Below are 72089 nucleotides of genomic sequence, written 5' to 3'. Positions count from 1 at the left end.
GACATGTTGTGGAGAGTGTTTTATGGTATCGATAAAATTTCCTGAGTTTCTGTGTCAGACTGGCCTCTGTTTGCTAGGTTACCCATTTAATCCCCATTGTATTTTATTTCTCAGTCATAGTCGAGATAGTTTATTTGTTCATTCATTCATTCATTCATCCATTCATCAGTAAGTAGCTTTTGGTAGCATATGTGTCCACATTCTGAGGGATATTCAAAGAAGTAAAGCATGTGGTCTCTCAGGGTGATTTCATCAGCGCGGGGGCACATCCTTGCTACTGGCTGACTTTCCTTTCTGAATTAATCTACATTCAATCACTGTATTCAGTGATTTCAACACTGGGGAAATTTAATGTAAAGAATTTTAAAGCTATGATAAGATAGTATGTGTAAAGATGGGAAAAGAACTCTAAAAGGTACCCATGGAATGACAGATGTGGAAGGGGGTGTCCAGTCCTCACTGGAGGAGGTCTGGTTGCAGCACCCTGGACGATGGGAGAGTTTGCTGGGCTATAGGAGCCCTAGTTCATGGTAACTGGGCAAACAGCAACAACCCTATGGGGTGTGGGTGAGCTGAGGCTGGGAGTTCGGAATGCAGAGGGAGTTGGGGAGGTGTCACTGTGGGGTGGCAGCTGGGAGCTTTCAGTGTCTGCAACCAGAGGGCTACAGCAAGGCGGTCTCTGGGCCTTGGTGGGGAAGGCGAGGTCGCTGGGGGACGGCTTACTTTGGGCATGCATCCGGGGCAGAGTGCCGTTGGTTGTCCCACCTTGCACGGCTGACAGAACGTGCAGGTGGAGCTAGGAAAAGCAAAACAGAGCAAGATGAATCAGGAAGTCCCTGCCTCCTGTGATGTCCCGCCAGCGCCCTCTACTGACAAACCTAATATTGTGCTCACCGTGAAGGAGAAATGCTTCTGTTATCACAGGGCAGGTATTGAAGGGTAAATTTGGAGCTGAGAAGCAGTAAATCAATAACTGGCCCACCATCCGGGTTCTGGTTTATCTTGTAAAATCATTGAAAATATTTGACTTTCACAACCATCCCCAAAGAGGCTTCATGGGCTGCGAAGCTGGAAAGTTTAACAAAGGGTTCATTCAAAGCAAATCCTTTAGAGAGAATGACTCCCTTGTCAGCCCTTCCAAGAGGAAGCCCTGGGATGCACGCTTGGGTTGGTAGCAATCGTTTGTACTCAGTCCTTCTCTGCTGAAAGGGAGTTTATATCCATTTGGTTTTCAGACTTGGAATCACGAGGACACGGGCTTGAGCCCCAGCTCTGCCACTCACCAGCTGTATGATTTGGACACTCTGCAATGATGTCCTTGGTAGTTCAGATACCAGTGTGTGCCTAACGGTACCCCAAAGTTACAGCTTTCCCATCATTTCAGAGGCTCAGCCACCATTTCCTAAAGCAGAGGTCAACACATTTTTCCTGGAATGGTCAGGTAGTAAATATTTTAGGCTTTGCTGGTCATGATGTCTCGTTGCAACTATCCAATTTGGTCTTTGTAGAGCAAAAGCATCCACAGACAACAAGCACATGAATGGGCATGGCTCTTTGTGGGGAGGGATGTCCAGGATTGGATCTAACTGTGCTGAGACCAGTGTGTCCCCAGTCACGCTCTGGCTCTTGTGTTACGCTGACCTCTCCCTTCCCAGACAAAATTTTCTCTCAGATCTATTGACTTGCCCTGCTATAGGTCTTGGTTGGAGCCCCTGAACATATCCTAATGAATTGTCCTATCTTTGTATCTGGAGCATCAGGGGTTGGGGTCTTGGTTGCTTCCTACCTAGAATGCCCCAGTCTTATTTAAACTTGGTCTTTAGGATCCAGCTCTGCAAACCCAGTAAGGTGGCAGCTTTTGCTAAGTTACTCAAAAAATAAGATGTTGTTAATCTACAAACAATAAATGCTGGAGAGGATGGGGAGAAAAGGGAACCCTCCTACACTGTTGGTGGGAATGTAAATTGTTATAGACACTATGGAGAACAGTATGGAGGTTCCTTAAAAAACTTAAAATAGAACTACCATATGATCTTGCAATCCCACTCCTGGGCATATATCTGGAGAAAACCATAATCTTAAAGGATACATGCACCCCAATGTTCATTGCAGCACTATTTCCAACAGCAAGGACATGGAAGCAACCTGAATGTCCATCAACAGATGAATGGATAAAGAAGATGTGGTACATATATACAATGGAATATTACTCAGCCATAAAAAAGAATGAAATAATGCCATTTGCAGCTACATGGATGGACCTAGAGATGATCATACTAAGTGAAGTAAGACAGACAAAGACAAATATCATGTGATATCACTCACATGTAGAATCTAAAGATACAAATGAACTTATTTACAAAACAGAAACAGACTCACTTACGGATATCAAAAACAAACTTATGAGGGAAACGTGGTGGGGAGGGATAAATCAGGGGCTTGGGATGAACATATACACGCTACTATGTATAAAATAGATAACCAACAAGGACCTACTGTATAGCACAGGGAACTCTACAGTATTCTGTGATAAACTATATGAGAAAAGAATATAAAAAAGAATGAGTATATGTACATGTATAACGGAATCACGTTGCTGTACATCTGAAACTAACACAACATTGTAAATCAACTATACTCCAATAAAATTAAAATATTAAAAAAAAAGAGAAAAAACCCCACAGAATGTTGTCAGACAGCCCTTTCAGTGATGCACTGTGGAGCAAAGAAGATCCACTTCCCTGTTGAAGGAGCAGCCATAACAGTACAACATACCTGGCTCTGTTGTTTATTGTTGCTATAGCTACTAAATGTAAAAAGTTGTCACTGTAGGCAAAAGATCATCTGTTATTGTCACCTGTGGATTTTCTTGGCCAGAGAAGTTATGGTAAATTTGAATATAACAGGTAATGAATTTTAAGGAAAAGTAGGGGCCAATAGAGTAAAACATTAAAATGATTGCCCTGGTGGTAGGGGGGGTGAATCTCCCCAGACAGACATCTGTCGACATGCCTGTATCCTGGGTTGGTCTTTGAGCCCAGCTGCTGACCCCACCCCACCAGCTCATATGATAAGATAACCACCGCACCCTGGCATTTTCCTTGCCTTTTTTTTTTTTTTTAGCTCTATTTAAATTCTGGGGCAGAAGGGTTGATACTGAGATATTTACGCCCTTTTAATAACTGCTACTTAAGCTGCTTCTTTGACAGACAAATTCTAATTAAACAATATTATAAGTTGCAGAAACACAACGGCTCTCGGTGCTTTTTCTATGGCATGTCACATCTGAAAAAGCCACATCCTGTAACTTGCAGATACATTTTTAGGAACTGAATCCATGAAGTTGCACTGGTTGTTTCTCCAGAGATGTAGGTTAGGCTAACACCCTCTTCTTCTTTTTTTTTTTTTTTTTTTACTTCTTAGAGGAAACTATTTTTAGGTAGTAAATTAATGGTAGGGAAGTTAAGGTCAAAGAGATTTGTATTTCTTTGCAGAAAATTCTGCCCTTGGCTTAGGAATGTTAAAACAGCCCCTTAAGTGACTGAGCTGGGATTTGAACCTGGGTCTTCCTGGCACCATACATTCCGGGAAATAAAAGGAAAATGAAAAACAACAACACAACAACAACAATAACAAAACAAAAACAAAGGTGCTTGATTTTTGGATATATTGATTTGACTTGGATTTGAGGAATGGAGGGTAATTTGAGTAATGATATTCTACTGAACTGGAAGTGTAGACCTGGAACTTGCATGACAAGTGCAGAGTAGAGATTTAATTGTGAGAGTCTTCCTGTTTGCAGCTTCATTTTTTAAATCCAATGCTCTTTGTTTAACCTCATTAACTGGCATTTTTTATTGGTCGCAGTGGAAGAAGCACTAAAAGGGAGTCAAGAAAAGCTTCCTATACTGAGTGCTGCTTTTATTTAAACTTGCTGTGTGCCTTTGGGCAAGTCACTTAACCTCTCTGATTCTGGAAATTGAGTCACCAAATCTGAGTTTGGTGGAAGTGGTAGGCATTCAGGCTAAACTGGGCTCGTTCACATGGCAGGCATAGGGTTCCATGACAGTGAGTGGAAGCAGCCAGGTCTTAATGCCTCTTCTGTCACTTTCCATTGGTGAAAGCAAATCACAAGGCCAGCCCAACGCCAGGAGCTGCGAAATAACATTGTGAAGACATAAGGAAACAGAGAGGAGAATTATCACAAGCAATCTACACTGGGTTAGTTTTCATTCTGGGATCTTTAAGGAAGATAAGTGATTAATAATGTGGTGATTTGGGTGTGATCTGCCTGTGTTATGACTTTAGCCAAGAGGAAAGACAGGTGCAAACAGCAGAGAGAACACTACACAAGGAATCACAACTTGCTCGCTGTGTGACCTTGGATGAAATACTTACCCTGTCAGAACCTCAGTTTTTTATCCCAAGGTTCCCCAGAAACTTTATTAAGTCTGTTCTATTCTGGGTACTGGAGTCACAGATGCAAAAAAACGAGGTGACCCTTGTGAGTTTCTGCAGTTGCGTATATCAGTGATTGGTGAGGGAGGGACCCTAGTACCAGCCACTTCCATCAGTAAAAGTCTTGTCTGGTTTGCTCACGTGCTGTCCAGGGCAGCTTTGAGCCTGGACCCTTGCTTCCCTGAAAGAGCTGAGGACCGGCAGGCAGACAGTGTTCCCTGCACCGAGGCAGGCACTTCCCCGTGGGAAATGTCCCTTTAACTCAGCTTTTGAATTTCTTGACCCCTTTGGGGGCCATGGGTTGGTAAAGGCTTCAAGCGCATCTATATTCTGCTCACTTGTCCTGGTTGATTTTCAACTTTGTTTTCCAACTGTGAAAAACATCTATACGGACGGCAGTAATTGGGAATTTAATAATTTTTTGATGTCTCTTGTGGTGCTTGGGAACCCCTCTGAGAATGACCTATGTATTTTCAGGGTTTCCCCATTCTGTGCTAAAACTCTGTGCTAAAACTATACGTGAATTTTATTCTCTCTTTTTCTTTCTTTCTTTTTTTAAAGCACAAAGCAGGCTAACTTTGAAGTCAAGTTTCCTTTTTAGTCAAGTGTCTGTATCAGGTCCTTATTTTTTCCTTTTGTTTTTATTGCTATAGTGTTCTTTATTACTTTTTCCCAAGTCACTTTAGAAATAAAAAAGATGTGGGAATAAAACCACCGGAGTCAGAGCTTCAGACAATCTGAACGTTGTCTCCCCATGAGAATTACTCTTGTGGCTGGAACAGGATGCTAGTGTTTTTTTTTTTTACTTGATGTTATTTGATTACTGGATCATCAAAACTTTATCAGCTCTATTGCATTGACTCCCAAAAGCTTGAGAGTAACAGAGGAATTGCAAGTAGGGCTCTTATCATATCACAGGACCTCCAACTTCATCGTCAAAGCAAGCAATGCAAAGGAGTGGAACATTTTTTGGAAGGAGCGTGAAAGCATTTGGACGCAAGGCCCAGTTCTACAACTAAGGCGCTGGGTGACCTTGGAAAACCTGCTTCACCTCTCTTGCTCCCTTTACCTTAAAGAGGAAGCTGCTTCCTGAAGTTACCTGTAAAATGTTTCCATTTCAGATCTAAAAAGAATCTCTCACTTCATGGATCTTAGGTTAAGAATTATTAAGGGTTCTGTGGGGTCTTACCATAAATAAATACCATTGATATAGAGATTTTGATAATGTTGAAAGTCATACATGTCTTCTCCACCCCATGAAGCCCACTTCCTCCTTGGATGAACTCTAGGTACTGAGATCCCAGACTGGGAACCGTTGAGGTCTTGCTGGACCCTCACTTATCTAACAAAGGATGAGTCTGATGGGTCTTACAGAACAAGCAGGAGATCCAGGGTGCAGGGGTTGGGGGAGGGGGAGAGAACAAAAGCCAAAGCTTTATGTGGGTCTGAATGTGTTTGTTGGCTATAGTAGTAGATTCATTTTTCTTTTCTTTTTAAAGTAAATTTATTTATTTATTTTATTTTTGGCTGCGTTGGGTATTCGTTGCTGCGCGTGGGCTTTCTCTAGTTGTGGCGAGCAGGGGCTACTCTCCGTTGCGGTACGCGGGCTTCTCATTGTGGTGGCTTCTCTTGTTGCGGAGCATGGGCTCTAGGCACACGGGCTTCAGTAGTTGTGGCACATGGGCTCAGTAATTGTGGCTCGCGGGCTCTAGAGCGCAGGCTCAGTAGTTGTGGTGCACGGGCTTAGTTGCTCCATGGCATGTGGGATCTTCCCGGACCAGTGTTCAAACCCGTGTCCCCTGCATGGGCAGGCGGACTCTTAACCACTGCACCACCAGGGAAGCCCAGATTCATTTTTCTTCGAGTCCAAATTCTCTGATGTGCATATTGATGGCACAAGTAGCATCACCTGTCGTTTAGGGATGCTCCCTGGGCGTTTTGGGGTGAGACCACTCATTTCCACTACTCAGTCTACTTTTTTTGGGCCCCAGTCCAAAACATGAGTGACAAGTGGAATCTATGTGGTATGGAACAGGGGAATCAGGCAATTAATTATAGTTTTTAAAATTTGTCTAGAGAGGGAGGAACACCATTAGCACACTTTCTGGGAGAATTCCAAAAGATGTTTGTGGGCAGGAATGCTCTTTGTGATTGGACCTCACACCCTCCTTACACTGTTGGGATGTCTTGGCCCGTCCATGGGTTACTATCCTGGATGGAGATTAGAACTTGTGCCCCAAAGTCCAGGAAACATAATGTCCCACGCTCTTGCCCTTTCTGCTGATACAACTCTAACCGTGCCTATTACCGTTAACCACCATTTGTTAAGTACTTGCTAGGGGGCAGGCAAGGTACATCTACATTTATCATCTCACTTAATATTGAAAACATCCCTTTACTATAGGTAGCATTATTGTCCTCATTTGGCTAATGTGGCAATTGAGGCACTGGGCTTCTTTTGTCTTCTTTACCCAGCTGGTCAGTAGTAGAGATGTGATTTGAAGTGAATCAGCTAGCCTCGAGAGTCTTCCTCTTAAATGTTGTGTTGTGCTGTGTCCACAAACACGTATGGCCATCTGTGTCTGACCACTAGGATCACAGGGATTAAAAGACTGACCACTGGTCCATATTTCTGCCACTAGTCTAAGCCCCTTTCAGTGGCTTGAGTCAGAGCTGTAGACGTGGTGGGTCACGAATGCTGCAGAAGCTTTGAGAGCAGAATCTTCGGAGGGCCCCTGAGAATATGCTGTTGGAGCAAGTATATTGTAGCAGTTTCTTCCTGTTACTCACGGGACCTCAGAGTCTGCTCCTGTCTGATCTCCACGTTAATTTCTTAACAATCTCCCCTTAGACTTTTAACTTCAGCAATGTCAAAAAATGTGTATTTCCTGAGGTCCCCATGCTCTCCTGCTGCCTGGGATGCTGGCCTCCTTCCCCATCCTTCACCTGGCGATGTTCTCTGCCCCTCCAGACTGACCAGATGCCCTGCCTGGGCATTCTCTTGACATTCTTCTAGGTTTTTCCTGGTTCCCCAGAAGTCCTTACTCTCTGTCGAAAGTGACACCCACGGGGCGTTTACCATGGCAAATCCAAATGATTCGTTTCATGTCTGTTTCCTAAACTTCTCTAGGACTTGGACTGGATACTGTAAATCTAGCATCTCCTGAGTCTGGCTGGAAGAGCTCTGATATACGTTTGGCACATTGCCAGTGCCAGACAAAGCTGGATAATGTGCTCTTTTCCAAGTGAATAGTTAGCTTTCATTGCTTTTTTATTAGATTGAATCATACGAAATTGCTATTTTCATAAGTGAAAATTGCTTGAATACCAGCATTTCAAATGTATATTTTTCTATTCCCGTGAGCATTTTCAATCTGTTCCTCTCCTGGGTTCCTTCCTTTCTGCTTTTACAAACCAAGGGTTTCCCCTACGTATCCTAAACACACCTTTTCCTTTTTCTGACACTGCCTTCCCTTGAGTCCTGAACTTCTGGAAAGAGCTGGCTATATTCACTGTTTCCACGTCCGCAGCACCCACTCGTGCTTCAGTCTTTTGCCATCTGATCCTCCCTCTCTCTACTCTCCTGAAGCTACTTCAGTTGTTTTTAGGCAGCCCTGGAATTGCTCCAGTCTCAGGCTGATCCTGTTCTTCACCTTCTTGGACTTTCTTGCAGCATGAAAACGCTGGGGTGACCCTCCTTTGAAACTCTCACCTTCCGTGACTTTCATGGCGTGAGATTTTTTCTTTTGAATCCTACTGATTTATTCCATATCCACTCCATTTAAAGTTGAACTATAAAATGACAACCCATCTCTCCTTTCAGTTGCATCCAACACAGAAGATATTACAAGAGAGCTCATGACACGTATCCTGGAAAAGTAAATGCAGTCAATCAATTCTATATAATTAATTGATAACTACATGGGTATTATTTTAAAACTAGAGAGAATATATGGAGAGCATTTAGAAATGAGCCCCAAAAGATTTTTTGGAGAATTCAAAGACAAGAATCTTTATAATCTCAGAGAGGGTATATGTAAACTTTACTTACATTTCTGGAACCAAATTAAAGAAGCCATAGAAATAGAGGGTTTTATAGAATCAAGACTTTAAGCAAATAAAACCATGCTATGGCACTTGTACCTCTATCCATCTACCCTCTTCAGGGGTGGGGAACTCTCCTGGCTCCACCTCTCCTGGCCACGTAATTGACTCTTCTTCCCATCCCTGCCTGAGTCCTGCCCATGGGCACCCTCCACCCTCCTCCTCCCCTTGGGAGCCTCGTGCATCTACCATTTGTGAACATCTGCACGTCCAGCTGTAACGTGTACTCCAGGCCGAATTTCGCTCTGGCTTTGGTGTATCAATAGGACTTAAACCAAGATTGTCATCTTTCTCCCCAAATTGCTTTCTCTTCCTGTTATTTCCCCCTTCAATGGTCCTCTTTAATGTTTTTGCCTCTGGGTCCACCCCTAGCACCTCTACCGTTCTTGTCACACTGTCTAAGCCCTCACCCTGGACTGTTTCTTCCAGCATCCTAACTTTTTTCCACCTGTCTGCCAGCTCCACACACTCACATGTTGAAAATAGTCCTTGGGGAGGCTGACTTAATCACATTTGCATTTCCCACAGCAACTAGCACTGTGCTCAGGTTAAATAGGTCTTCGATACATATATGTTGAGTTCAGAGAAATTAATCCTTTAAATCACAGGTACAGTCAGACTGCATTGTTGTAAGTTTTGAAAAATAGAAGAAAGGAAAAAAAAATCACAAATCTACCACCCCAGCACACTGTTCCAGTCACTTTGGTGTATTCTCTCATGAGTTTCCCTGTTCCTATTTTTAGGTGAGGTTTACAAAGTTGTTATTGTTACCCCAGTGGTCCACCCAGAGCACAGGGTTTCTTAGCAAGGGCTGCATCCTAGCAATTAATGTTGCTCACCAAATTTTTCCAGCTCTCTGCCTTCCCAGTGGGATTGTACTTCCCAGCTCCCTGCAGTTAAGTGAGGACGTATGACCAGAACTGGCCGATGATCAATTCATTGCTGACCCCTCAGAGCATTCTCTCCATGGCTCTTCCGTCAACTTTGGTCCTTGAGTGAGATCACAACACAGAGAAGCCCCCAAGTGACCCATGATGGCCATGAAGTGGGAGTGAGAAAAAAAGCTTTATTTTCAGCCCTTAACGTTTTGGGTCTGTTACTGCAGCAAACCTTAGCTCAGTTGGAGATGTAGATTTCTATTTCTGGGAGATTCTCTGATCTAACACCATTGTTTTACAAATAGAGAAACTGAGACTCAGACAAGGGAAATGGCCTAAGTCATACAGAGTCAGTCTTGGCACATGACTGGAGCCCAGGTTCGCTGACTCCTTGGACACTTTCCCCAGCAGCACCCTGGGTCCTGCACGTGGCCAGCCTTGCATGATGCTGCCCTGCTTTTCCTCTCTGTTTTGTGGTAGTATTTCTGCTGCAGAATGTGTGAGACCAGGCTGTCCCTGGAGTATGGGTCGCTGACCTGCTCTAATTTTCTACCTTGACAGGTCATTTGAGAGAGCCCAGGGGTCCACTTTTGGAGCCCTCTGCAAAATGCCGTGATACAGGTGCCCACCTCAGCACTATGGCAGCTAGAAGAATGCTTCCTTTTCCAAATGATCACCTCGAGTTTAGGCAACAGCATCTCTGTGCGAGTGAGAGTTCAACAATTCTACTTTGGAATTATCCGATGGTGACGAAATTCTCAGATTCAAAGGTATGAGGATAATTAGGACTCTCGTTAATCATTCTGTATCCCTTTGCCCACCCCCACCCCCCAGCAATGAGATTCACACATATTAATTACTGTCTGCTATATATAAACGCAGAGAAAAGCAATCTGCCTTGGAGAGGCAGAGGGTAACTGTCATTTAATACATCACAGCTTTCCGCACACCTGTTCTCCCTTTGCTGTTGCCATGGAAACCACACTTTATAAGAGAAGCTGTGCATAATTAGCATGGATAGAGGTCTATATCAATCAGAATAATTTGGAAGAATACTAAAAACCCAAAGGAGCAGCCACAACTACTTGTCTCAGTAGGAAGGAATCAGATCTCCACTGTGTGGTAAGTGAGGAAGCAGTTACAGTAGGAAATCAGCAAGATTAGCAGTTCTGGGTCAGCTGAAAAACAAGGAGCCAGCCTTCCTGCACTGGAGAGCAAGAAAACTTTGACATGAGTTTGACTCTTTCCTTTTAAGTGCTCTTTAGAGACACACAAAGGGGATACAAAGCCAAACAAATGCGTGAATTAACTTGGAGGTGATGGGGCTCAGGTAGCCGGAGCTGTGCTTGAGTCGGGAGGGCTCTGCACATCTGGGGCACCCCTGCTGCAATGGCAGGCAGGGAGGCTGGGAGTCCAAGGCTCCAACTGTGGGAGGAGCAGGTGGCTGAGGGTGGGGGTCCTTCAGGAACAGTGAGCAGCTTCCAAAGAGTGGGATTTTGTGAGTGGTTGGAATCACAAAATTTCCTTCTAGTGGTGCAAAGAATTTCAGAAATAATCGAGTTCAAATGTGCTAGTTTTGGAGGGAGGAACGGGACTCACAGAGAGATGCAACTTGCCTGAGGTTTCAAAGCAGCTGGTGGCCAGGCTCTCTGGTTCTCACTAGTACTCTTTGCCAAGGCCACTGATTGGACCACCACTGGGTTGGTTGTCCTGGTCAGAAACTCTTTGGTCCTTTATTACCGTGGGGATGAAACGGAGCACCTGGCACCAGAAGCCATTTGGGCTTTGGCATTTACAGTCTTTGACAGTTTCCCTTCAGATGTGGACGTGCAGATTCATTCATTCGTTCATTCATTCATGCAATACACATTCATTAAGTAAAACGGGATCATATTAAGTTCTTTTGAGATAACACACACAAAGCTGCCTGCAGACTGTAAATTTCCAGACCTCTTACTGGATCCGTGTTTATATTAATCAATAGTCATTCATTCAGCATTTACATATTGAGTGCCTACTATGAGCCGACTCTATTCTAGGTGCTGGGAAATAGCTATGAAAAAGGCATGAAGATCTCTGCCTTCACAGAGCTTGCATTCTAGTGGGGAAAGACAGACCCTAAGTATGGAAACAAATAAGATAGTTTAATTTTTTTGTAATTAAAAAAAATTTATTGAAGTTTGGTTGATTTACAGTGTTGTGTTAATTTCTGCTATATAGCAAGGTGATTCACTTATACATATATATATTCTTTTCCATTATGGTTTATCACCAGCTATTGAATATAGTTCCCTGTGCTATACCGTAGGACCTTGTTTTTTTTTTTGGTGCGCTATGCGGCTTGAAGGATATTACTCCATTGCCCAACCAGGGATCAAACCCAGGCCTCAGCAGTGAAAGCGCCGAATCCTAACCACTAGAAGGGAATTCCCTAGGACCTTGTTGTTTATTCGTTCTCTATATAATAGTTTGCATCTGCTAATCCCAAACTCCCAATCCATCCCTTCCCCACCCCCCTGCCCCTTGGCAACCACAAGTCTGTCCTCTATGTCTGTGAGTCTGTTTCTGTTTTGTAGATAAGTTCATTTGTGTCATATTTTAGATTCCACATGTAAGTGATATCATATGGTATTTGTCTTTCTCTGTCTGACTTACTTCGCTTAGTATGATCATATCTAGGTCCATCCATGTTGCTGCCAATGGCATTATTTAATTCTTTTTAACGGCTGGACTACTTCACTCTCATCAGGAAAGCGGCAAGAAAGGATCCAAGCAAGTGCCTAGTTCTGGTTAACATAGGTGACTTCAGAGTCTTTCCCCAAACTTCCACTCCTCTGTGGTTTAGTGGACTCTTGATTTGAGGCATGTTGGGCCTTGTTTTGGAGGTCAGCCTGCAAATACTACTGTCCCTTCTATTTCCTCTGGGCTAGAGTTCTTCCCCCTAGAATTCATTCTCCAAATACTTCTTGTGTTCAGAAGCCACTCACTTCTCTAAGCAGACCTCATCCTTTCCAGGTTTAAAATTTATATATTGTCTTTTTCTTTTACAGTTAATAGAGTATCAAAAATGAGGACAGTGGGACCCAGGATGAAGCAGGGTAAAGAATTTTCTCTGGAATGCTTATATGGGCGTTGTGCTGGGCCTGCTAATCTTAGTGTTTAGGCATCGTTTCTTTGGAAAAGTGATTATCCCTTGAAAACTGGAATGGATAATGAAGAAACTCGAAACAGCCTTGAAACTGGAATGAATGTTTTATTATGGATGCCAACTTCAGTGGTATTTGTACAGCAACAAAGCAGATCTTGAAGCCAGGCATTCATTCCTCTTTATTCCAGAATCTTATCAATAGTTATTTGGACCAAAATTTAGCACAAAAGATTGATTTTCTGGGTTTTTAAAAAAAATAAAATTATTTATTTATTTTTGGCTGTGTTGGGTCTTCGTTGCTGTGCACGGGCTTTCTCTAGTTGCGGTGAGCGGGGGCTACTCTTCGTTGCGGTGCACAGGCTTCTCACTATCATGGCTTCTCTTGTTGCGGAACACGGGCTCTAGGCGCGTGGGCTTCAGTAGTTGTGGCTTGCGGGCTCTAGAGCTCAGGCTCAGTAGTTGTGGCACACGGGCTTAGTTGCTCCGCGGCATGTGGGATCTTCCCGGACCAGGGCTTGAAGCTGTGTCCCTTGCATTGTCAGGCAGATTCTTAACCACTGCGCCACCAGGGAAGCCCATGATTTTCTGTTTATTCCTTTGGCCTTTATATTGATTGTATATTTGTATTGTTGTACTGAAAATGGTTACTTATATATATATGTACATGATCAAAATATGTTTAATAAGCATGCATAAAATATATGAACTTGAAAACTGTTCCCTGGTGGAACATTAGTGTCTTGGTTGAAATATCTAAGTGACTTCCAGAAGAAATTGTTAGTTCCACTCCAGTGTACTTTGTTCCTGTATAGGAGTTCACACTCGATACAACGATTCTTAATTTTTTATTGTTGTTGTTTTACAGTCTCCTGAGAATTCTAGGAACTCTTATGTACAGGACAGAACAGATTAAAACAAAAACAAAAACAGTTGTTGGGTTGGTTCCTAGAGGGAGAGACAAGCTTTTTGATTCTATTCCATTATTATGGTGGAGGGCCTTTACAATGAAGAAATACAGTCCTGGGGTAGATTGCAAAAATGCTCTCTATTACCCACCTCTCTGTGTCTATGTCCTTTGTAAAGTGACTTTGCATCTCCTCTCATCAAGAGATGAAGTCCATTTCCCTGACTCTGAATCTGGGCTGGCCTCGTGACTTGCTTTGCCTGTATGATTTGGTAGAAATGACAGTTGCCAGTTTTGAGTGTAGGCCTTGAGAGTTCTTGTGCTCTCTGCTACCTCTCTTGGGATTCCATCTTCCACCCATGTGATCAAGCCCAAATTAGCTTGCTGGAGGCTGAAAGAGAATGTGGACCAGAGCCAAGTCAGTCTGAACATCTCAGACAAGGCCACCAAAGATCAACTAAGCTTTCCTCGGCAGCTGACTACAGATACATGAGTGAGTGTAGCTGAGGTCAGATAAGCCTGGCTCAGATCTGCACAACCACCCATCTAACTGACAGACTTATGAGCAATAGTAAATACTCATTGTTTTAAATGACTAAGTTTGGGATGGTTTGTTATGCAGCGATAGCTAGCTGATACAGATAGAATCACAAGAAAGTGAGCTTCTTGAGTGAAAGATTCATGTCTGCTTCTCTAGTTATTATAAGCTTCTTGAACATAATACGTGTCTATTATTAAATACTTATTAAATTTGTGAGTACAATGTGATTAATTTGGTTTCCAACATTGGAGGTCTTTCTAGTGGCACAGCTAGAAGGATGGTCATTTCCCTCACAAACCGTGTGATTTCTGTAGGAGAGGAATGGATTCTGTAGCAGAGGTGCTAGTTTTTCCACAATATCTGCTCTCACCTTCTTTCTTAGCTCTAAGGCCCTTAGTTTTTATTTTGACATATGGATTCCTGCAATAAAGAATACGTTTTCTGGCCTCTATCACATATATGTATATGACTAAGTTCTGGACAGTGAGATGTAAGTGAAAGGGAAGGGGCATGCTCTTTTTTTCCTTCCCTCATTTTTGCTGGTTGGGATGCAGATGTGCTGGCTGGATATAGTGCAGCTATATTGGAAAATGGGGTAGAAATCATATGCTGAGAGTACAACACAGCAAATTTAAGGATATTGGGTCTGTGATCAGTGTTCTTAATTATTCACTCCCTCTTCCCTATAAGAGAGAGAATCCTTCATTCATTTTATTATTTTTTTAACATCTTTATTGGAGTATAATTTCTTTACAATGGTGTGTTAGCTTTTGCTGTATAACAAAGTGAATCAGCTATACGTATACATATATCCCCATATCCCCTCCCTCTTGTGACTCCCTCGCACCCTCCCTATCCCACCCCTCTAGGTGGTCACAAAGCACTGAGCTCATCTCCCTGTGCTATGTGGCTGCTTCCCATTAGCTATCTATTTTACATTTGGTAGTGTATATAAGTCCATGCCACTCACTCACTTCATCCCAGCTTACCCTTCCCCCTCCCTGTGTCCTCAAGTCCATTCTCTACGTCTGCATCTTTATTCCTGTCCTGCCACTAGGTTCTTCAGAACCTTTTTTTTTTTTTTTTTAGAGCCATATATATCTGTTAACAAATGGTATTTGTTTTTCTTTCTGACTTACTTCACTCTGTAGGACAGACTGTAGATCCATCCACCTCACTACAAAAAACTCAATTTCGTTTCTTTTTATGGCTGAGTAATATTCCATTGTATATATATGCCACATCTTCTTTATCCATTCATCTGTCAGTGAGCACTTGGGTTGCTTCCATGTCCAGGCTATTGTAAATAGTGCTGCAGTGAACATTGTGGTACATGACTCTTTTTGAATTATGGTTTTCTCAGGGTATATGCCCAGTAGTGGGATTGCTGGGTCATATGGTAGTTCTATGTTTAGTTTTTTAAGGAAACTCCATACTGTTCTCCATAGTGGCTGTATCAATTTACTTTCCCACCAACAGTGCAACAGGTTCCCTTTTCTCTACTCTCCAGAATTTATTGTTTGTAGATTTTTTGATGATGGCCATTCTGACCAGTGTGAGGTGATACCTCATTGTAGTTTTGATTTGCATTTCTCTAATGATTAGTGATGTTGAGCATCCTTTCATGTGTTTGTTGGCAATCTGTATATCTTCTTTGGAGAAATGTCTGTTTAGGTCTTCTGACCATTTTTGGATTGAGTTGTTTGTTTTTTTGATGTTGAGCTGTATGAGCTGCTTGTATATTTTGCAGATTAATCCTTTGTCAGTTGCTTCATTTGCAAATATTTTCTCCCATCCTGAGGGTTGTCTTTTCTTCTTGTTTATGGTTTCCTTTGCTGTGCAAAAGCTTTTAAGTTTCATTAGGTCCCATTTGTTTATTTTTGTTTTTACTTCCATTTCTCTAGGAAGTGGGTCAAAAAGGATCTTGCTGTGATGTATGTCATAGAGTGTTCTGCCTGTGTTTTCCTCTAAGAGTTTTATAGTGCCTGGCCTTACCTTTAGGTCTTTAATCCATCCTGAGTTTATTTTTGTGTACGGTGTTAGGGAGTGTTCTGATTTCACTCTTTTACGTGTAGCTGTCCAGTTTTCCCAGCACCACTTATTGAAGAGGCTGTCTTTTCTCCATTGTAAATTCTTGCCTCCTTTATCAACGATAAGGTGACCATATGTGCGTGGGTTTTTCTCTGGGCTTTCTATCCTGTTCCATTGATCTGTATTTCTGTTTGTGTGCCAGTACCATACTGTCTTGATTACTGTAGCTTTGTAGTATAGTCTGAAGTCAGAGAGCCTGATTCCTCCAGCTCCATTTTTCTTTCTCAAGATTCCTTTGGTTATTTTGGGTCGTTTGTGTTTCCATACAAATTGTGAAATTTTTTGTTCTAGTTCTGTGAAAAATGCCATTGGTAGTTTGATAGGGATTGCATTCAATCTGTAGATTGCTTTGGGTAGTATAGTCATTTTCAGTGTTGATTCATCCAATCCAAGAACATAGTATATCTCTCCATCTGTTTGTATCATCTTTAATTTCTTTCATCAGTGTCTTATGGTTTTCTGCATACAGGTCTTTTGTCTCCTTATGTCGGTTTATGCCTAGGTATTTTATTCTTTTTGTTGCAGTGGTAAATGGGAGTGTTTCCTTAATTTCTCTTTCAGATTTTTCATCTTTAGTGTATAGGAATATAAGACATTTCTATGCATTAATTTTGTATCCTGCTACTTTACCAAATTCATTGATTAGTTCTAGTAGTTTTCTGTTAGCATCTTCAGGATTCTCTAAGTATAGTATCATGTCATCTGCAAACAGTGATAGTTTTACTTCTTCTTTTCAATTTGGGTTACATTTATTTCTTTTTCTTCTCTGATTGCTGTGGCTAAAACTTCCAAATCTATGTTCTGTGTTGAATAATAGCGGTGAGAATGGGCATCCTTGTCTTTTTCCTGATCTTAGTGGAAATGGTTTCAGTTTTTCACCATTGAGAATGATGTTGGCTGTGAGTTTGTCATATATGGCCTTTATTATGTTGAGGTAAGTTCCCTCTATGCCTATTTTCTGGAGGATTTTTATCATAAATGGGTGTTAAATTTTGTCAATAGCTTCTTCTGCATCTATTGAGATGATCATATTGTTTTTATTCTTCAACTTGTTAATATGGTGTATCACAGTGATTGATTTGCATATATTGAAGAATCCTTGCATTCCTGGGATAAACCCCACTTGATCATGGTGTATGATCCTTTTAATGTGCTGTTGGATTCTGTTTGCTAATATTTTGTTAAGGATTTTTGCATCTATATTCATCAGTGATATTGGTCTGTAGTTTTCTTTTTTTTGTGACATCTTTGTCTGGTTTTGGTATCTGGGTGATGGTGGCCTCATAGAATGATTTTGGGAGTGTTCCTCCCTCTGCTATATTTTGGAAGAATTTGAGAAGGATAGGCATTAGCTATTCTCTAAATGTTTGATAGAATTCGCCCGTGAAGCCATCTGGCCCCGGGCTTTTGTTTGTTGGAAGATTCTTAATCATAGTTTCAATTTCAGTGCTTGTGATTGGTCTGTTTATATTTTCTTTTTATTCCTGGTTCAGTCTCAGAAGTTTGTGCTTTTCTAAGAATTTGTCCCTTTCTTCCAGGTTGTCCATTTTATTGGCATAGAGTTGCTTGTAGTAATCTCTCTTGATCCTTTGTATTTCTGCAGTATCAATTGTTACTTCTTCTTTTTCATTTCTAATTCTGTTCATTTGAGTCTTCTCCCTTTTTTTCTTGATGAGTCTGGCTAATGGTTTATTAATTTTGTTTATCTTCTCAAAGAAGCAGCTTTTAGTTTATTGATCTTTTGTATTGTTTCTTTCATTTCTTTTTCATTTATTTCTGATCTGATCTTTATGATTTCTTTCCTTCTGCTAACTTTGGGTTTTTTTGTTCTTCTTTCTCAATTGCTTTATGTGTAAGGTTAGGTTGTTTATTTGAGATTTTTCTTGTTTCTTGAGGTAGGACTGTATTGGTATAAACTTCTCTCTGAGAACTACTTTTGTTGCATCCCATAGGTTTTGGGTCGTTGTGTTTTCATTGTCATTTGTTTCTAGGTATTTTTTTAAAAATTTATTTATTTTTGAGTGTGTTGGGCCTTTGTTGCTGTGGGCTGGCTTTTTCTAGTTGCGGTGAGCGGGGGCTACTCTTCGTTGCTTTGTGTGGGCTTCTCATTTCGGTGGCATCTCCTGTTGCAGAGCATGGGCTCTAAGCGCCCAGGCTTCAGGAGTTGTGGCTCGCAGGCTCTGGAGCACAGGCTCAGTAGTTGTGGCACACAGGCTTAGTTGCTCCGTAGCATGTGGGATCCTCCCGGACCAGGGCTCGAACCTGTGTCCCCTGCATTAGCAAGTGGATTCTTAACCACTGCGCCACCAGGGAAGCCCCCTGGGTATTTTTTGATTTACTCTTTAACTTCTTCAGTGATCTTTTGGTTATTTAGTAGCATATTGTTTAACCTCCATGTGGTTGTGTTTTTTAGTTTTTTTCCTGTAATTGATATCCAGTCTCATAGCACTGTGGTTGGAAAAGATACTGATATGATTTCAATTTTCTTAAATTTACCAAGGCTTGTTTTGTCACCCAAGATATGATCTATCCTGGAGAATATTCCATGAGCACTTGAGAAGAAAGTGTATTCTGTTTTTTTGGATGGAATGTCCTATAAATATCAGTTAAGTCCATCTTGTTTAACGTGTCATTTAAAGCTTGTATTTCCTTATTTATTTTCATTTTGGATGATCTGTCCATTGGTGAAAGTGGGGTGTTAAAGTCCCCTACTATGATTGTGTTACTGTTGATTTCCCCTTTTATGGCTGTTAGCATTTGCCTTATGTATTGAGGTGCTCCGATGTTGGGTGCATAAATATATACAATTATTATATCTTCTTCTTGGATTGATCCCTTGATCATTATGTAGTGTCCTTCTTTGTCTCTTGTAATAGTCTTTATTTTAAAGTCTCTTTTGTCTGATATGAGAATTGCTACTCCAGCTTTCTTTTGATTTCCATTTGTATGGAATATCTTTTTTCATCCCCTCACTTTCAGTCTGTATGTGTCCCTAGGTCTGAGGTGGGTCTCTTGTAGACAGCATATATATGGGTCTTGTTTTTGTATCCATCCATTCAGCCAGGTTGTGTCTTTTGGTTGGAGCATTTTATCCTTTTACATTTAAGGTGATCATCGATATGTATGTTTCTATTACCATTTTCTTAATTGTTTTTGGTTTGTTATTGTAGGTCTTTTCCTTGTCTTGTATTTCCTGCCTAGAGAATTTAGCACCTGTTGTAAAGCTGGTTTGGTAGTGCTGAATTCTGCTAGCTTTTGCTTGTCTGTAAAGGTTTTAGTTTCTCCATCGAATCTGAATGAGATCCTTGCTGGTTAGAGTAATATTGGTTGTAGGTTTTTCCCTTTCATCACTTTAAATATGCCCTGCCACTCCCTTCTGGTTTGCAGAGTTTCTGCTGAAAGATCAACTGTTAACCTTATGGGGATTCCCTTGTATGTTATTTGTTGCTTTTCCCTTACTGCTTTTAATATTTTTTCTTTGTATTTAATTTTTGATAGTTTAATATTTGTCTTGGCATGTTTCTCCTTGGATTTATCCTGTATGGGACTCTCTGCACTTCCTGGACTTGATTGACTATTTCCTTTCCCATATTAGGGAAGTTTTCAACTATAATCTCTCCAAATATTTTCTCAGTCCCTTTCTTTTTCTCCTCTTCTTCTCAGACCCCTATAATTCGAATGCTGGTGAGTTTAATGTTGTCCCAGATGTTTCTGAGACGGTCCTCAATTCTTTTCATTCTTTTTTCTTTATTCTGCTCTGTGGTAGTTATTTCCAGTATTTTATCTTTCAGGTCACTTATCTGTTCTTCTGTCTCAGTCATTCTGCTCTGGATTCCTCCTAGAGAATTTTTCATTTCATTTATTGTGTTGTTCATCATTGTTTGTTTGCTCTTTAGTTCTTCTAGGTCCTTGTTAAATATTTCTTGTATTTTCTCCATTCTATTTCCAAGATTTTGGATTATCTTTGCTATCATTAGTCTGAATTCTTTTTCAGGTAGACTGCCTATTTCCTCCTCATTTGTTTGGTCTGGTGGGTTTTTACTTTGCTCCTTCATCTGCTGCATATTTCTCTTTCTTCTCATTTTGCTTAACTTACTCTGTTTGGGGTCTCCCTTTTGCAGGCTGCAGGTTCGTATTTCATGTTGTTTTTGGTGTCTGCCCCAGTGGGTAACGCTGGTTCAGTGGGTTTTGTAGGCTTCCTGGTGGAGGAGACTGGTGCCTGTGTTCTGGTGGCTGAGGGTGGATCTTGTCTTTCTGGTGGGCAGGACTGCGTCCGGTGGTGTGTTTTGGGGTGTCTGTGAACTTATTATGATTTTAGGCAGCCTCTGTGCTAATAGGTGTGGTTGTTTTCCTGTCTTGCTAGTTGTTTGGCATGGGGTGTCCAAGACTGGAGCTTGCTGGTCAGTGAGTGGAGCTTGGTCTTAGCATTGAGACGGAGATCTCTGGGAGAGCTCTCGGTGATTGATATTACATGGGACCTGGGGGTCTCTGGTGGTCCAATGTCCTAAACTTGGTTCTCTCACCTCAGAGGCTCAGGCCTGACACCCAGCCCGAGCACCAAGACCCTGTCAACCACATGGCCAGGTACGTGGGTAGTTTCTTGCCTTTTGCAAAGTCTGAGGTCTTCTGCCAGTGTTCAGTAGGTGTTCTGTAGGAGTTGTTCCCTATGTAGATGTATTTTTGATGTACTTATGGGGAGGAAGGTGATGTCCACTTCTTACTCCTCCGCCATCTTGAAGGTCCTCCTCGAGAATCCTTCATTCTTACTCAATTATCTATGTCTCGACTGGGTGCGTATGCATCCATTTACTTATTCCACGTTCCCAAATGGAAAGAATAGGGGTGAGGGCAAGACTAGGATGGACTATTTCAATTCTCATTTCATTTGATATAAACAACCTGCTGTCTGCTTAGTTCTATTGTCCAAGATACTGTGGCCCAGGTAATTAACAACGCAAGAAGGTGCAAACCAAATGGCAAAACAAGTTCTCTTAGGCGCTCCACATTCCCTAGGTTCAAGGTCAGGTTGATCAGGGAGCTGTGGAAGGGTGGCAGGCCTCATGAATGAGGTAGACAGGCTTCTTGGATGTTGGGCTCTATCCCATTCTTACCTTCTCTTCACCACAACCTTGTCTTGGTGGGAGAGGGCATCATGACAAAAAATGAGGGACTTCCAGAGGGGCAGAGGGTGCCTGCTGAGCTGTAGTGATGGCCAAGGTGAGCAGGGGAGGTAAGGTGGGCCCACATAGTGGAGTCACTTCAGCACCAAGCTGAGGACTTTGTATTTGAACCTGTGGGCATGGCCTTAGGGATTTTAGAGGACAGCTGCAAGCTAAGAGTCTTATATTGGGTTGGCTAAAAAGTTCATTCGGGTTTTTCTGTAAGATGTTTTGAAAAACCCAAATGAACTTTCTGGACAACCCAATATTTTAGTGAGACTAGTTGTGTGACAGTGTGAAGGGACTAGATTCACACGGGGCAGAGAGAGGAGGATGGAGACTTTGGTTCCGCAGGTGGGGTGAAGATGGCCTGAGCAGCGTGGTATCTATGAAGTGGAGAGATGGGGAAGGATGGACTTTGCAAAGGAAGCTACAAAAGGAACCTGGTGGCTGGATGTCAGGGCTGAATAAGATGTAAGAGCTGAACTTGCCTTCTCCTTCTTCTTTTTTTTTTTTACTTTTTATTGGAGCCTGAACCCCCAGGCTGCGGACTGCTAGCAGTCCGCAGCCTGTTAGGAACGAGGCCGCATAGCAGGAGGTGAGTGGTGGGCGAGCAAGCGAAGCTTCATCTGCCGTTCCCCATCGCTCCCTATTGCTTGTATTACTGCCTGAACCATCCCCTCCACCCCCACCTGTGGAAGAATTGTCTTCCACAGAAACAATCCCTGGTGCCAGAAAGGTTGGGGACGGCTGGTATAGCTGATTTACAATGTTGCATTAGTTTCTGCTGTACAGCAAAGCGAATCAGTTACACATATACATATACCCACTTTTTTTTAGATTCTTTTCCCATATAGGTCATTACAGAGTACTGAGTAGAGTTCCCTGTGCTATACAGTAGGTCCTTATACAATAGGTAACTAATAAGGATCAACTTGCCTTCTTTTTATGCATGGAAATGGGAAGATCGGCATTGCCACTGAGAGAAACGGGCCAGAGGGGCGGGCTCCAGTCTGAGTAGGATGGGGGCTGATGCCTTCAATTTGGAGTTTCTTGTCTGTGCACTGAGACCTGACCGCCCTCAGGGGATCTGTTCAGTGGGCAGTTGGCAGTAGAGGGTAGGGATGGAGCTGAGAGTGGGACTGGATGGAACTCCCTGACTGGTCAGCAGGGTCAGGCAGACTGGCACCTAGATCATCTCTCCCTAGAATCAAATGGCCAGGGAATGGTATGCAATCAACAAGGGTAAAGATAGCGTTTATTGGCAGACCTTTTGTTCATTGCCTATTATGTGGTACCCGGTGCTGAATACTTTGCATGCACTATCTAGCTTTATCCTCATCCTATAGGGCAGCACACCAGCAAAGAAAGAAGACTGAAGGGAGGGAAAGCTTCAAGGTGGAGCATCCACGTGCCGAGACAGGGTTGAGGTGTTGAGAGGACTAGCTGTGGGACCTCGGGCAGCGAACTGAACATCTCTGAGGCTCCATTTCCTCAGCATAAAATGAGTAATAGTAGTGATAAAAAATAGTACAGTAATAAAAAATAAAAGTGATAGTTAATAGTAACTTCTATGTTCTGTATCTATTACAGCATATACTACTCACAACTTAATGTCTTACAACTTGTTGTATTCGTGAATCTGCATTTTGGGCAGGGCCAGGTGGGGACAACATGTCTCTGCTCCAGAAGGTCTGGGACCTGTGTTGGGATGGCTCGAGGGGCTGGGGCTGGCGGGGCATCCCTCTGCATGAGGTCTGCTCTGTGTGCTTTCTCTATCATGGCAGCTGGGAGGTCCAAGAGTGAGTGTTCTAGGAGACAGAAAGCAGAGGCTGCCGACCTGTTAAGGTCAAGGCCTGGCAGCTGGCACAGCTGTGCTTCCATTGTGTTTTATTGGCCAAAGTAGCTCTAGAGTCAGGGCAAGGAGACAGACCTTCCCCACTCTCAGTGGAGTGTCCCTCTTCTGTGGTCCTCTTTAACTGGTGAAGATGAAATAATGTAATGAACACGAAAGGCTTAGCATGCCATCTAGACATCTTAAGAGCTCAGTAAACAGTAGTTATTGTCATGATTAGAGGTAGTGTCAGAATTATCAGAGAGAGATCGGGATTGAGTAAAGGTACTGGATTCAATGACCAAGAGGCCATTGGTGATTTTATAGAGACAGCGGTGGCCTTGCCTTCATAGCTGTGGTCGAGGTGGGGCGGCCAGTGTGCAGGAGGTAAGGGGTGAGTTGGTGGCAACTCCAGAAAGGCAGCGCATGGGCTTGAGAAGTTCAACTGCAGAAGGACAGAGAGAAACTGGCGAGTCACTGTGGGTGAGCAGGAGCAGGGCGGCAAGGCCGTCAGGAGGATGGTTCTCCCAGGGAAATGGCTCAGGGGCAGTGAGGCATACGTGTGGGGAGGACAAGAAGGAGACAAAGGTATTTGGAAGAGGAAGAGGGGTGAGGCAGAGAGACTGAGAAAAAGTGTGAGTGTCTGTGTTTTAAAGGCCAAGTTTATTCTACGAAAGCTGTTTATTTAAGATTTGCATGCAAATGAAAACAGCCAGGATGTAAGCTCCTCAGAGGAGGGACTTTGAGAGGGAGAAGAGTTTACAGGCCTCATTTCAGGCTGGTAGACACGCGGCTGCCCAGGCCAGGCTAAGGGCAAAGCTTCAGCTGGGAGGGGGTCTGGTCGGGCAGACCGGGGAGTGTTGTTTTTGGGGTCAGTGGTTGGGGACATTGATTTTACACTTAAGAGTGGACGGTGACACACAACCAGTGAAGCCAAGGCCACATCAGGAGTAATTTTGGAGGCCCTAAGAACTAAAATGTTTATGGTTCTTCCTCTACCCCTAGGTAGTTGAATAAAAAGAAAAAAATTAAGTTGTAAAATTAGTGTTAAGAAGTCAAGCAAAGTTCTGATTTTTCCCATGACACTTTGATGCTTCTTTTAAAATAGAAACTGTGAATGTTTTCAAAAATGAAGTTTTGGTGCCCTTGCTTTGTGGGAGCCTTAGGTTTGGGCTTGGCTGGCCTGGAGGGTAGTCTGGTGCTGTGGGCAAGGCCCTCTGTCCTCAGTGCTGGCCCTGGTGGGAGAATGCTGGCCCTGAAATTCCTCCCTTGCAGACTCAGCTTTTTGGGTAAGGGTTCCTCCCAACACCCCAACCCCCTTGGACAGACCTGGGTCTTGCCCAGCTGCCTGCTGTCCTGTTTGAATATCCCTGAGGATTTATCCCTGGGAAATTCCCTTTGTTTTTGACACAGGCTTCTTCAGGGCGGGGAATTTTTTGATTTGTTTGTTCCTTGCTGTATCCCCAGAGCCTAGTCCAGAGGCTGGCAAATAGCTGGCACTGGATCATTTGTTTCATGAATATAAGAATGAAGGGGCATCATAAGGGGGACAGGTGCAGAAGGGGAGCGCTGAGAGCAAATCTTGGGTATTTCACAAATTTGTGAATGGCTCTGTAAGGGGCAGAGCGAAGTAGCTCAGATAAATCGATGGCTAAATCCTTGAAAAATGATCTCCATGTCCTTGGGATGAAACATGGAAGAAAGGAAGGGTTAGTTCCACGGATCCTGGGTAGGTTTTTTTTTCTTTTTTTTTCTCATAACAACTGAGAAATTTATATTTCTATTTGAAATGCAGAGTGAAACTGTGTACAGCCCTTTAAAAAAGTAGAATGTATTTACTTATGCACAGGCCATATGGGACTTTGGAGTGGGTGTTGATGGTACCAAAATAAACTCCCTGGATTCACAGTCATGAGCAGTAACTGGAGCAAAATTTCTCTTTCACCTTAGAAAACTTGAATTTATTTTAAACAATTTAAAATAGAGTGGGTTTTCCCATTATAAAATCAGTGCAGGCCTATTATAAAAAATTGGGAAAACACAGAAGAGGCAAAGTCTTGCTAAGTGAACTTTGCAGAGCATAGGTAGGGTGCTGGATGATGGCTGCAGGGACGACCCTTGAGACGACAGGAGATCAGAGCCTAGGGGACATTTTTAGGGCAACCTAAAGGTGAGCTGTGGCGGGACCACCTCTATCTCCTGAAGGCTGCAGGTCCTGTGTTAGGCTTGGGCAGGGTCTGGACCATCTGCCTGTCCCTGTAACTCCACATCATGGCTCTTGAGTTTCTATGATCCCCCAAAGAAGACTCTGTCTCTCCTTGGGGGGGAAGCAAAGCAGACTGGTGTTCTGCAAAGATCATCTATTTTCTGCAACACCAGCAGCTTCTGGAGGGTGTGCAGAGACCACAGGGACAACAGGGAAGCCATAATTGACCCTGAAGGCCAAGAGGGCTTATCCTTTCATGCAGCAACTCATTAGAGGCTCTGCTCCATGGCGGGCCCTGAGCTGCGGGTACAGTGGTGAGTGAATAGGTGTGATGCCTGCTCTCACGGATATTACGGTTTAGTTTATGTCCACTGCGTTTACATGTGTCCTCATATGTGACTGAGAGAAGGTGGGCCTGTGATCATAGGACTCCAGGAAAGGCTGTGGTCCCACCATCTAGTCCTCCCCAGCTCCATCTTTTGGGGAGGGGGTCCTCATCTCCTTCACTGACCTGCTCCAGAATCCTTGGAGTTGTTCTTAGTTGCCTTTTTTTTTTTTTGGCTGCACTGTGCGGCTTGTGGGAGCTTAGTTGCCCGACCAGGGATTGAACCTGGGACCCCTGCAGTGGAAGCGTGGAGTCTTAACCACTGGACTGTCTGGGAAGTCCCTTAGTTGTCCTTTATATACTTTGCCCCAGATGTTTCTGGGTTTCAGGGAAGCCGCACAGAGGCTTGGTGGAGACGGGTGATGAATGCAGGCCCAGTGGTCCTTTCCCTGCTGGTGATGAGGGAGGTAGGGAAGCTGGATCCCAGCAGCAGGATGGGTGAGGCTCAGCCTAGTGCCCTGGGACTGCCCACTGTGGGACCCTTTGTGTCTCCTCAATGATTCTCTGCCCACAAGCCTCTCAGGCAATCAGTGTCCTCATTGTACCTCCTCTTTTCGTCTCACAAAACTTGAATCAGGAAACTTCTGGAACTTATGCAAAAGGGGCTAGTGACAGCTTAAGCTAGTACCCTATCCATGGGATTTACATCACAAGAAAGATCCAGTCACCAAGACTGGCTTCTCAGTGGTTAGGAGAGGATTTTGGAGGGAATAGCTTGTTTGTAGGAGAACCCTGGATGTAAAATGTGGAGGCCTGTGGGATAAATTTTGTTCACAGTGTACTTATTGCCTCAGAAATTCAGCCCTAAGGAGGCATTTCAAGTATCTCCTGAGTTCCCTGCTCCCTTCACAAACATGGCACCACAGTGATAGCCGTGACCAACACAGCTTCTCAGCTAGGATTTCCTTCAACAGCTCTGCTTTCAAACATTCTGCTGCCTCATCCACGCAAACCATTAAAATATTTTAGAAACTCTACCATTTTGGCATCTACGTCCTACTGTTCATTGTCTCATACCTAGAAGTAATTTAAAAACTATTTTGTCCATTTATGTTCCAAAGGGTTTTGAAAAATACAGCTACTGGATTTCTCATATGTAGTACCATGGGGGCAGCGCCTGGGTCACCAGCTGAGGAAGGGCCATTTACTGTGAACCAGAAGTCCTGGTTGTTCAGAACAGCTCCAACTTCAAATATTCCGTCCCGATGGTCAAAAGCATAGGTTCTGAAATTTAGTTTTGAAAATATATCTCCATAGCTGGGAGGCAGTCAGTGTTTTATACGGACAAGGACTTCGTCCCTGCTTCAGGCTCCCCAGGGGAAATTAGAGGCAGTACCACTTCCATTCCAGAAATTGCTGTGAGATTTCACGCAGGGAAAGTGAGACTTGCCCTTTTCATTTATTATTTTTTCTTCTATAGTGACTGCAATTTTTTTTTTTTGCTGAAGACAGAGGCTTTGGTGAGACTGAAATGCAGCAGTGGTTCAATTCAGACATTGGCTTAGGAAATAAATGGAGACTCAGGAAACAGCTGAGTTTGAATCAAATCCTGGGGTTGTTTCTTTGGGAAGGAAGGTCCCTCACTTGGTCAGGATGTCAGCTCTCACTTGGTCAGGATGTCAGCTCTCACTTGAGTGTGGGTTCTTTCACTGTGGTGGGGTCCTCGGAGGCACTGGGGCTGGCCCTAATCAATCAGTGGATCTTCCTGAACTCTACCTTGTGCTCCATTCTGGATGCCATTTTGGAAATTCTATGAATCTGTCAGGCCTTTGAATATTCTCCACATCTTTTTTTTTTCTTGCAAATTTATTATATAACTATTATTACAATAAAAGTTTAAGAAAGATAATGTAAAATTTAAAAAAATAAATACAATTATACAGTTATTGTTACCAAACATTATCATCATTTTTATATATATCCTTCTAGTCATTTTTATGTGCATGGGTTTTGTTAGCTTTTAAAACAGTTATATCTCCACAGCAAATGCAGTTTTCCTTATAAGCTTTTTACTAAACATTGTAACATAATTAGTAATTAATATTTGTTATTGACTGTTCTTGATTCCTACTACTTTACTTACTTAAGTGTTCCTCTATTGAAGGTTATCCAAGTTGTTTCCAGGTTATCATTATTATAACCTGTAATGAATGTCTTTGTGTACACTATTTTATGTCATTTAGGAAGATTTTTTTTTTTAAATTTATTTATTTAATTTTGGTTGTGTTGGGTCTTCGTTTCTGTGCGAGGGCTTTCTCTAGTTGTGGCAAGCGGGGGCCACTCTTCATCGCGGTGTGCGGGCCTCTCACTATCACGGCCTCTCTTGTTGCAGAGCACAGGCTCCAGATGCGCAGGCTCAGTAGTTGTGGCTCACGGGCCTAGTTGCTCCGCGGCATGTGGGATCTTCCCAGACCAGGGCTCGAACCCGTGTCCCCTGCATTGGCAGGCAGATTCTCAACCACTGCGCCACCAGGGAAGCCCTAGGAAGATTTTTAAAGGATATATTCCTAGATCTAAAAATTCAATATTCTGTGAGTTATAGGTGCTTTACTGGTGTTTAACATCAATAACGTTAAAGTTCTTAATAACATTAAATAGCATTAGGAGGGTTTCTTAGAGGATACATCAAAAACATTAAAGTTCTTAATAACATTAAATAAATAACATTAAAGTCTATATTTAACAATTTGTAGTTCCTGCTTAAAAAGATTTTTTTAGACTAAGAATCACTGTAACATACAACTCCATGACCGAGTATGTCAAGACCTTGATTGCCCGTTCATTCTTCTATTGGGAAAATTGGAAAAAGGGAGAACCCTTTCTTAGCCAGGCGCTCTTCTCCTTGGAACCTCCAAGCCCTCCTGTGTGTCAACTGATGTCAGTGCCCAGGGCTCTGCCCAGACAGAAGGCATCTGCTCTCCAGCTATTTGGCAGAGAATGTAACTGAAAACTTGGCTGCCCAAATTTTGTCAAAGGTCTGGTGTGGAAAATAACCTTTAGAGGACTGTTCAAAGGATATTGTCATGGACTCAATGTCTGTGTCTCTCCAAAATTCATATGTTGAAGCTCTAGCTCCCAATGTGATGGTATTTGCAGGTGAGACCTTTGGGAGGTGGTTATGTATACATGAGGTCATGGGAGTGGAGCCCCCATGATGGGTTTGGTGCCCTTATGAGAAGAGGAAGTGAGCCTAGAGCCCACTCTTTCTTCCATGTGAGGATACAGTGCAAGCCAGGAAAAGGATCCTCACCAAGAACAAAATCTCAGACTTTCCAGCCTCCAGAACTGTGAGAAATAAATGTTTGTTGTTTAAGCACCTGGTCTATGGTATTTTGTCAGAGCAGCCTGAGCTGGCTAAGACAGGGATTCAGGCCTTCTACTCCTTTAGACCTTCTCCATTTTATCCTTGGATCGAGCGGGACCACCACAACTTAGACCAACATGTTCTGGCTTCTTTATTTTTTTCAAAAAAATTGTATTGAAGTATAGTTGATTTACGATGTGGTGCCAATCTCTGCTGTACAGCAAAGTGGCTCAGTTACACACATGTAGACATTCTTTTTCTAATATTTTTTTTTCCATTATAGTTTATCACAGGATATTGAATATAGTTCCCTGTGCTATACAGTAGGACCTTGTTGTTTACGTTCTGGTCCCTTTAAAATGACTATTTCTGAGTTGTGTTTGGAGTGTTGCTCTCAGCCCCCTGGGGGGAGAGATGCTCTAGGAACTAAATGGCGGGACCGAATCTCCTCCGCCTCCTCAGGCCACAGTCCCAGGAGCACCTTCACAGCTTCTCAGCCACCGTCTTGTTTTCATTGATTATATACAACATGGTATTGCTTAACCAGCCAGAGTTCTTCCCAAAGCCAAATCATCCTCAGCAGTGGTATAAAACCTCAGCAGGCTGGGTTACCACCAGGTGGTTCAAACACACGATGAGGTGCCTCAAACACTATTGCTATACTTTTTCATTTTCCGTATACCCATGGAGAATTTAATAGCAGGACGTCTAGAAAAAGAGCTATTTTCATTTCGATGCAAGATGTATGTTTTGTGTTTGGTCTAGTATTGCCTTTGAGTTGCCTGCATGGGGATGGCGGCCTCTAAAGGCCTTTATCTGGCCTGTTCTTATAGCCACTCTTGCAAACTCACCTCACCCCTGCCTTTATGTTGTCTTTATTTTGCCTCACATTGTTGATTTATTTAGTTTGGTTTGCTGAATAATAAGCACTTTTGTAAGCCACCTCCAGCAATTTTGGGAACCAGATGGGATACAAGCATATCCCATAAAAATGTAATTTATTGGGTCAAAGCATGTGAATGTTTTTGAGGCTGTTCGTACATGCTGCCAATTAGCTTTCCTTTTCCTGATGACTTCCCAGGGCTGTCATCTGTTTTTTCTTGGACTTTAGGCTGGGACTAATGTGAGCAGCCATTAGTGAGCTGGTACTGATGAGTCTTAAAAAACTCTTAGCCATGAAATAAATGGATTAGTGTTGATTGACTTGATTGGAAGATACAGTGAATGTCAGGTCAGCTTGTTTTTATCCAACTCTGTCTCTCCTCTTTGCAGGTTGGGTTCCCCAGGAAGCCTGCCCTGATGCTGACTGAGTGTGCAGGGGGCTTTCTAGGAAGTGCTCTTGGGATCTACACCTTGGAAGGGCAGGAGCAGGACAGGGCAGAGGGCGAAGCTGGGCTGTGATGTCCAGCTTCAGTGAAGTGTCAGTGTCAATGAAATCCTCAGGATGGTGCCTCGGGGAGCTCTGAAGCTGGGATGGCCCTTCAGAGTTGTCCCAAGTTGGAATGAGAAGATCCGGGAGGACCAGTCAATGGAGCCAGTTGCTTGCAGAAGTATATGTGACCTTGGACAAGTCAGTCACCACAGGGGGCGCTGAGAGATGAGGTGGTCTGCCAGGAGCTCTCAGTGCAGGTGCAGGTGCAGGTTTAGGTTCATTAGTCCTGCAGGGGGATCTGGACAGTGTGTCACAATGGAAGCCTTCAGGCATCACCTGATTTGGGGCATTGCTAGGCCTGTGGGGGTTTCTCTGCAAGAGAATTTAGCCTGCATTTGTGAATATTTTCCCTTTCGTTGGCACTTACTACCATTGCCACCTGTGATTTAGGAAATCCGCATCGTGGTTAGCCTTCTGATTTTATAATTACCTTTCCAGAATAATAACCCCATCCAGGTGTTTTGTAACACAAAACAGCAAGGGAAATTAGTTTCAATTAGAGGGGGAAAAATAGAAATTGAAGTGGAGTTGTGGAAAGAAAAAAAGCCCAACATGCATTTCTTTGAGTGTACTTCATTTAGGTGATTAAATCCCTGCAATGCGACTGAACCATTGGCAGTGGTGCCCTTTAAAGACCAACATTTAAAATATACATGACTTTGTGGAATTTGGAGCTGTGCTGACTGCCCAATGCATATCTGGAAGTCAAAGGGGCGGGGAGAGAGGAAGGCAGAATAAGAGCCTCAAGGAAGGGAACAGAGACAAAAAGAAGCATCCTTCTTTTGTGTTTTCACATTTAAATTTTTTCTTAGCGTAAGAACACGAGCCTTGTAAAGATGAATTCCCTTTAGTTTCCAGCATTTTGAAGGGATGTGTAGAGAATTGAGGGCAAATGGTGACTTATGGGCTTTAAAAAAAAAAAAAAAAAAAAAAATATATATATATATATATATATATATTTATTTATTTATTTATTTTTGGCTTTGTCAGGTATTAGTTGCTGCACGCGGGACCTTTTGTTGCAGCGTGTGGGCTCTTCGTTGTGGTGCACACACTTCTCTCTAGTTGTGGCGTGTGGGCTTCAGAGTGCGTGGGCTCTCTAGTTGAGGTGCATGGGCTCAGTAGTTGAGGCACGTGGGCTCAGTTGCCCCACAGCATGTGGGGTCTTAGTTCCCCGACCAGGGATTGAACCCACGTCCCCTGCATTGGAAGGCAGATTCTTAAGCATGGACCACGGGGGAAGTCCCCTTATGGGCTTTTATTGAAGAAGCAAATTTGAAAGTTCTTGTCTTCTGTCTCCCTTGAATGAGGAAATCCTGGATCTTGTTTTTTTCTGGCTGGCTTGGCCAAATTTCAGAGGAGATGGTTTACCACTGGGCAGAAGGAGCCCTCCTCTTGGGGAGCTGGACAAAGCTGGCAGGAAGCAAGAGGGAGACAATCTCATAAAGGAAAAGAGGGACCCGCTTCTCAGCCGAGACCCATGTCACCAAGAAGCAGCTGGTCCTCAGGCTCCTGGAAGGGTCAGTGGGTGACATGCCCAAGGTTTTGGCCCCTGCTTAATATTCCAAACACACCGACCATTTGTAGACTGAGTGCTCAGGAAAGCTCAGCACAGCCAAGGCATGTTAGAGATGTTCTTTTATTTATTTATTTAAAAAATTTTATTGATGTATAGTTGATTTACAGTGTTGTATTAATTTCTGCTGCACAGCAAAGTAACTCTGTTATACATATATACAATCTTTTTCATTATTGTTTATTACAGGATATTGAATATAACTCTCTGTGCTATACAGTAGGGCCTTGTTCTTTATCCATTCTATATACAATAGTTTGCCTCTGCTAATCCCAAACTCCCACTTCATCCCTCCCGCCCCCCCCCACAACTTGTGTTGGCAACCACAAGTCTGTTCTCTATGTCTGTGATTCTGTTTCTGTTTCGTAGATAGGTTCATTTGTGTCATATTTTAGATTCCACATATAAGTGATAGGAGATGATCTTTTAAACAGTTAGGTCTTTGGGAGGCTGCCACACCATCTCCAAAACAATTACACAGCCTTATTCCCCAGAGAGATGTTTTCTGACTTTCCAGTTCTGGTCTGAGACAGGAAACTGAAAACTGTCAAATTTATTCTTCTAGATCTACCCTAAATGTTCCATTCTAATGTTAGTTCACCTGTAATGAGGGGAGCACTGACACGGGGAAAGTGGCATTAAGGGTACAAGGAACTGGGCTTCTCTCCCCTCCGTGGTTAATATTGACCGCTGGGGAGTGGTCTGCTCTGGGAGGACACACATGTTTAAGTCGTGCAGGGGAAGAGCCCCATTAGCTGAAGTTTTTTGGGTTGACTTGGGCTTCCTCATATTTTTGGAAAGGGCAGGAAGTCCTTTTTTGAATCTGTATAGGTTCCTACATTTTTTATGCTTATTATTATTACTCTATGAGTTTAAGATTATAGATTGACTTTTTGGATCTTTTTGCACACCTGTGCACCAATCTGTGTAACAGGGCATTGGTTACCTTCAGTGCTGTTAGCACACTTTTACCCCCTCATCCCTTTAAAAACAAGACTCATCACAAACCTGATTTAACACAGACAGATCAAATTAGATGCTATGGTGTACTCATAATAAGGACCTACTCTATAGCGCAGGGAACTCTACTCAATACTTTGTAATGGCCTATATGGGAAAAGAATCTAAAAAAAGAGTGGATATATGTACATGTATAACTGATTCACTTTGCTGTACACCTGAAACTAACACAACATTGTAAATCAACTATACTCGAATAAAATTTAAAAAAAAAAAGATCCTTGCAACTCTGAAAAAAAAAAAAAAAGAGAGCGAGCACACTTCCACTTATCAAGGAACCTGTCCACATGGTGAGCGTCTTTTTGTCAAATCGTGGACTGCATTCAATCTGTCATTCGCTAGGTAGAGAAGTCATAAGAAACTTTTGGGCTGCATTCACACCACCTGTGATTTCTGTGGCCCTTTCCTGCCCTAATATCCACAGGCACATGAGAAAGGCTGGAGTCCATTTTTCTAGTTAGTCAGGATATGTATCCATCATTGTCAGCCACGATTTAGTCTAATTTAAAGACTTAGGCTCTTAGGCATTTAGTCCAACTTTTTTTTTTTTTTTAAATAAGTGAACTGAGTGATTAATTAAACTGGCTTTACCCTAAAGTCTAGATCAGTACTTCCTTTCATGCATCATCTTAGTTCATTTATTCAAAAATATTTTTGAGTGTTTACTCTTTACTGTGCATGCCCTGAACTTGCCATACATTTAGGACTTCAGACTCACATGGATCCAATAATCTTAGAACCTCTACAACTGGTAGTTATGAATTCTCCAGGAGCAGGATTTTGAATAAAGTTGTTTCCTTGCTCAGTTGGGAATTTGCTAGCATTTTCCTAGCCCAATCTCAGGTGGCACCAAGGGAGGAGCTGCCCATAGATTGTGTCTCCTCACCTCCTGGTTATATATATTGTAAAGTTGTTTGCATCAGGACCAGAGACATTTCTCCTATAGCTGCCGTTTGCTTTATAATTCCATATGTATTCTTCTTAGTAAATGGTCTCTGTGAGTCTTGGAAGAGTAAAGTTTCTGAGTTGATCTAACTGACTAATTTTATAGATGTACAAACTGCTGCCCAGAGAGATTAAGAAACCCACCGATGGGTCACACAGTGGTGAATGGAGGGAGACCCTGATCTCCCAAGTTTGTGTTTGAGGTGGCTTGTACTCTTCTTCCTCAGGACTAATTTTATAAAAACTTCTAGAAACAACTTATAAGAGGTTTTTTTGTGTATTATATTAGTTACTCTTACTTTATCAATTCTCCATTTATATCTTCTTGAGTTTTTTCCTATCTTTAGTTGCACAATGAAGCGCATTAATTTTTAATCTTCCTTCATTTCTAATATACACTTTTAAGAATATAAAATTACCATTTACTTAGTACTTTAACTACCTTCTGTAACTTTGATATGCAGTATTTTTGGCATCATTTTTTCTAAAGATTTTATGATGTACATTACGATTTGTCCTTTGACCATTAATATACTTAAAAGTGTGTTTCAGAATTTCCAAATATATGGGTTATTTGGGTTATCTTTTTGTTATTGATTTCTAATTTAATTACACTGTAGTCAGAGATCATGGCCTCTGTGCTTTTCATTCTCTGGGATTTATATAGCGAACTGCTTTGCAACATTTTCTGTGATCTATTTTTATAAATGTTTTATGCTTCTTGAAAAGAATATGTATTTTCTAATTGTTGGGAATGGTGTTTTATATAGAGCCATTAGATCAAGTATTTTAATTGTGTTCTGTATCTTCACTAATTTTTTATTAGCTTAATTAGGTACTGAGATATGCATATTAAATTTTCTATTGTGATGTGAATTTGCTAATTTTTCTTTGCAGTTCTGTAAATGGGTGCTTCATATATTTTGAAGCTGTGCTGTTAGCAAAAAGTGCAGGGTTTAGACACTGGAGGCAGACTGGCTGGGTTTGAATCATACCTATGCCATTGACTAGCTCTGGACCTTTCCTGTAATTCAGTATTCTCATCTGTAAGATGGGCTGTGCCTTGGGGATCATTATGAAGATTAAATCAATTAGTACATATAAAAAGCACTTAAAACAGTGTTTGGCACATAGTAAGTGTTCCATAAGTGTGAGTTATTATTCTTACTGGTGAATTGCCTCTTTTATCCTTATGTAATGATTACAACTATATCTACGTAGGTACATATCTATATCTGTATTTTTTTGTTTAGTCTTCCTTTTATGATACTCATGCTGTTATACCAGCTTTTTATTTTTTCTTTAGTTCAGTATACCCAGATATCTCTTCCCATACATATACTGATACTTCTAATGTTTATATTTCATTATGTTTCAGATGAGTCTTTGGTAAATAGCATATGGCCAAATTTATAAATATTCAATCAGAGGATTTCTCTTTAACACATTAAATCCAACTAATTTATAAGATTATGACTATATTTAAAATTATACTTACCATTTTATTTTCTGTTTTCTATTTACCATGCTTTTTCTCTGCTTTTTTTTCTTCCCTACTTTCTTTTAGGTTAATAAAATATTCTCTATTGCCCTTTTTAACTTCAACTGTTTTTGAAATTTATTTATTCTATTTCTTTTCTTTTATTGGTTACATTTAAATTTTTAACGTGCATAGTTAATTAAAACAACAACTACAACAATAACCTTATCCTGAATAATTCAAGCACTTTAGAACATTTTAATTCTGATCTTCCCTTTTCCCATGCCCATGTTTCTTTTTTATAGAATTTTAGTTCTACTTGTTTTAAGTCCTCCAAATAAGTCCTTACTGTTGTTACTAATTTTATTTTTTCATTCAGTGCTTGCATAACTTTACCTATTTATTTACCAGTTTCCTTGCTTACCCTTGTTTCCTTTTTTTTTTTTAATTTTAGCAATTTCATGTATCTTTATTTATTTATTTTATTTATTTATGGCTGTGTTGGGTCTTCGTTTCTGTGCGAGGGCTTTCTCTAGTTGCGGCAAGTGGGGGCCACTCTTCATCGCAGTGCGTGGGCCTCTCATTATCGCGACCTCTCTTATTGAGGAGCACAGGCTCCAGATGCGCAGGCTCAGTAATTGTGGCACACGGGCCTAGTTGCTCCGAGGCATGTGGGATCTTCCCAGACCAGGGCTCGAACCCATGTCCCCTGCATTGGCAGGCAGATTCTCAACCACTGTGCCACCAGGGAAGCCCTACCCTTGCTTCTTGCCTCTCACTCGTGTCTTAGGGTTCAATTTTCTTTTTCCTGTATTATTTACTTTAATAGATATTTCTGTTATGACATGTAAGTCTCAGCCTTTATCTGAAAGTGACTATTTCCCCCTCCTCCTTGAGTCATGTATTAGCTGCATATGGAATTCTGGGACGAAATTTATTTTCCCTTAGTCATTTAAAGGTTTTAGTCTATTGTGTTCTGGCTTCTGTTGTCACTGGTGAGAACTCTGCTGTCAGTTTAATTGTTGTTCTTATAGATAATCTATTTTTTTTCCTCAAGTCCCTTTTATGGTGTTGCATTTTGACTTTGATGTTCAGTTTTCACAATATGAGCCTATGGGTAGGGTTTTAAAAATGTATCATTTGTAGAGCTCATTATACTTTAACTGAAGATTCATGTCTTTCATTAATCTGAGAAGAGTCTCATCCATTATCTCTTAGAATATTACTTTGCTTTTCTACTCTCCTTTTAAAAAGTTCTGTTTGACATTTTCTACCTCTTTGTCTCATTAATTTCTTCCTCTCTCTACTCCAGTTAATTAACTTTTCAGTTATGTTTAATCTTATGTTAATCTTGTGCAGTGAAATTTTAATTTCTGAAAGTTCATTTGCCAATTATTTTTTCATATTTTTCTGCTTTCATATGATTGTATTTCTTCTTTTATCTTTTTAATCATTTAAAAGATAATCATCCAAGAGTCTTTTAAGATTGTTCTTTATCACAAGTTCTATTGTGCCCATTTTTTATGTATACTGGGTCACTGTCACAGTGACTAGTGAATGTGGCTTGTAATTTTGGATTGTGAGTTCATTTTCAGCAGAGCTTTTCTTACATTTTCTTTCTTTCTTCCTGTAGCAGTTTCATGGATGCTGGATTGTGAAAAGAGTTGCTACAGAGTGGGTTTTCATTTGATTTAAGAGCCAGTCTTTTCTTTTATGAAGATAATAGCTTTTCCATGGTCTGATGTTAGGGAATGATTTCTGCTTTTGCTCTCTACCTTCTGTGGATTTAAAGCCGTACCTCCCATTCCTATGGAACTATTAAAGCACAAGAACCTTAGGGCCTGTGTTCAGTTTGACATGCCTCTTGAGTGTCATGACATTGGCACATGGTTTTATCCTGCTCCTTTGCTTTTGGCACCAAGCAATTTCTCCTTTCTTTTAACCTAAGCTATATATTTAATATTTTTTCTTTCGATCTATAATTTCTATGTGGTTGTATTGAATAGAGCTGGGAAAATGGCTCAGTCTACCATGTTTCCAGAACCCACAAGTCCTGAAATTTATTTTTTATTATGGAAATATTAAAAAAAAAAAAAAGTAAAAAATTAGCAGACAAATGACAAATTAGAGAAAGTATAATATATATGATAGAATGTTAATATCTTTAATTTATAAAGAGACCTATAATCCAACAAGAAAACGACGAACAACCTAACCACAAATTGGATGATTTTAATAAGAAGAAAGGTTTGAAAAAACTCAATCTTTATGGTAAACACATGCAAATTCAAATAATGAAAGACCTTATTTTAGCTATCAGAGTGAAAAAAAATTTAAAACAATTATAATGTTAAGGGTTGTTTAAGATGTGGGAAAATGAACGCTCAGACACTGTTGATGGCAGATCTGAGGGTCAATTTTTGGGAGGACAGTTGGGCAATATGACCGAGAAACCTTAACAAATGAAAAGTATTCTTTGGCACTATCATTTCTAGGAATTTTTATTAATAAATGAATTAGGTATGCATGTAAAGATCTATGTATAGGGCTTCCCTGGTGGTGCAGTGGTTAAGAATCCGCCTGCCAATGCAGGGGAAATGGGTTCGAGCCCTGCTCCAGGAAGATCACACATGCTGTGGAGCAGCTAAGCCCATGAGCCACAACTACTGAGCCTGTGCTCTAGAGCCCACAAGCCACAACTAGTGAGACCGTGAGCCACAACTAGTTAGACCACGTGCTACAACTACTGAAGCCCACGTGCCTAGAGCCCATGCTCCACAAGAGAAGCCACCGCAATGAGAAGCCCATGCACCACAGTGAAGAGTAGCCTCCACTCGCTGCAACTAGAGAAAGCCCGTGCACAGCAATGAAGACCCAGTGCAGCCAAAAAATAAATAAATAAATTTATTAAGAAAAAGATTTATGTATAAAGATGAAGAAGCATTGTTAATAATGGCTAGTAATTGAAGTCAGTTAAATATTTAAAACAGGAAATCATGGTCTATCCATGCAATGAAATATGATAATTAATTAAAATAATAACAAAAATAACTATTAGAAATGGAAAATGTTTAGTACATATTATTAACTAAAAATCAGATGACAAAGTAAGAAATATAGTAGAATCCACATTTATCTTTATTTGTACTTATATGCTTTTAAAAAATCTAGAGAGGCAATCACCAATATGTTAACTTGGTGTTGGCAGAATGGGTGATTCTTATTTCTTTTTTTTTTTTAAATCTGTACTTCATATATTGCTTGTGTAATTAAATAAAGTTAGTTATTACAGTATGTCCATAGGATGAAATTTTTTGTGGCCACTAAAATCTGTGATTCTGAAGAATGTTTGATAGGATGTGTGACGCTTAGAAAATAATACTGACGTAAAACAAAGTAGGACGTAAAACACAGTAGGTTTCCTACATAACGGAATATATAAAATGCATGTATGCATTTGGAATGAAATTGTAAATATATTAATTTTATTTGTTAAATGAATCATTATTAACATTAATATCAATAATGGTTATTGCTAATGGTAGGCATATTTATGGCTTTTCTTTCTTCAGTTTTGAACAATGTCCATGCATACGTTTATACATCAGAAAACTATTCAACTCCAGTTTAATTCCAAGAAAAGTTGGGGAGAGGCCTGTGGGAGATGTGGGCCTGTGTGGAGAGGCCAGAGGTCTTGTGACAGAAGCGGAGGAGGCTGGGGTGGGCAGACAGCCCTGCCTGGTTTGTCTCCCAGGCCTGCCTCGCCTCTTCCTTCCTGCGAGTCCTGTAAGCTTAAAGGGTTAAAGCTTTTTACAGTTTCCATCTGCAAATGAATGCGATTAATCTTCTCAGAGAATATTTGAAATGAGAATTGTGAAGACCTCTGAAAAGTATAAAAATTTTGCTTTTTGAAATGCCCATGTAAATTCACCTTACCTCAAAGGTTTGTGGAAGCTGTGACAGAGGTAGAAACTTGGATGAAGTGCCCCAGAGCAACAATGCCCTAGTGGGCCCAGGGGAACCAGAAGACCTCTGAGCAGAACACTGGAATTTAAATAAAACATGGGTCTAGATTGCATATGCAAGCTTTATTTGTTTGGAGCTGGCAGCTTGCCTGAGGTCTGAAGAGACTTCTGAGAGCTTCCTGGATATAAGTGGTCCATGAGCTTGGCAAGCATAAGACTGGGTAACGCATGTGTGGGGGGACTGAGGAAGGCTCTCACCCACCAGACTAGTTAATTTATTAGCCCTAGACTCACCCAGTCTTGGGGACTGTGCAGCAACGTGAGTAGCTAGTTCAGACGGCTGTGGGAAGGGCCCACCTGGGTCAACACTCTGAACCACGAGACACCTGTTAAAAAGTTGAATTTTCCAACTTGCAGGCATTCGTGATAGCTGATAGAGAGCTGCCGGGCTTCCTTTAATGAATCCCTGGGACTTAATTGATGTGAGTACCTTGACTTTTTGAATTCAAATGGATGTTCTTCATCTGCTTACAGATGAATGTGTTCTTAACCATTTGCCTGGCAGTTTTGTGTTTTAGAACGGTCTTTATCAATCATCATAAATCACAGAAGAGAAACTTTTTCTCTACCATAGTTGAGTTATCAGCAGCTGTAGATGGATGCTACCACTGGTAGGCTTGTGAGGAAGTCAGCCTGGGGACCTGTGTGCACGTGCAGGTCTCTGGCAGGAGTAGGGAGTCGTTCTCTGCAGGGATGCCGTGGAAATGGACAGGGTGGGGCCAGGCCCGCAGGGCACCGTCAGGGGCTGTTGGTAAAGAGAAGCTGACTGGAGACTGCGGCCAGCCACTGTGGCTCTTGGGGCAGTCTCAGGGTGGGTGGGCCTGAGCTTTGCGCTGGACCTGGAAGCACTATCTGTATGCCCACTCTCGGTCTCAAAGCTTTTGATGGATGTGATTAGAATATATTCTCTTCTTTGCCAACACATGCTACAAAGAAAGTTGAAGTCTTCCTATTCCAGGCAACGGAAAGCATAAGAAATACTATTAGTAAACTGATGAGAATTTACTGAGTATCTTTGAAGTTCTCATTGGTATTTTCCCCACACTGAAATTATGCCTTAGACAAAATCATGTCGGTTATGCCGAATTAAGAAGTGAATACACCCACATGTTTGGCACACATGGGGTTTTTATTTCACAAGCTGTTTAATCTTCTTGCATATTCCAAGGGAGGCTCATTGTAGGAGTATGTGTATATCTTTGACTTGCAGTCAGGTTATAAAAAAAAATCTAGGTCTAGAGTTTGAAAGTACAGGAATAAAAATACTTGAAAAAAACCAGGATAACAAACTCACAAGGAAAGAAAGTGTTGGCTTCATTTTAATTTTCTTGCAAAGTTTATAGAGTTCCAAATATCTAGCTCAACATATTCTCCATGTTACATATACGACTATAGGAATCCACACCATTCTATTTCACATGAAGCTGAAAATTAAATTTCAAGTAAAAGTTTATATTTTGTTATTTGGTGACACTCGCTCATCCATAATCCATGATTTAATAAATTACTGTAAATTTATTAATTATATGTATATATAAATTTATAAATTAAAGACAACTTCTCTTTGTCTGCTTTTTCCCTGCATGTGGGTCACACTTTTCTATTTCTTTTTATGTCTCATAATTTTTTGTTGAAACCTTGAAATTTTAGGTACTATATAGTGGCAAATCTTGATTCTGAATTTTCCCCCTCAGGGTTTCTGTTTGTTTAGTAACTTTCCTATGAAATCTGTCTCCCTTGTGGTATGTGGCTGCTTATGTCTTTGCTCACTTAAAAAACATATATAAGTATAATAATAAATTAATATATTAATATATTATTTTTAAGCCTGATTTCCTAGGTCTTGTCCTTGTGTCAGCATAGCTTAGGGGCCAGCCAATGATTCTTCAGAGATTGTGTTTATATACTGTTAGCCAGCAGGCTTCCACTCAATGCTGATGGATCTGTGTGTTGTTTTGAGGTTGCATCCAAAGTTCAGGCAGTTGAAAGTCGCCCTGGCGTTTACTCTTTATAAAGCTCCCTCTGGTCCCTCCTGCACGTGTATGCCAACTCCAGGTCTGCCAGAGATAGGTGGAAAGATTATCAGGTGCCTCTGTGAGTGCTCGTTTCTTGCATTTCCCTATTAAATTTCTGACTAGTCCTCTAGGCTGATGTTTGCTCCAAATAGGACCACCACCTCAGACTGTTGTAATGACTGACCTTCCTTGTTTGGTCACCACTGAGATTGCTGCTTATTATTCACTGAGCACCAGATTTTCACCTCCAGCTCCAAATTAAGTCATCCTTTTCTGGCACTGAAGCTGTTGGTCATACAGTCTGTTCTACCTGTTAGAACTACTATGCTAACTGATCTGAGAGAGTAAGGGAGCTTGATGGGATCAGCCCTGGGCAAATATGCTGTAGATTCCAACTGTTCCTCTCCAAAATCAGTGGGGTTTTTTTGGTTTGCTTGTTTTCAAATATGAGGCTTTATTTTGAAACAACTTTTTAAAATAAATATTAATTTAGATTTTTAAAACATCTTTATTGGAGTATAATTGCTTTACAATGTTGTATTAGTTTCTGCTGTATAACAAAGTGAATCAGTTATACATATACATATATCCCCGTATCCCCTCCCTCTTGCATCTGTCTTCCTCCCACCCTCCCTATCCCACCCCTCTAGGTGGTCACAAAGCACTGAGCTGATTTCCCTGTGCTATGCGGCTGCTTCCCACTAGCTATCTATTTTACATTTGGTAGTATATATAAGTTCATGCCACTCTCACTTCGTCCCAGCTTCCTCAAGTCCATTCTCTACGTCTGCGTCTTTATTCCTGTCCTGCCCCTAGGTTCTTCAGAACCTTTTTTTTTTTTTTTAGATTCCATATATATGTGTTAGCATACGGTATTTGATTTTCTCTTTCTGACTTACTTCACTCTGTATGACAGACTCTAGGTCCATCCACGTCACTACAAATAACTCAATTTCATTTCTTTTTATGGCTGAGTAATATTCTACTGTATATATGTGTCACATTTTCTTTATCCATTCATCTGTCAATGGACATTTAGGTTGCTTCCATGTCCTGGCTATTGTAAATAGTGCTGCAATGAACACTGTGGTACATGACTCTTTTTTTTTTTAATATATTTTTCTTAACCATATTTTGCTTATTTATTTATTTATTCATTTTTATTTTATGGCTGTGTTGGGTCTTCGTTTCTGTGCGAGGGCCTTCCCTAGTTGTGGCAAGTGGGGGCCACTCTTCATCATGGTGCGCGGGCCTCTCACTATAGCGGCCTCTCTTGTTGCGGAGCACAGGCTCCAGACGCGCAGGCTCAGTAATTGTGGCTCACGGGCCTAGTTGCTCCGCGGCATGTGGGATCTTCCCAGACCAGGGCTCGAACCCGTGTCCCCTGCATTGGCAGGCAGATTCTCAACCACTGCGCCACCAGGGAAGCCCACATGACTCTTTTTGAATTATGGTTTTCTAAAGGTATATGCCCAGTAGTGGGATTGCTGGGTCATATGGTAGTTCTGTGTTTAGTTTTTTAAGGAACCTCCATACTGTTCTCCATAGTGGCTGTATCGATTTACATTCCCACCAGCAGTGCAAGAGGGTTTCCTTTTCACCACACCCTCTCCAGCATTTATTGTTTGTAGAAAATCCAGTGGTTTTTGATGAATAAATCTTCTCAGTTTGCTGTATGCTTTTGGTTGCTTTCCAGGGTTCTGAAATAGCTGTTTTGGTAATATCCTCCTGTATTTTAGTTGCTTTCAGGGAGAGGCTTTGGTGACCTCCTTCTCTCACCCCAGCTGTCCACCTTACCGCAATTATTTTTGTATCCCGAGAAGCTATTTTCTTATTTGTTACACAAAGAATTCTCAATCTATAATAATTGACCTCTGATATTTAAAATGCGTTTTGCCTTAAAGGTCAATTCCAGGCAACTTCTTAGGATGAGAGTTTGCCTTCAGAGGAAAAATATCAGTCTCTTAACCAATCTCTACTAAACCAATTCATTACATTAACATACAACTTAATTAAATATTATGTAAACCAATGAACATTGAGTATGGAAAGAGAGCTGTTTCTATGAAAACAAAACTGCATGCTTTGAAAATACTCAATAAATGTGAGGTGCTAAAAAAACTGCTATTGGGCTTCCCTGGTGGTGCAGTGGTTAAGAATCCTCCTGCCAATGCAGGGGACATGGGTTCGAGCCCTGGTCCGGGAAGATCCCACATGCCGTGGAGCAACTAAGCCTGTGCGCCACAACTACTGAAGCCCGTGCCCCACAACTACTGAAGCCCTTGCACCTAGAGCCCACGCTCCGTAACAAGAGAAGCCACCACAACGAGAAGCCCACGCACCACAACGAAGAGTAGTCCCCACTCGCCGCAACTAGAGGAAGCCCACACGGAGCAACAAAGACCCAACGCAGCCCAAAATAAAAATAAATAAATATTTAAAAGAAAACCAAACAAAAAAACCCCAAAAAACCCCCCCGCTATTGAATTAGATGTGGGTGAGACAACTATAAATGACTGTAGAAATACAGAAAAATTTGGAAGGATTTTGTGCTCAGATTACCTCATAATTGTCCTTAAAATTTTACTTTGCTTGAAAGAAATGGAAGATGGAAAATGTGAGTTATGAATGTGGCTTTTGAAGAACGATGGCAGAGAACTTTTTATCAATGTTCTAATGTTCAAAGAACACATCTTGGCCCCACATAAAAAGTTAGCAGAAAAATGCATGCTTATATTTTAAGTTACAACAAACTGTGTAGGGTGTTATGCATCCCTTTTTTTTTTATGATTCCCTGCCTTAGCTAAGTTTTTGATTGACCAAATTATTCCCAGTCCCAATCAGAAAAGTAATTTCTCTACTCTTCCATTGCTCAGGAACCTAGGGAGATCTTAGTTAAGCTGGCTGCTGGCTACCTGCCTGGGATCCCCCCACCCGACTCTGCAGTTGACCTTTTGAGCTCAAGGCTTACCCGTCCATCTCCCACTCCACAGTGGAGGGAAATAAGTAGAGGGGGGTAGGGATCCTGAGGGGTCTGGAGTCACTGTGCCAAGCCAGGGAATCTCTAGAGAGATAAGAAAGTTTCATGCTCTTTCAGCTGTTTGGAAACTCTTTATGCTTCCATGTTGACTGAGGCTGCTCCTGGTCCCATCCTGGGAAGGCCCAGGAGTGAGCAGCTTTATACCTTAGGGACAAATAGTATCATTTCCTTGACTATCAAGGGGACAGATGTGAGTATTCTGATGAATAAATTTTGATGCATACAACGGGGGACAGAAATACTCCTCTATCTGTCCCCCCTTGTATGCATCAGAATTTATTCATCCATGTCCCATTTCCTCAGCTAATCTGAAAACACATTCACAGTGAAAAGTTAGGGAAGTTTGTCCTAACATCTGTGTTTTTGAATAGACAGATCTTTTGAAGACAGAAAGGGGTAAAATGAATGTGGGGTTTTAGGCACTGATATTAGTTGGTAGGGGAGAAAATTTTAGGTTGGCAAGACTTTTAGCGCTACTCAAACCATATTACAGAGGAAGCTGCTCAGTTTGTCTAGACTCCAGACCGAGGCAGAGCTAGCTGTAGTGGCCACCACGAAAAGACTGAGGCTCAGAGAAAGCATGTAAGATTGTAATAATTTTGAAAATCTGGTTATTTTGATAATGGATCAAGAGATCATAGGAAACTTTTTATGTTTTGTCGAAAGCATTGTTGCTTATTGAAATCTATACCTACATATCCATTAAAAACACAAGTGTGGCAAAGGGAGAATTTGAAAGTTCCTTGCCTTATAGAAAGTCTCATGGTTTAGCTGGAATAAGCTTGGTGCTTTTTATTAGCTTGTTGAGTCTGAATCTAGGTCTTGATTCTCAAACTGCTGTCCACAGTGAGGAAACCAATGAAGCTTTGAATGAACAAGTGACCTTGGGAGGACAGTGTGATCACTCTCTCTCCAGAGGCACTCAGCTCAGGAGAAAAATCTTAATAAGGGTGCTGAGATCCAGGAGGGCGTACGGCTTTTTAGAAGGGTGGACGTTTGGCATGAAACTTGTTAGAGTGTCACAGACCAAGAGGCTTTTAGTTTTCTGTTGAGAATCAGAGCAGGGCCTTTCTGCATCATGGAGCAGAGAGGAAAAGAGAAATAATTTGACTCACCTCCTACTACCCCCTTTCAACTCCTGCCTCATTCTGTATCACCCCAGTCCTTCCTTTCCAGGTTTTTTGCAACATTACCCAATGAAGAGGGAGAGAAAGAAGCCAGTAGAAGAGATGGAGGTGCATGGGCTCCTTTGGAACAGGGTTTCCTCCCTCCCTCTAGAAATGAGAGCCCTCCCTCAAAGGAAACAATGCCATTTCTCCTACCCTGTCTGAAACCTGCTTTCTCCCAAGCAGCTCCCCATTGCTTTGTTTGTGTTTTCCTTCTGGCTCACTACCAATAGGAGGTATTTTTATTCTGTCTCTCTCTAGCTCTGTCTCCCTCTCCCTCTTTCTCTCTCTAGCTTCTAGCTCTCATCTGGTCCTGCTGAGAGAACATAATACCGCCTTATTTGTGACTCTGCAGTCATTTCCATGGCAACCGACCCATGGCCCAAGTATGAGAGCCTGTGCAAGGACTGTGCAAGATAAAAGGCCTTTATTAAAGCTGAGAGCCAGCAGGTTCCCTCCCGCAGCCCTTGCCCAGGGAGGAACTTCTGCAGGGGTCAAAGGGGGGACACATAAATCAAAAGCAGGGTTCTCAGCTTTCTCACAATTTCCCCAGGGTAAGTGAAATACCTGCAGCCCAGCACATGTACAAGTGCGTGTGCATGTACACACACACACACACACACACACACACACACACACACAGCACTTCTATTTCTGGACCTTCAGCCACAGAGCATTTTTCCCTTTGAAGGGACTCGGCTTCAGTGCTGTGGCCTGGAACAAAAGCTTGTGTTTGAAATGAGAGATGGGCTCCACAGTTTCAGCCTCCTATGTATAGCATGGGGATGGGGATGGGGAAGGCAGGGGTGGGGGTGGTGACAGCAGGGACAAGGGTGGAGAAAAGGTCACAAGGGTGGCAATGTGGGAATAAGGAAGACATTTTAGAGCTCCTAAGTCAGTGACGACTAAGAGAGAGAGGAGGAAAAGAGGGTTTCAGCTGAGGAGTTCTTAACACAGAAGCTCAGAAAGTATTCATTATTGTGCAGTGGGATTTATACACAGTAAAATGATGTGAAATGGCAAGGGGGCCTGATATCTCTCCTCACTTATCTCTCCTTTCTTTTTCTTATCCATTTCCTGTGGATCTCTGCTTTTTTGTTTTATTCCACTTGAGTTTGGGTCAAGGGAATACCATTTGGGGAAGATGCTAGAAAAATCCTAGTCCAATTCCTAAGGCCCTTCTTTCTGCCTCTGCCCTCCCTCCCACCAGAACTCTTGAATTCAGATAAAGAGAAGGCAAGGGAAAGGGTCTCTTGACCATTGCTCCTAAGAAATGTCTGCTCGTGGAAAACAAATGGAACTTGCTGGCGTCTGGAGCCAAGAGGGTAGCCCGGGGTTTGTGCTACAACCAGGATGAGTTAATCTTTATTAAGCAGATGTAGAGAGGACCAGCTCATTTCCAAACACCTCCACGGCCATCCGCTCCCCATTTCTTTTATTGATCTCCCTGTCTAAATGAGTACTTCTAAACTTGGTGGGCGTTTTCCAGTTAGATAAAAGGCAATTCATGTCGCCTGCTGCCTCTGCGCTGCACTAACAGCCCCAAACCGAGAGAGCATATTCAGGGTGTTGACAGAACACCCTGCTTTAATCAAGGCAGCCCCTCCCGAGCACCCTGGTCTGCAGGACGTTTCTCTTAATAGACCGAGGCTTTCTTTATTGGAGGTGGAGAAAAACTGGCTCCTTCTCCAGGAGTGGGCTTTCAAGGTGAACTGTGTAGTTAGTGGAGAAGATCCAGGGCTCACTCCCTGGGCTGGTGCTGTAGAAAAGGTAGTTTGGCAATTATTTTTGGGTCAAGCAATGACTGCAGGGTTTTGAGATCTCTGAGACTCCCGCTGGGAGCTCTGGCCTTGGACCTGCACAGCCTCCTAGGGGGTCCTCCTGTCCCCAGATGAGTCAGAGCTTGGGTAGCACAATGTGCTGTGGGCACTACCCACTGCCAGGAGGGCTGAAGAGAGGACAGAGGATGGGGTCCTTCCACAGAGGTGGGCCCTTCCACCTAGGATGTGTACTGGTGAATACAGGTGGCCCAAAGCCTGGACCTCAGCAGGGGCCTCCCATGGCCCACTGTAGCTGGCCCAACCCTTCTGCCTGAGTTCAAGGTCCTCTTTATAAGGCAGCCTCATTTCTCTGGCCTCTTAATCCTTTTTATTCTGGCCTGGCTCATCTTCCACGTAGCCAGGTGACCTTATTTTCTGGCTTTTGGTCATCGTTTTCTTCTTACCTTAAAAAGCTGCCCTCACCTGAGAAAGGGGATCCTTTTTCAGCCACCATCTTTCTCCTTCCTCCAGATTCCTCTCACACTGTTAGTACTGTCTTGCTTGCTGTTTCGTCACTAATTAGAGCGACTCTCCTTTACTGGGTGCACTTCCTGTGCTGGGGGCCCTGGGCTGGGTGTTTCACATGCAGTTAACAAAGTCAAAGCTCACAATGTTACCCTGAAGGAGGTGCCGTTATTACCCCCATTTTATCCACAAGGAAACTGAGGCTCAGCACCTTGCTCAAGGGCACAGAAACATCTGGATCCACATCTGTGTGTGATGTTAAAATTCTTAGGTTTTAACGTGCGCAGTCAAGGATGAATAATAATCATAATGGTAATGAAAATAAGTTATTTGCTTTAGAAGCCACATGGCACGGTCATGTTTGCATGACAGAAGGTTTAGCAACAATGATCTTTGACTCTGAGGTAGAATCATTTCCCAGGTAGACAGATTTAGGCCCCAGTCCCTTCTGTCTCTAAAGCACCTGCACTTTTATTGGAGACCAGGAAGCTTTCCTATAGCTACTGTGGGTGCAGATCTCTGTGGGTGCAGATCTCTGTGTCAGGGGCCTGGGGACCCCATTTGGTGGGGACCGTAGAAGGTCTAGTTGGACTATGGCAAAGGATTTTTTCCTCTTAAGTGTTTTGGCTTCTAAAGGGAAAGCCTTGGACCCTTAGACTTTCTTATAGCTTCCTCTCTCTCAAGGAACTTGGTCCAAATACTGTCCTCAGAGGTGGTCATCTCTGCCAAACTTAAACCACTGTTTCAGGAAAGAGCCCAGACCACTTAATTCAGTTCTCCCCTCCCTCTGGACAAGTCCCTTCTCCTGTTTATATTTCTCCCGAAGACAGGAGATGTCTCTGTTCTTTCTATTTTTTCAAGAGTCTTCATCCTGGAGTTCACACACCGATCCCCCAGAATTGCCCTTTGCCATTCTTCCTAGGAGGGCAGATAGGTTTTATGAAAATAAGGCTTTTGGTAGCTCCTGCAGGTGGGTCAGACCTGTCGAGTCTTGTGTGATGATTAGGTGCCTTCTTTTACACCCTCACCTCAAGAGGATTATCTCAGCTGGCTTGATGGGACCTTGAAGGTAGGGGAGGTAACTAGGGCCTTCTGAGCGCTGGGCTGTGCTCGGAGATGTCCAGTAGCCACTGTCCAAGTGGTTGCATCATGAACCCAGGGCCAAGGTGGAGGCTAAGGTAAGGGATGTACTAGGGGGTCACTGACAGTGAGATGACGGCTTTGCCACTGAGCGCCCCTTCCCTCCCCTGCATTCTTGCCCCTGGGCAAGCATTTGCATGATCCAGACCAACCGTGCCGTCTGGACCCCCAGAGGAGTCTCCGTCATCCGTCCTCCCGCCTCCGTCTCTCCTCCCTCTTCCCCTCACAGCACAAACTCAGAGGCGAGGCACAGCTTGGTTCCCACTCGCTTGTGGGGCTTGGGTGGACAACGCTAGGTCCTTTTCTGACCCACGATAATCACACTGTCAGCATGAGGAGAGTGGGATGCTGAGGAGTGGACACCTGTTGAATACTGAGTTTCTGGATCTTATCAGCGGTGGCATCTTCTCTCCTGTCAAGCCTTGTTGAAGCATCATTTTGGCTGCACCTTGGGAGGCAGAGCCGGAGAATGATGGAGCTGCGTTGTTCGGAAGCCTGAGGCACCTGCTGCTCTGAATTGCCATGTAGCCACAGTGGAAGGCTCTGGAAAGAGGCACTTGACCTTCCCTTACATGAGAAGAGAGAAGAGCTAGAGCCAGGGATGAGCATTGGAATTAGTGCCCATTCTAGCTGGAGGGGTTCACCTTTACTCTCTGGCAGAAAAGGAAGTGTTTGAAAATTCAATAAAGCTTCCTTTCATTATCCAGCCCCAGCAGGACTTTATCATAATTTTTATAACTTCTTCATTCAAAACTCTGGGTGCTTTGAAGATTAATAACTTGTGTTTATCAAAACTTCCCTTCAAGGAACTCAGAGAGCTTTGTAGACATTATCTAATTCAGCAGCACTGCAGGACCAGGAAATGGGGAACAGGGAGATGAACAGACAAGATTATTCCAATTTAGGAGAGTTGATAATATTAATAGCTCCCACAGGGAGTTTAAGTGAGTTTTTGAAAATCACAAAACAAGTTGTGAGCCATCCAGGAAAGGGTCTCTTTATGTCCCAGCCTCAGATCAGCATCTGGCTCTACCACTGTGAGCTGGGGGTGCTGGGCCTCTCTGTCTCGGTTTCCTCATCTGTAAAATGGGACAGTAAGTCCTACTTCTTGGTGTTGTGTGGCATTTAGTGAGGTAGAGGAATGCTGGTACCAGCACAGTGCTTGGCATATCGCCAGTGCCCCATCAATATTACCTCCCTTCCCACCTTTTTTTTTCTTTGGCTGTGCAGCATGTGGGATCCTGGCTCCCTGATCAGGGATCGAACCCGTGCCCCCTGCATTGGAAGCGTGGAGTCTTAACCACTGGACCACCAAGGAAGTCCCTCTCCCACCTTCTGAAGGAGCCGAAGAATATCTTCCTAGGGGACTGGAGGGTAAACCACGTGTCTTGTCCTCTGCTGAGCATGAGAAAGTTGGAGTAGGGATGCAGGGGGTTTTCTGGGGATGATGGATCAGTAGCCATTTCTCTTCTCTGGAAGCTCTGACATCCGAAAGGTACAGCCTAGTTTTGTGAGAAAACTGACGCTCCCTCCCCAAAATCTGGAACAAGAGGAATGCGTATCCCCGAGTAAATGGAGATTTGAAGCAATTTTATACTTATTTAGGGGTGAAAAAAGTGCCTCTACCTGAATTGTCGTTTGGGGGGTTGCGTCATTTGTGGAGGTTTTCATGTCTCAGCAAGTGACTCCACAAACTTCCATCTGGCTCTTGCTGGAGGAGGAGGCTTCTGTGAGAAGGCATGTGACCTGTGTCTGGCTTGGACTCTAGGATGGCAGGAGATTTCCACCTTTGGAGCAGGACATGGCCTGAGGGATTTCTCCCCCCGGACCCACCTCATTAGGATGAATGATACCTGCACCCGTCTTTAGCAGCCGTGACCTTTTAAGGTCTTAAAGTTGTACGGAGAAGAGAAAAGGAAGGTCGTACAACTAAAAGATCCTCAGGAGCTTTCTGGATGTCCTGGTGACTGATACACGCAGAGAGCAGGGCGTGTGCTGCTTCCCCAGGCCCCCACCACGTTCTGAACAAGACTCGGAGAAGAAAGCAAAGGACCCAGCTCTGATGGTTCCTCCATCAGTTCCCTACTAATTTTAGGTCCTTTTCTACCATGGGAATCTATAGGATAACTGTGAGAGGCACAGGCTTTTGACTTGCAGCCAGAGGTCTGGGTCCCTTTGGTCCCCCTACCTGAGTTCATCTGTCTTTGGCAACTGTAGCCCTGGAGGGCTTTGCTAGACATCTTGCCATCAGTGGTATTGCTTGGATTCATCTTCTCTTGATCTTAGAGCAAGTGAATTTTGGACTTACATGGTTTGCATATGTCAACCAGTGAAAAGATAAAGGTGGACAATGCCAAGGAAAAGGAGATGGTGGACCACCAGCAGGTGGTTCTAGTGACAAAGAAATGGCGACCAGGAAGTGGCTGTCGTGTTGCTTAATCTTGGGGCCAACTTATCTAAAAAGAGTGCAGAGTAGTTCCTCAATTCCAATGGGAGCCACCCTCAGCAGCAAGACCATCTCACTGACACCACATTCTAAACTTGGTAGAGGACTTCCCTGGTGTCACAGTGGTTAAGAATCTGCCTGCCAATGCAAGGGACATGGGTTCGAGCCCTGGTCCAGGAAGATCCCACATGCCGCGGAGCAACTAAGCCCGTGCACCACAACTACTGAGCCTGTGTTCTAGAGCCCATGAGCCACAACTACTGAGACATGTGCCACAACTACTGAAGCCCACATGCCTAGAGCCCGTGTTCCACAACAAGAGAAGCCACTGCAATGAGAAGTCCCCGCTCGCCGCAACTAGAGAAAGCCCGTGCACAGCAACGAAGACCCAACGCAGCCAAAAAAAACCACCACCACCACCACCACCAAACCATGGTAGAGACACAAAAGAGGGTGAGCCCGACTTTGTTTACTGATAACTAGGCCCTTCTTCTTCTCTATAGATGAGAATTAACATTCAAAGCTTAGAAGAGGAAGCAAAATTTCTCTGCATTCGCTAGCCTCATCTTGAAGCCACACAGATTGCTCTGTCGCCTCTCGAGACCAATTTCTTTCCTGGGTATCACCTGGAGAGTGATGAAAGCTGCCTTCCCGGCTTCTGAGCTGAGGCCTCAGAGTCAGACTGAAGGCAGTCCTGGGACACTTAACCTCTGAATGTCTCAACTCCAGCAGTTTTAAATCTCAGCCATCAGTGTTTCAGAAGCGTGATTTTTTTTTTTTTTTTGGCACTGGATGTACATGTTCAGTGATTTAATGACCCATCCTGTGATCTAGTATTGCTACTGCTGTTGAATGAATAATTCTCCATTTGCAGGTTGAGAATTATTCTTCCAGGCTTTAACTGGGAATGCTTCATGGAATGGCATAAAGCACAGGTGCTCAGGACCCACGCAGCAAGTAGGAGGGAAACCCAGGTTATCATCCAACAAAGAGATGCTCTCCTGGGCTGGGAGTTCAGAGGAGGCTGAGTGAAGAGCAGAATTTGGCTCCTTGTTTAATGGGCGCTAAGTTAGACTAAACGTAGAGTGAGGAGCAGGACCTGCGAAATGGTGGGAAAAAACCCCAGGTGGTTCAAGACCAGTTCTGAGAGGGCCCTGGCAAAGCTGCTGGCCAATGGGCATGGCCAAGGTTGGTTGCCAGGTCTCAGGCCCACGGTCTGACTGGTCAGGGAGAATCGCCGCAGGCATATCTGTCTGCCAAGTGCTTGGCTAGACCCTGGGCTGCCGTGCAGGGGCCTGTGTGTCCTCCTGGTGAGTCGGGTGTCCCTGGCTTGGAGACCACTGACCTGTCCTGAGGGAGAGAGATTTCCAAGGCCAGATACCTGTGAGGACTCCTCCCTCCCCACTAGTTCTTTCTTTTTTTTAACATCTTTATTGGAGTATAATTGCTTTACAATGGTGTGTTAGTTCCTGCTGTATAACAAAGTGAATCAGCTATACATATACATATATCCCCATATCTCCTCCCTCTTGCATCTCCCTCCCACCCTCCCTATCCCACCCCTCTAGGGGGTCACACAGCACCGACCTGATCTCCCTTTGCTATGTGGCTGCTTCCCACTAGCTATCTATTTTACATTTGGTAGTGTATATATGTCCATGCCACTCTCTCACTTCGTCCCAGCTCACCCTTCCCCCTCCCCGTGTCCTCAAGTCCATTTCCCCACTAGTTCTTGATTGCTTTCCAAAGACCCGGATGCTTTTTCCCGAAGCGTTTACTGTACATTCATTTATTCACTTATTTATCAAGCATCTTTTGAAAGCCAGGTAGTGGGAAGAATGTGGGGAGTGGAGCAGTGAACAAACACAGTCCCGCTGCAAGGATCAGGTGGCCAGAGGAGGAGACAGGGGCATCTACATGTGCTTCCCACCTGGCGGGGGCAGTTAACTGCCAAGATGGGTGCTTGTACTCACAGAGGGCAGAGTTTAACTCAGACTCTCTGCGTGTGTCTGTGTGTTTTCCAGGGAAGGTTTCCACCAAGAGGTAATGAGGCTCAAAGGGCAAGAGGGAGTTAAAAGGATGATGGGAGGCTGGAGGTAGGGATGGTATAAAGAGTCAAAGCAAAGAGAATAAAGTCACAGGCCTGGGAGAACATGAGCACGTTATCCAAGTGAGCAAAGCCTTGAGCCTTGGGAGGGAGATAGCCTATGCATTTCCAGGGGTGAAGAAAGGAGCAGCAGGACCCTGTAATCTTGCACCGTTCCCATAAGTAATAGGGTGTGGAGAAGCTTTTCTTGGCTTGCTCCAAGGAGAGAGTTGAGTCCATGGTAGTGTTGCCAGGTTTAGCAAATAAAAATACAGGATGCCCGGTTAAATTTGAATTTCAGATGAACAACAAATAATTTTTTTTAGAATAAGTATAGCCTATGCAATAGTCGAGATTTGCTTATCCTAAGAAATGATTCATTGTTTATCTGATTCAAATTTAACTGGGTACCCTGCTTTTTATCTGGCAACCTAGTATTTAGGCATCTCAGGATTAAAGAGATGGAGGAGGCCCCGAGGGTTTTTTTTTTTTTTTTTTTAACTTTGGGTTTATTTATTTATTTATTTATGGCTGTGTTGGGTCTTCATTTCTGTGCGAGGTCTTTCTCTAGTTGCGGCAAGTGGGGGCCACTCTTCATCGCGGTGCGCGGGCCTCTCACTATCGCGGCCTCTCTTGTTGCAGAGCACAGGCTCCAGACGCGCAGGCTCAGTAATTGTGGCTCACGGGCCCAGTTGCTCCGCGGCATGTGGGACCCTCCCAGACCAGGACTCGAACCCGTGTCCCCTGCATTGGCAGGCAGATTCTCAACCACTGCGCCACCAGGGAAGCCCACCCCGAGGGTTTTGATGTCCCAGGGCTGGGCACCTTGGCAAGATGGTGCTCAGAGGGTTTCTGGGTTGTCATTTCCAATTTTGAAGAAAATTTTTCAGTTTTTACCATCATAGCACAAACGAAACCATGTCATGTTACATAATTTATAGAGCTAATTTATTCATACATTCACTTTTAATTCAGTCACAAATATTTAATAGGCTCCAGGCCCTGTGCCAGGCACAGGGTACACTGTGTGAGCAAACACAGACTCAGACCGATTCTTGAGGCGTTTTCACATACTTTTGATAAATCTATCACATTTCTGGCAGTTGCCATATTTTCCCTGATGGAACCAAGGAAGACACTTGCTTCCTCTCCCATCTTCCCCCACCCATATTGACCCCACATTGTTTTCCACCCCCTGCTTCTGCCTGCAGTCCCGTTTTGAATGGCTTAGGTGTGGTGATCTCAATGCTGAGTTTGCATCAGAATCGACAGTAGGTTTTATTCAACCCTGGCTTCTGGGGTCTTTCCCCAGAGCTTGATTCCACAGGTCTCGGATGGGGACCAAGAATTTGCTTTTCTAACATGTTTTTAGGTGAGGCCAATGGTGAGAAGAGTGGTCTTATGTGATGGGTTCCTGCAAGCACCTGGGAGAGGAATTACTCCCCCTGCCCCAGTGCCATCTCCTCTGCCATCTCCCACCCATTGGCTTCATGCCGATCACTCTGGATTCCCAAGAGCTGAGGGCGAAACAGGCTGATCTGATATTTGGCAGGTCACAGGGGCGACTGCTCTTGGGATGAGGATTTCTGGTTAGCCAGTGGAAGCAATAGGATGTGAGCCTTTCTGAGATGGGATTATTTTAAAAAATCCTATGAACAAACATTAAAATTATATATGTATTGATAAAGTTTAATGTGGAAAATTTAGAACAATCCTAAAAGAGAGTTAAACTAAGAAGATTAAAAAATTATTCACAGTTCTATTGGTATAGTTCCTCTAAATATTTTATATATGTATGTATAAATATATTTATATACTTCATACATTTATTCATTCATGCATTCACTTGGCCAACATCTACTGCATGTCTTCTCTGTGCCAGGCACTGTTTTAGGCACCGGAGTTACAGTAATGGAGGGGAAAACTCCCAAAGATCCCCTCCCTCGTGGAGCCTATATTCTACTGGGAGAAACAGATCATATGCAAGAATATAAGTAAAATATTTTAGATGGTGACAAATACTAAGGATAAAAAAGTTAAATCAGGGGGTGGGGGAGGGATGGACCGGGAGTTTGGGGTTAGCAGATGCAAACGATTATACATAGAATAACTAAACAACAAGGTCCCACTCTATAGCACAGGGAAATATATTCAATATCCTATAATAAACCATAATGGAAAAGAATATGAAAAATAATATACGTATGTATAAAATTACTTTGCTGTACAACTAACACAACATTATAAATCAACTATACTTCAGTAAAATAAATTTTTAAAACAGTTAAATCAGGAAAGGGGGATATGAAATGTGGGGGTGGGAGGGTTTGGGATGATGAGGGAAATTGTCACTGAGAAGGTGATTTTTAAGCTGAGATGGCAAGGAAGTAAGGGAGTAGCCATGAGGCTGTCTGGTGAAACAGCTTTCCAGGCAGGGGAGTTGGCAAGTGCAAAGGCCTTGAGGGGGGAGCAGGCCCCCCTGAGTATTTGAGGAACAGCAAGGAGGGTGGTGTGGCTGGCGTGGAGAGCAGTAAGGGTGGAGGTTGAGGGGTAAGACACCAGATCACTCAGGGCCTTGGTTTCCCTCTGCATGAGATGGGGGCCATTGGAGCAGAGGTGTGGTACTGTTCCACTTCCTGAACAGGACCCCTCTGGCAACTGTGTTGAGGATAGACCTTAGGGGGACAAAGGTTAAATCAAGGAGACCAGTTAGGAAGCCACTGCAATATTCCAGGCAAGATGCAGTAGTGGCTTGGATCAGGATGGTGGTGATGGAAGGGTGAGAAGTAGTCCAATTCTGCCTTCTATTTTGAAGGTAGAGCCAAAAGGATTCACTGATGGACTGGAGAGTGAGTGAAAGAGAGATAAAGGTTGAGTAGCTGGAAGAGTAGAATCAACCATTTATAGACAAGGGAAGATGCAGAGGTTTTGGAGTGGTGATCAGGAGTTCAGGGTGGGACAAATGCAGTTTCAGAGGCCAATCAGACGTGACCTGGAGATGCTGGGCAGGCCATTGGTTTTATGAGTCTGGAGTTCAGGGGAGAGGTGTGGCTAGAGATAGGAACCTGGGGTTGTCAGCATGCAGGTGGTATTTCAGGTCTGTTGGTGCCCCACCCAGATCCCCTTGACTGGGGATCCCAGATCCCGAGATCCACACTCTCCTAGTTGCTGTGAACATTGGTTGCTAATGGCCCATAGCTGCCCTCTCTTCTGGAGAGCTGCCCTCTGCTGCTGTGGCCACCTCACCTGGTAGGTAAAAGAACCCACCCATCCCTGCCCCACCAGAGAACGGTTTGCAGTGAATGATTGACCAACTGTGATGTAATTCATACTCCAGAGCTTTCCACAAGCTGGATCTTTTGTCAAGCTGAGACCACAGACACCCTTCCTCCCTTCTCCTGAACTCTCTGCTCTCCTCACTCCCCATGGGTTACTTCCAAGAGCACCCTCTCAATAAACCACACCATTCCGAATCTCTCTCCCAGGCTCATCTGGGGAACCAATCTAATGAGAGAATTTCTTTTAGTTCCTGGAGCATGGAGGTGTTTGTGCTATGTGCTTGTGTGCACCATCCTTCTGGAAATGTCTGGGCTTTTCAGGTTGTGTATTACCTGATTACATGATGAGTCAGGATGGATTTGAGATGCCACCAGCCTCCCAGCATCCTGTCGTTAGCAATGCAAGGCTTGTTGTGGGTACAGGCGGGAGGGCAGGCTGGTCCTAGGGGCGGAGGCAAGTCATTATTTCCGCCTGGGTGCATTCTAATCATATTTCCCTCTGTCAAACCGAGCTGTACTTTCCATCTTACTGCAGAGTCTCTGCTTTCCTTCCGCTTGGATCAGAAACAAATCAGCGAGATCAAGCCTGGCAGTAGATCATTTAGAAATTTTCATCTTTATTAGTAGCCAAGAGCTGGCAGCATCTTTTGTATTTGTGTGTGAATACACGTGTGCCTTTTGCTTTTAAATAGTAGATGGCACTGCCTCTCATTTTGAAATGCTGTATATTTTGCACTTTAATTTTCAAGCTTTACTGAGGTCACAGACAAGGACAAATCAGCATAGAACAAAGTTCCTAACTGTGAATCTACCCAGCATAGTGATTCAGGTATCTGGCTAGTCTTTTATACTTTTATTTATTTATATTTTATTTATTTATTTTTGTTCAATTTATCTAAAAGAAAAATGAAACAGTTCACCCATTTCGTACCCCCTTACCACCTCTGGCAACCACCAATGTTCTCTGTATCTATGAACTTTTTTTTTTCATATTTGAGATTCTATGTGTAAGAGAGATCATATGGTATTTGTCTTTCTTTGTCTGACTTATTTCACTTAGCACAATGCCCTTGAGGTCCATCCATGCTGTGGCAAATGGCAAGATTTTATTCTTTTTTTTATGGCTGAATGATATTCCGTTATATATATATATGCCACAATTTCTCTATCCATTCATCCATTGGTGCAAACTTAGATTGTTTCCATATCTTGGCTATTGTAAGCAGCACTGCAATGAACACAGGGGTGCATATATCTTTTTGAATTAGTGTTTCCATTTTCTTTGGAAAAATACCCAGACGTGGAATTGCTTGATTATATGGTAGTTCTATTTTTAATTTTTTGAGGAACCTCCGTACTATTTTCCATAGTGGTTGTACCAATTTACATTCCTATCAACAGTACACAATGGTTCTCTTTTCTCCACATCCTTGCCAGCACTTGTTAATTCTTGTCTTTTTATATAATAACCATTCTAATAGGTATGAGATGTCTCATTGTTTTGACTTGCATTTCCCTGATGATTAATGATGTAGAGCATGTCTTCTTGTACCTTTTAGCCATCTGTATGTCTTCTTTGGAAAAATGTCTATTCAGATTTTCTGCCCATTTAAAAATTGGATTGCTCGTTTTTTGCTATTGAGTTGTGTGGGTTCTGTATGTTTTTTGGATATTAACCCCTTATTAGATACATGATTTATAAATATTTTCTCCCTCTCAGTAGGTTGCCTTTTCATTTTGTTGATGGTTTCCTTTGCTGTGCAGAAGCTTTTTAATTTGATGTAGTCCTACTTGTTTATTTTTGTTTTTGTTGCTTTTACTTTTGGTGTCAGATTAAAAAAATTACCACCAAGACCTGTGTCAAGCAGCTTATTGCTTATGTTTTCTTCTAAGCTTTATGGTTTCAGGTCTATGTTCAAGTCTTTAATCCATTTTGAGTTAATTTCGTCTATTGTGTAAGATAGTGGTCCAGTTTCACTCTTTTGAATGTGGCTGTCCAGTTTTCTTTTTTTTTTTTTTTTTTAATTAATTTATTTATGGCTGTGTTGGGTCTTCGTTTCTGTGCGAGGGCTTTCTCTAGTTGTGGCAAGCAGGGGCCACTCTTCATCGCGGTGCGCGGGCCTCTCACTATCGCGGCCTCTCTTGTTGCGGAGCACAGTCTCCAGACGCGCAGGCTCAGTAATTGTGGCTCACGGGCCCAGTTGCTCCGCGGCATGTGGGATCTTCCCAGACCAGGGCTCGAACCCGTGTCCCCTGCATTGGCAGGCAGATTCTCAACCACTGCGCCACAAGGGAAGCCCGGCTGTCCATTTATTGAAGAGAGTTTTAAATTGAAGTATTACAGACATACACTAAAGTGCCCAGATATTAAGTATAAAACTACATATTTTTTACATATGTGAATGCCCACGTACCCACTACCGAGATCAAGATATGGAACATTTCCAACATCCCAGAAGGTTCTCTTGTGCTTCTTCCCAGTCAATCCTTGTCCCTACTGTAAGTAACCACTATTTTAATTTCTATCCCCATAGATTAGTTTTCCTGTTCTTGAACTTCATATATATGAAATCATGCAATCTGTAGTCTTTTATATCTGGCTTCTTTGATCCATTATTTTGTTGGTAAATTCTGCAGTAGTTTGTTATTTTAAAATTTCTGCATAGTTTTTCATTGTATGAATGTACCACAATTATTTATGCATTCCACTCTTATTGAATTGCTTCCAATTTTTGGCTACCTTAATGTTATCAAAACTGTCTTAGTGTCTATAAACTGATTTAATACCCCTTTCCCCACAAGAAACCTGCACAGTAGACTGGATGGGAATTTGTTAGCCTTATCTTTATCTTCATTTTATAGGTGAGGAACCTTCATAGGGAATTTCAAGGACTCACCCAAGGTCACATGACCATGTAGGGACAGAGCCAGGACCAGAATTTGGATCTCTTGACTGCTGGTCCAGTGCTCTTTCCCAGATCCCTGCTAGAAGTGCCCTGAAATTCTCGGCATTGAGAGGACCAAGGTAGGGGACCTCTTTGCTCCTTGGAGTAATGGTAACAGCTGCCTTCCTGATTGCTGAGACCCTGCTGAGGCCTCTCATTTACCTGGAACCCGTTTCCTATTTGAAGAAGTGCCGTGTCCCCAGTAGCCTTTCAGCATAGAGAGATGCACTTGACACTCAGGTAGCGACAACAGTTGAGTCTCTTTCAAAAGGAAGCAGCTGAAACCTCCACTTGACAGTGCCCGGAGACTAAGCAGTTGTAGCCGAAGCTTATGGCTGCCGGACATGGGCAGAGAGTGAGAACACGCAGTGTAGATGTCACCTGGAAGAACACCTGGACACACATGTTGTCAGTGCCGTGGTCCTGGCTCCAGGAGGCTTGGCAACTGGGACAGGACACAGCCCCTTCCTGCCGGCTCAGGAGCAGGCGCTGGTGGGGGTGGGGGCTATGCCAGTATTTAGGGAGAAAGATGAAAAGAAGGTCTCCTGTCCTGCCCCTAGGTTCTTCATAACCTTTTTTTTTTTTTTTTTTCTTATAAAGATGCAGAGGTACAGAATGGACTTGAGGACAGGGGGAGGGGGAAGGGTAAGCTGGGACGAAGTGAAAGAGTGGCATGGACATATATATACACTACCAAATGTAAAACAGATAGCTAGTGGGAAGCAGCCGCATAGCACAGGGAGATCAGCTCGTGCTTTGTGACCACCTAGAGGGGTGGGATAAGGAGGGTGGGAGGGAGATGCAAGAGGGAGGGGATATGGGGATATATGTATATGTATAGCTGATTCACTTTGTTATACAGCAGAAACTAACACACCATTGTAAAGCAATTATACTCCAATAAAGATGTTAAAAAAAAAAAAAAAGAAGGAAAAGGAGATCTCAGAGCAGACGGTGCCCTGAGCATCGTTTCTGATCATTTCTGAGCTGAGTGCCCCGCGAAGGAGCCGTTTTTATTCTGTCACTCTGCCCCATGCCTCTTGCTATGCCCATGTGGGATTCCTGCAGGATTCAGAAGGGCCCCATGATAATGGGCTGTTGGCTGTGGTTGCTGCCTCTGCTTTTCCCTTTTTCTCATTGTTCCTCATTTCTTTCACCAGCTCTGTTGCTTTCCTGCTTATTTTTCCTTTCTCTCATTATTTTTGATTCTTTGAAAAAGCAAGGCAGCATCTCTAGGATGGAGTAGTGAGGATTTAGAATGTTTCTGGCACCAGTGAGTCCTCTTGTCTTCACCATCTCCATGTCTCCATGCATGTTAGGTCACCTCGGTACATGTTTACAGACGGGCAGATGGGACCTCTGAGTTTAAGTAGGGGGACGAGCTCATCCTGGTTTTCCTAGGACTTTTTTGGTTTTAGCACTCACAGTCCTGCATCCTAGGAACCCCTTTAGTCCTGGGCGAACAGGGACAGTTGGTTACCCGAAGGCTATGTGATCACGTCAGGTTACAAGCCTGGAAGTTCCAGGGCTGAGGTTTGAACTAAGGCCTCTCTGGTTCCCAAAGTGCTGTTTTCCCACCCCTCCGACGTTGACTTTTCCTAAGTATTGGTTTGAAATGATGTAGAAGATGTTTTGAGGGACATGCATGCCGGAGCTTAGCTGGGGCCGGAGGTGATAGGCACAGCCTTGAAGTTTGCTTCATTTGCAGACAGCCTCAGATGTGTCCCCTACTCTCAGCCTGCTGGCATGGTCCCCCAGACTTAGGCTGAGAAGAGAAAAAGGCCTGTTTATTTAGGTATCGCTGATGAAAAGTGAGAGATGGAAGTACATCCAACCTCTGCTCTTCATGATCTCCCAGTTCTTGACTAGTTTTGGGTGTTCCCAAGGTTTGATAAAGCAGGATGGCTAGCGACCCTACCAGAGCGGATGTGAGGTGGCAGAGTGACCCTTTTTTTTTTTTTTTGAGAAAAAAAACATTGAACTTTTATTTTACTTAATATAAGAAACTATTCCTTTGATTCTTTCTGTAAAAAGGAGAATTAAGGGCTTTCCTTGCAATTTCATACAAAACTATTATAAATTTTTAAACAGACAGTATTTAGAATTGTGTTATCATTTTCAACAGGTTACCATTTTCCCCTAGCTTAAATATCTAATTAGGAATGTCATATATTTTGACTTGGTAGTGGGTTGTAGCATCATATTCTTATTCCTTTAGATCAGAGGCTGTTTTTAAACTTCGACTCTTAAGCAGGAGAAGCATTTGCTTGAGAGAAAATCCTAGGGCCCAGGGCAGCCAAAGGGCAGGGCGGCTCATGGTCAGTGTTACTGCCCTGTTTCCTTCATATTTACTTGCTCCCTTTCTTTATTGTTCTTTTGGCTTCTAGGGCAGTGGTTCACAGCTTTGGCTGCACGAAACCAGCATCTTTAATCACCTGGGGTGTTTGAAAATCGTGACGCATGGTCTCACCTCCAGGAAGTCAGACTTAATTGGCCTGGGGTATGGCTGAGACATCAGGGCTTGAACAAGTCTCCAGGTGATGCTGACTTGCAGGCAGTATTGAGAGCCGCAGAGTGACCCTTTTGCAATGTGACCTGTAAGCTGCTAGATTCCTAAGTTTTGGCCAACTTTTTGGGGCTGTTATCTGGGTTCAGCTGGGCCTCCAGGCCTTTTTTTGCGCAAGTTTGCTGTGCCCAGCAGAGCTCCACCCCTGCCAGGGGCTCAGCCCTCATCCAGTGTGTTCCTGACCCTCCGGTTCACCAGGCAAGACCAGTATCCCCACTGTCCTCCCGAGGCCAGCACACCTTTATGGAGAACTTCATTTCCTTGGACCCAGCTTATTTACATTACTTAATCAAGCAGGATTTGACCAATGACTTAAAACTTTCTTTATTAGAGTTTACTGTGTGGTACAAAATTATATGACTCATTTTCTATTTTACGCCAAAGCCTGCTTCTTCCCTGCTCCCTGTACTGTAGTGTGGTCCACTAGGGATGCACGACATTCTCTGCAACAGGGACTCCATTACCCCCCGCAGAGGCTGACATCTGCTTCTTTTCTGCCCCCACCACCCAGATTAGGTCATTCAAACAGAATTTAAGGGAACACCCTCTAGACACATTTAGGTACAGAGTGGAACAGGGGGTTTGTGGATAAGCCAACGAAGAGCTGTGTCATCTTTGAGGTTGCTGGTTTGTGGAGGTGGTAACAGCATCCAGGGAGGGGAAAGTTGTGTGGGGGAAAAGGGGGGGAGACTGGGAAGGGATTAATGGATTGTCATCTATGTGCCAGGCATCGTACTTATGTCATCATATTCAATCCTTATAACAAAACCTATGAAGTACTAGATTTACATGAGTGGGTAAGTGACCGTCCTGTGTCCCACACAGCTATGAAGTGGCAGAGTCAATATCTTAACCAAGTCTGACTCCAAAAGCCCACTTTTCCTAAAATACTATAGGGAGGAGAATGAGGGGTTTAGAATAAATTCCTTGAGGATTCCTCCTCTTGGAGGACATTAGGAGATATGTTTATATACCAAAATATATCTTCTATATCGCTTTTCTGTCTTTTTAAAGTAGAGAATACTCCTTGAAGTACTTCTTAAAAGTTTATTTTTAAAAACAAAAGACTTTATAAAATTTGTAAATATCCACTAAACCATGAGCTGGTTTACACAAGCAATTTTAAACAGGGTAGGAAGGATAGTTAAGAATGTTCCAAACCCAGGGCAAGTCAGATTTATTCTTCTAGGTAAAAAACAATATAGAATCATTGCTGCGAGTGTGAGTTCTGACTGCAGCTGACAAGTTGAATGGCCTAAGATGAGTTCCTGGGCCTCTCTGATGCTGTTTCCTCATCTGTAAAATGGGAATCATAACCCCCACTTCACAGAATTGGCAATTGTTAAGTGCAGAAAGTTGTCAACAGATGCTAATTCCTTCCTTCCTCAGAATTCCTTGCTTCTCAGAAACAAGTCTTCTGGTGCTGGTCAAAGTGAAGAGCCATTTGGTGGCGCCCCAGTCGGGGGAGAAAATGAGCCAGCTGTGCTCCTCGCAGAGCTTCCTTCAGGAGATGATTTCTGTACTCGACTCATCCACACCCAGCCTTCTCTTTGCTTTCCCTTTTCCTGGCCACTTTTTTAGTCTATTATGCCACCTCCACAGATGCTGAGCAAAGAGAGAAATCAATAAATCAAAGTTGCTCTATTTTAGCCAGAGGGAAGTTTCGGTGGGCAGGGCTTTTACATGTTTGCCTGAGCATCTTGGACTGTGTGGGCTGCCTTTTTGGAGTTTCTTCCTCACCTCCATCTCGAGCTGTGTGAACTTCCCTGACATCTGCTGGCATCCTTGTCCCAACAAAACGAGGGATGGAGCTCTCGCCACTGGCGAAATTGTGGGGAGAAGTCAGCACCCCAGCTGTGCACACATGTCCCCACACAGGGCTGGGGGAGTCTCAGACGTCTCTGGGGGTCTGGTCTGTGGCTTCCTGGCACTTGACCCTCAGGATAGGGCCTGTGTCCTGGTGGAGCCCAGTGCAGGCTTGGACTCAGAGCACGAACAGCAGGGGGTCCTGTGGCGTGTGCCTCTTGCCCTCACCTGGGGCTCCCCGCCATTTGTTCTGCACCCCAACTGTCTTGATTACTGGTGGTTCCTGAGCAGTCACTCCTCGCCCTGCCCCCGTTTTCCCCCACTTTTTTTTGCTAGGCTCTGACTCATTCTTCACCGCTCATCTGGGTGCTACCATCTCGGGGATGCCTTGGCCACCTCCTTCCTGGCCCCCTGCCTAGGTGAGGCAGCTGTCTCGCTCTGAGGCCCCTTGGTGCCAAATCCCACCTTTTCTTGGTTTCCATCACACATATTATGGGAGTCTGTTGACTCCTGAAGGAAGGGGTTTCACCTCATCAATCGGAGCCCTCTCTTCTCTTTGTTTCTGAACCTGACCCTGACTCTTCTCCCCTCCTGTGGTCATCCCGCTGGCATCCTCCTCATCTCTAGACAGACTGTTCCAGTCACCTCCTATCTAGTCTCCAAACCAACCACCAGAGTGCCCTTCTAGAATGTGGGTCTGACTGTGTCGCTCCTGTCAGAGGCTTTTGGGGGTTTTCTCTTGCCCATAGGAGGCTGCATCAGCCTGAGTCATGTTGGGGTGCATCAGAGCAAACCCTAAGACAAAGAACCAAACACCAGCAGTTTATTTGGGGGATGAAGGGAACACAAGATGGTGTAGGGACTTGAGACAGGGAAGGATGTGCCTGTGAGCAGATCACCTGCAGGGTGCCTGGGAGACTGTAGCATGTGCCCCAGAATTGTTACTGAAGGGGTTATAAACCCAGGTTTTCTCTCCAAAATCCCATTGGTCATTGGCTGAGTGCGCTCCCAGGGCTGGTAATTACCTGCTGCTGTGGCCTGCCCCACACAGCACCCAGCAGGCTCCACTGGTCCAAGGGTGCCTGCAGGCAGAGAGCACAGGTATTTGCAGGGAGAAGCTTTATGTGGCACAGCGGGTGCTGAGGGCAGTGGGAGGGGCTGACAGGATTCCCCACAGCCTGGCTCCTAAGGCCTTCTATGACGCAACCATTTCCCGACTTGCCAGCTCCTCTACCTGCACCAGTCCCTGTGCTGCTGTGGGTTCCTGCACAGCCCAGCTGGTTATTGTTTGCCTTCGTGCTATTGCTCATGATATGCCTTCTGCTTTGGATGCCCTTCTCTCATTTCTCCATCTGGTTAACATCTACATATTTTTCCAGATTCATCATCACCTTTTCCAGGAAGCCCTTCTTCTTCTTTTTTTTTTTATATGCTTTTCCATTATGGTTTATTACGGGATATTGAATATAGTTCTCTGTGCTATACAGTAGGACCTTGTTGTTTATCCATCCTATATATACTGTTTTGCATCTGCTAATCCCAAACTCCCAATTCACCCCTCCCCTACTCCCCCTGCCCCTTGGCAACCACAAGTCTGTCCTCTATGTCTGTGAGTCTGTTTCTGTTTTGTGGATAAGTTAATTTATGTCATATTTTAGATTCCACATGTGAGTGATATCATATGATATTTGTCTTTCTCTGTCTGACTTACTTCACTTAGTATGATCATCTATAGTTCCATCTGTGGTGCTGCAAATGGCATTATTTCATTCTTTTTTATGGCTGAGTAATATTCCATTGTGTATATGTACCACATCTTTTTTATCCATTCCTCTGTCAGTGAACTTTTAGGTTGCTTGCATGTCTTGGTTATTGTAAATAGTGCTGCAATGAACATAGGGGTGCATGTATCAATATCTTTTTTTTATTGGAGTAAAATTGCTTTACAATGTTGTGTTAGTTTCTGCTGTACAGTGAATTGAATCAGCTATATGTATACCTATATCCCCTCCCTCTTGGACCTCCCTCCCACCCCCCCATTCCACCCATCTAGGTCGTCACAGAACACCGAGCTGAGCTCCCTGCGCTATGTAGCAGGTTCCCACTATCTATTTTACACATGGTAGTGTATTTATGTCAAACCTAATCTCCCAATTCGTCCCACCCTTCCCTTCCCTCCCGTTTCCACATGTCCATTCTCTACGTCTACATCTCTGTTCCTGCCCTACAAATATGTTCATCTGTACCATTTTTTCTAGATTCCACATATATGCGTTAATATACAATATTTGTTTTTCTCTTTCTGGCTTACTTCACTCTGTATGACAGACTTTAGGTCCAGCCACATCTCTACAAATGACCCAGTTTCGTTCCTTTTATGGCTGAGTAATATTCCATTGTATATATGTGCCACATCTTCTTTATCCATTCATCTCTCGATGGACACTTTTAGTTTTTTAAGGAACCTTCATACTGTTCTCCATAGTGGCTGTATCAATTTACATTCCCACCGACAGTGCAACAGGGTTCCCTTTTCTCCACACCCTCTCCAGCATTTATTGTTTGTAGATTTTTTGATGATGGCCACTCTGACTTGTGTGAGGTGATACCTCATTGTAGTTTTGATTTGCATTTCTCTAATCATTAGTGATGTTGAGCATCCTTTCATGTGTTTGTTGGCAATCTGTATATCTTCTGTGGAGAAATGTCTATTTAGGTCTTCTGCCCATTTTTGGATTGGGTTGTTTGTTTTTTTGATATTGAGCTGCATGAGCTGCTTGTAAATTTTGGAGATTAATCCTTTGTCAGTTGCCTTCTTTGCAAATATTTTCTCCCCTTCTGAAGGTTGTCTTTTCATTTTGTTTATGGTTTCCTTTGCTGTGCAAAAGCTTTTAAGTTTCATTAGGTCCCACTTTTATTTTTGTTTTCATTTCCATTTCTATAGGAGGTGAGTCAAAAAGGATCTTGCTGTGATTTATGTCGTACAGTGTTCTGCCTATGTTTTCCTCTAAGAGTTTGATGGTGTCTGGCCTTACATTTAGGTCCTTAATCCATTTTGAGTTTATTTTTGTGTATGGTGTCAGGGAGTGTTCTGATTGCATTCTTTTACATGTAGCTGTCCAGTTTTTCCAGCACCACTTATGGAAGAGGCTGTCTTCTCTCCATTGTATATTCTTGCCTCATTTATCAAAAATAAGGTGACTGTATGTGCGTGGGTTTATCTCTGGGCTTTCTATCCTGTTCCATTGATCTATAGTTCTGTTTTTGTGCCAGTACCATACTGTCTTGATAACTGTAGCTTTGTCATATAGTCTGAAGTCAGGGAGCCTGATTCCTCCAGCTCCATTTTTCTTTCTCAAGATTGCTTTGGCTGTTTGGGGTCTTTTGTGTTTCCATACAAATTGTGAATTTTTTTGTTCTAGTTCTGTGAAAAATGCCAGTGGTAGTTTGATAGGGATTGCATTGAATCTGTAAATTGCTTTGGGTAGTATAGTCATTTTCACAACGTTGAATCTTCCAATCCAAGAACATGGCATATCTCTCCATCTGTTTGTATCATCTTTAATTTCTTTCATCAGTGTCTTACAGTTTTCTGCATACAGGTCTTTTGTCCCCTTAGGTAGGCTTATTCCTAGGTATTTTTTTCTTTTTGTTGCAATGGTAAATGGGAGTGTTTCCTTAATTTCTCTTTCAGATTTTTCATGATTAATGTATAGGAATGCAAGAGATTTCTGTGCATTAAATTTGTATCCTGCTACTTTACCAAATTAATTGATTAGCTCTAGTAGTTTTCTGGTAGCATCTTTAGGATTCTCTAAGTATAGTATCATGTTATCTGCAAATAGTGACAGCTTTACTTCTTCTTTTCCAATTTAGATTGCTTTTATTTCTTTTTCTTCTCTGATTGCTGTGGCTAAAACTTCCAAAACAATGTTGAATAATATAGGTGAGAGTGGGCAACCTTTTCTTGTTCCTGATCTTAGAGGAAATGGTTTCAGTTTTTCACCATTGAGATAGATGTTGACTGTGGGTTTGTCATATATGGCCTTTATTATGTTGAGGTAAGTTCCCTCTATGCCTACTTTCTGGAGGGTTTTTATCATAAATAGGTGGTGAATTTTGTCAAAAGCTTTTTCTGCATCTATTGAGATGATCATATGGTTTTTCTCCTTCAGTTTGTTAATATGATTTATCACATTGATTGATTTGCATATATTGAAGAATCCTTGAGTTCCTTGGATAAACCCCACTTGATCATGGTGTATGATCCTTTTCATGTGCTGTTGGATTCTGTTTGCTAGTATTTTGTTGAGGATTTTTGCGTCTATGTTCATCAGTGATACCGGCCTGTAGTTTTCTTTCTTTGTGACATCTTTGTCTGGTATTGGTATCAGGGTGATGGTGGCCTCGTAGAATGAGTTTGGGAGTGTTCCTCCCTCTGCTATATTTTGGAAGAGTTTGAGAAGGATAGGTGTTAGCTCTTCTCTAAATGTTTGATAGAATTTGCCTGTGAAGCCATCTGGTCCTTGGCTTTTGTTTGTTGGAAGATTTTTAATCACAGTTTCAATTTCAGTGCTTGTGATTGGTCTGTTTATATTTTCGATTTCTTCCTGGTTCAGTCTCAGAAGGTTGTGCTTTTCTAAGAATTTGTCCATTTCTTCCAGGTTGTCCATTTTATTGGCATATAGTTGCTTGTAGTAATCTCTCATGATCGTTTGTATTTCTGCAGTGTCAGTTGTTACTTCTTTTACATTTCTAATTCTGTTGATTTGAGTCTTCTCCCTTTTTTTCTTGATGAGTCTGGCTAATGGTTTATCAGTTTTGTTTATCTTCTCAAAGAAGCAGCTTTTAGTTTTATTGATCTTTGCTATTGTTTCCTTCATTTCTTTGTCATTTATTTCTGACCTGATTTTTATGATTACTTTCCTTCTGCTAACTTTGGGTATTTTTTGTTCTTTTTTCTCTACTTGCTTTAGGTGTAAGGTTAGGTTGTTTATTTGAGATGTTTCTTGTTTCTTGAGGTAGGATTGTATTGCTGTAAACTTCCCTCTTAGAACTGCTTTTGCTGTATCCCATAGATTTTGGGTCGTCGTGTTTTCATTGTCACTTGTTTCTAGGCATTTTTTGATTTCTTCTTTGATTTCTTCAGTGATCTCTTGTTTATTAATTAGTGTATTGTTTAGCCTCCATGTGTTTGTATTTTTTACAGATTTTTTTCCTGTAATTGATATCCAGTCTCATAGCACTGTGATAAGAAAAGATACTTGGTATGATTTAAATTTTCTTAAATTTACCAAGGCTGGATTTGTGACCCAAGATTTGATCTATCCTGGAGAATGTTCCATGAGCACTTGAGAAGAAAGTGTATTCTGTTGTTTTTGGATGGAATGTCCTATAAATATCAATTAAGTCCATCTTGTTTAATGTATCATTTAAAGCTCGTGTTTCCTTATTTATTTTGATTTTGGATGATCTGCCCATTGGTGTAAGTGGGGTGTTATAGTCCCCTACTATGATTGTGTTACTGTCGACTTCCCTTTTTATGGCTGTTAGCATTTGCCTTATGCTTTGAGGTGCTCCTATGTTGGGTGCATAAATTTTTACAATTGTTACGTGTTCTTCTTGGATTGATACCTTGATCATTATGTAGTGTCCTTCTTTGTCTCTTGTAATAGTCTTTATTTTAAAGTCTATTTTGACTGACATGAGAATTGCTACTCCAGTTTTCTTTTGATTTCCATTTGCATGGAATATCTTTTTCCATCCCCTCGCTTTCAGTCTGTGTTTGTCCCTAGGTCTGAGGTGGGTCTCTTGTAGACAGCATATTTATTGGTCTTGTTTTTGTATCCATTCATCCAGTCTGTGTCTTTTGGTTGGAGCTTTTAAATGATTTACATTTAAGGTAATTATCGATATGTATGTTACTATTACCATTTTCTTAGTTGGTTTGGGTTTGTTACTGTAGGTCTTTTCCTTCTCTTGTGTTTCTTGCCTAGAGAAGTTCATTTAGCATTTGTTGTAAAGCTGGTTTGGTGGTGCTGAATTCTCTTAGCTTTTGCTTGTCTGTAAAAGTTTTAATTTCTCTTTTGAATCTGAATGAGATCCTTGCTGGGTAGAGTAATCTGGTTGTAGGTTTTTCCCTTTCATCACTTTAAATATGTCCTGCCACTGCCTTCTGGCTTGCAGAGTTTCTCCTGAAAGATCAGCTGTTAACGTTATTGGGACTCCCTTGTATGTTATTTGTTGTTTTTCCCTTGCTGCTTTTAACATTTTTTCTTTGTGTTTAATTGTCGATAGTTTGATTAATATGTGTCTGGCGTGTTTCTCTTTGGATTTATCCTGTATGGGACTCTCTGCACTTCCTGGACTTGATTGACTATTTCCTTTCCCATATTTGGGAAGTTTTCAAATATAATGTCTTCAAATATTTTCTCAGTCCCTTTCTTTTTCTCTTCTTCTTCTGGGACCCCTATAATTCAAATGTTGGTGTGTTTAATGTTGGCCCAGAGGTCTCTGAGACTCTCCTCAATTCTTTTCATTCTTTTTTCTTTATTCTGCTCTGTGGTAGTTATTTCCACTATTTTATCTTCCAGGTCACTTATCCGTTCTTCTGCCTCAGTTATTTTGCTTTTGATTCCTTCTACAGAATTTTAAATTTCATTTATTGTCTTGTTCATCATTGTTTGCTCTTTAGTTCTTCTAGGTCCTTGTTAAACATTTCTTGTATTTTCTCCATTCTATTTCCAAGATTTTGGATCATCTTAACTATCATTACTCTGAATTCTTTTTCAGGTAGCCTGCCTATTTCCTCTTCATTTGTTTTGTGTGGTGGGTTTTTACCTTGCTCCTTCATCTGCTGTGTGTTTCTCTGTCTTCTCATTTTGCTTAGCTTACTGTGTTTGGGGTCTCCTTTTTGCAGGCTGCAGGTTAGTAGTTCCCGTTGTTTTTCGTCTCTGCCCCCAGTGGCTAAGGTTGATTCAGTGGGTTGCATAGGCTTCCTGGTGGAGGGGACTAGTGCCTGCGTTCTGGTGGATGAGTCTGGATCTTGTCTTTCTGATGGGCAGGACCGCGTCTGGTGCTGTGTTTTGGGATGTCTGTGACCTTATTATGATTTTAAGGCAGCCTGTCTGCTAATGGGTGGGGTTGTGTTCCTGTCTTGCTAGTTGTTTGGCATAGGGTGTCCAGCACTGGAGCTTGCTGGTTGTTGAGTGAAGCTGGGTCTTAGTGTTGAGGTGGAGATCTGTGGGAGAGCTTTCGCCATTTGATATTATGTGGAGCCAGGAGGTCTCTGGTGAACCAATGTCCTGAACTCAGCTCTCCCACCTCAGAGGCACAGGCCTGACACCTGGCTGGAGCACAAAGACTCTGTCAGCCACATGGCTCAGAAGAAAAGGGAGAAAAAAAGAAAGAAAGGAAGAAAAAAATAAAATAAAGTTATTAAAATAAGAAATAATAAATTATTCCAAATAAAAAAAAGAAAAGAAAAGAAAAGAGGAAAGGAGAGAGCAACCAAAACAAAAAACAAATCCACTAATGATAACAAGTGCTAAGAACTATAGTTAAAAAACAAACAAACAAATAAACAAAAACGGACAGACGGAACCGTAGGACAAATGGTAAAAAGCAAAACTATACAAAGAAAATCACACAGAGAAGCATACACATACACACTCAAAGAGAAAAAGGAAAAAAAATATATATATCTTTTGAGAAGTCTGAGGTCTTCTGCAAGCGTTCAGTAGGTGTTCTGTAGGAGTTGTTCCAGGTGTAGATGTAATTTTGATGTATTTGTGAGGAGAAGGGTGATCTCCACATCTTACTCCTCC

The sequence above is a fragment of the Balaenoptera borealis genome, assembly GCF_965194805.1.
Source record: "Balaenoptera borealis genome assembly, chromosome: 12".
In the NCBI taxonomy this organism is placed as follows: domain Eukaryota; kingdom Metazoa; phylum Chordata; class Mammalia; order Artiodactyla; family Balaenopteridae; genus Balaenoptera; species Balaenoptera borealis.
This window is presented reverse-complemented; position numbering follows the sequence as displayed.